Source organism: Astatotilapia calliptera, chromosome 9 (genome assembly GCF_964374335.1).
Source record: "Astatotilapia calliptera chromosome 9, fAstCal68.1, whole genome shotgun sequence".
Taxonomy (NCBI): domain Eukaryota; kingdom Metazoa; phylum Chordata; class Actinopteri; order Cichliformes; family Cichlidae; genus Astatotilapia; species Astatotilapia calliptera.
In genome coordinates, this window is record NC_137430.1 from 13028394 (window position 1) to 13100482 (window position 72089).

General features: G+C 38.9%; 3 protein-coding genes across 3 annotated transcripts; 1 reads left to right on the forward strand and 2 right to left on the reverse strand.

Annotated features, from left to right (window-relative positions):
- Positions 1-12024: 12024 nt before the first annotated feature.
- On the reverse strand, positions 12025-23785 carry LOC113029888 (vascular cell adhesion protein 1-like). Its single transcript, XM_080306483.1, has 15 exons — positions 23686-23785; positions 23461-23536; positions 22969-23352; positions 21584-21889; positions 21230-21490; positions 21078-21159; positions 20934-20967; positions 15828-15900; positions 15474-15533; positions 14597-14980; positions 14007-14312; positions 13627-13887; positions 13296-13371; positions 13108-13150; positions 12025-12285 (listed from the first exon to the last, which is right to left on the reverse strand). Exons 2-15 carry the CDS (start codon positions 23534-23536, stop codon positions 12052-12054), a joined length of 2580 nt encoding a protein of 859 aa, XP_080162609.1. The 5' UTR covers positions 23686-23785; the 3' UTR covers positions 12025-12051.
- A 4675-nt stretch (positions 23786-28460) lies between these two features.
- fen1 (flap structure-specific endonuclease 1) lies at positions 28461-36057 on the reverse strand. Its single transcript, XM_026179993.2, has 12 exons — positions 35861-36057; positions 35343-35437; positions 35088-35190; positions 34833-34935; positions 34611-34674; positions 34154-34263; positions 33685-33821; positions 31735-31801; positions 31355-31486; positions 31108-31259; positions 28948-29062; positions 28461-28731 (listed from the first exon to the last, which is right to left on the reverse strand). The coding sequence occupies exons 2-12, from the start codon at positions 35422-35424 to the stop codon at positions 28654-28656; spliced, it is 1143 nt and encodes a 380-aa protein (XP_026035778.1). The 5' UTR covers positions 35425-35437; positions 35861-36057; the 3' UTR covers positions 28461-28653.
- A 19-nt stretch (positions 36058-36076) lies between these two features.
- tm9sf1 (transmembrane 9 superfamily member 1) lies at positions 36077-44325 on the forward strand. Its single transcript, XM_026179991.2, has 9 exons — positions 36077-36599; positions 37712-37920; positions 38578-38709; positions 39810-39932; positions 40038-40396; positions 41268-41422; positions 41643-41828; positions 42527-42800; positions 43271-44325. Exons 2-9 carry the CDS (start codon positions 37717-37719, stop codon positions 43662-43664), a joined length of 1827 nt encoding a protein of 608 aa, XP_026035776.1. The 5' UTR covers positions 36077-36599; positions 37712-37716; the 3' UTR covers positions 43665-44325.
- The last annotated feature ends 27764 nt before the right edge of the window (positions 44326-72089 follow it).

Here is a 72089-nt window from a genome sequence, read left to right on the forward strand (position 1 = left end):
TACAGAAAAATTCCCCCCCCCCCCCGCGCGCACACACACGCACGCACTAACACATCCTCCAACCACACACACCCATATTTTGCTCAATTGTGGTTTATTTCACACCTCAAACATTTAGTAAACAATTAAGCAAATACAAGTAATCTGCAGGTAGTAATAAAATAAACTACTAACTCTTTTACGCTACTTCCGCGCAGCTACACCGGTATGTTTGAAAACGCAGCTGTTTCGTCCACACGTAAACGGTGTTTCGAATCACCGAAAACTGAGATTTTTTAAAATGTTGCGTCTACGTGTGGACGAGGAATACAGAGTTCGTCATGCAAAGTTAAAGGTATGTGCCTTTTTTCACGTCAGCTGGGCGCCACGTTATTGCTTACATGAGAGGAATTGCAGAATGGCAGAGAGTCAGATTAACAGTATTTTGTCTCTATCTTCAGGTTTTACAAGCTTACATGCACACGCAGTTACTGTCCCTCTATTTAGAAAGGCAGAGGCGTCAAGGTGTAATTATTTTACGTTCAGTTGTTTTTTTCCTGTGCAATAATATTCAACATTGCTGTCAATACATTTTTCAAAAAATGTCTCTCTGTGGAAAATGGGTTTAAAAACATAAACAGCTGTGGGATAATGTTTGTCTGTGATTTGAACCGGGGAACAAATCGTGGCAGGATCAGCCTGATGTTATTTGTATCCCGCTGTAACTTTACTGTGGACAAAGTTGAACACTGTTGCTGCTGGGGAGGCCTTCTGTGTGTCAGGACGCTGACACGTTGATGCCTGCCGTACCAGGAGGGCGGTAGGGAAAAAACAAAAGGAAGCCCACCTGAGAGATACCTTTTTTTTTTTTTTTTTCTTTTTTTCTTAAATGACATCAGAAACAGCAGTATGCGACATTACGTGATGGCAGAGCTTCAGTTCATCCTTTGTCATTTTTTTTTTTTTTTTTTTTTTTTTTAAATAAATAGGACAGGGGGAATGAATGAGAGAAAGAGGGGGAGAGAAAGAAAGAAAACCAAAGGGGAGAAGAGATGGTGAGAAGGGGGGGGGAAGGGAGAGAGAAAAAAAAAGAACTCCTGGGTCACCTGTATGGAGAAAAAAAAAACAAACAAAAAAAACAAACAGAGGAGACAGCAAACAACAAAGAGCAACATAATAATAGAGAAAACAAAGCACCATCACAATAAACTAGCTAGTCATAGATATCAATATTTACTAAATAATAAACGATATTGTGCAGCACGCAAGATAGACAGCGCACAGTGTGCTTTGAGGCAGCAGCCAAGAAAGCTTTAGTCCGCGTCTGTGAATACCCATGTGTGCATACCTGTGTGGATCAGCATGCTTGCATTCCAAAGGTTTCTCCATGTAATGATCTGCTAGGGAGTGTGGGGGGGCCACAGCCCCGTCCTCCAGGGTGTGAAGCGGGTATGGAGGAGATCAAAACTCCAGACATCCAGAGGCCCCCAGAACACAAGAGACCATGGAAGACCAACAGAGGGGCAGCCGCGCCACTGTTCCAGTAAGAGCTGAGGAGAGTCCCAGATGAGGGCTCGCCCAGCAGCCGCGGAGCAGAAGTCAGGGGGAGTTGCAGTGACGCGCCCGTGAGCTCCGCCGGCCCCCAGCTGCGCCTGAGTGACCGAGCCCCAGGCCGAGAGGCCGGGGGCACCCCACCTCCAAAGGGGCCCGAGCGAGCCCCAGGCCCCAGGCCCCGACAAGCGGCCGCCAAGGAGTGAGCCGGTGTGTACCCGGACGCCCACCCCCAGACACAAAGAACCACCAACACACCGACACCTGAGGGAGTCCGCCACCGGCAGGGGAAGTGGTGGTGGGTGGAGATAGGCCTCCAAACCTTGGAGGGCCTGAGGTGTCCCCAGAGAGGTGGCGTCTGATACCCAACCTGACATATAGACACAGACATACAGGCACACACAGACACAAACATCCATTCCCACCCTCATGCTCTCATATGCACTCACTCCACACTCAACCAACGTGGAGACAGACATAAAGAGACGCTGTACACACAATCACACTCCCCAAGCGTACTCTACAAACCGGGTCTAGGTACCCTTGCCCCTGGAGGGGGGAATTGCACCCAGACCCAGGTGGTGTTACCCTTTTCCCTGAGAGATACCTTATCATTTTCTTTTGCTACTTTTTCCCCGCCTGAGATTCAGGTCCTTTTCAGTTCTCAACCCAAGACAGTGGGTAACTGAATAAACTGACACCATAAGGAACTGGACACTCACATGTTATTTTCTTTTCTTTTTCCTTTTCTTTGGGGTGTTGAAATATTGTGTGTTCTTTCTTGTCTTACATCTATTTTGATTGTTTCAATTATTTTTGTGATGCATTTGAGATCGTTACTGCATTTGAAGGTATCCCTACATTGAGGATGAGCAAAGGGAACTGATTCAAAGAAAATATATATAAAGCAAACTTTGTTTCACAAACCTGTGGTTGTGCGTGTTATGTGGGTTGGAAGTCTTATTGCTCTTACAAAGTTGCTACTGCCAATCACCTTCCCAAACCTAGATTCGGATATTGTAGACATTGCACTTGGGCGAGCAGTATAGATCATCTCTTTATAGATAGAGGGACACACGTCCAGGTTACAAAAGCATCAAATGTTTGTTTTTTTTACCAAACAAGTCCCAGTTTAGTCTCACAGTTTTAGAGTGAAATGAAGCAGAATTACAATAAACCCTGTAAACTAGTGATCATCATATCAGAAAGAAGCAAGCACTGAGAAACTCACTGACTAAAACACGAGATGCACTATGTTTGGCCTTCCTGCTTACAACCCGCTGAAAGAGGAAGTGAGATATTGCTGGCTGTAATGCCAAGTGTCATATTTGGCTTTGTAAGTTCTGATACTTCTTCATCATCAGTGCGACTTTTTTCCTCTAAAAAACCTCAGATACTGATCAATACTGAATCATCAATACTAAATTGGTGATTACTCATTTGCAACAATATCAAAACCAAATCTTTTCCTCTTGCAGATGACACACAGCTTTATACAGGCAGAAAACCAGTTGTTCACCCTAACAGCAGCTGAACACATGGACAGAGACCACATTTAACACCACTGGGGCCTCAAGCCACTGGGACATACACATAAGGGGTCTCTTTTCAACTCCTTCATTTCTTGAGCCATACTGCTCAATCATCACCTGATTGTTTTAAGTAAATAATTAGCAGTAATCTGTAGTAATTAGGGTAAGAAATTAGGGTAATTAGGGTAACCAGTAAGAAATGTTCAATCGCCACATTTAATAAAAATGTTTGTTATGTGCATCAGTCTGCACAGTTTGAAATCCACTCATATTTCAAATCTCATGTCTCCACATGCTGTGGTTATTCTGTGTTCTCTGTGCTTTCTCTCCCCCTTGTCGCTCTGCCCGGGCGGGGCTCACTGCAGGCTCCTGCCTTTGGCCCACGCACCTGGCTCTAATTCCTCAGTTGATTACTCCATGGCTATTTATGGCTGGGGCTCGGATCTTCTCATCGCTGGATGATTGTTTGAGACGCGTTAGTGTTAGTTTCTGTATTTCATGAGTGAGTTTGCCTTTTGAGATTCATCTCTCTTTGTGAATAGTAGTGATGTGACGTTCTGTATCGAGGCTTCAAAGCTTGTGTCGAGTAATTGAGGGGGCGTGTTATATTGCTTATAATGTTTGCACTCCGTGCTTACTGTCCCTTGTGGTCCACCGTAGTGGCAACGGGGAGTGTTTGTTTTCACGACAGTGGGGGTGTTTTATGTGGAACTGGACGAGCGGCAATAAAGATAATGGTGGCTCACGAAGCAGATTACGAACACGTTATTCATAAGTTTGAGACAGAACATTACATGGTGTCAGAGTAAATCGAACTAAACGCCCACTGACAGAGCGAAATGGATTCGTCGGGAGTTCCTGCACCATGGATGGACTGGGATTCAGCCAATCTTCCCGATGCCTGGCGGAGGTTCGTACAACATGTGAAGCTAATGTTTAGCGGCCCGCTAAGCGGCAAGCCCGAGGAGACCCAGTGCAGCTATCTTCTTCTGTGGGTAGGAGAAAGAGGCAGGGACATTTATAACACATGGCAGCTATCTGATGAAGAAGCTAAAAAGCTGACCACATATCTCGACAGGTTTGAACAGTACCTCATGCCGAAAACAAACACCATTTTCGGCAGATACAAGTTTAATAAAAGACTCCAAGGTGAAGGGGAGTCATTTGAGCACTTTGTGACCGAGTTAAAGTTACTCGTCAAGCAGTGTGGCTATGTTAACAGTGATGAAATGGTCCGAGACAGGATTGTCTTCGCAACCAGTTTCCCACAAGTCAGAGAAAAGCTGCTGAGCCAAGGGTCAGATTTGACTCTAGAAAAAGCCATAGACATTGCACGCTCCTATGAGATCGCACGAGAGCAATTGAAAGCCATGGTTGACCCACACACTAGCCTGCAGGGAGCAGCGCCCGCGCATGCAGTATCCGCTAAGCGCCAGAGTACACAGCAAAAAGATAGGAGGGCACCTCATTATAATAAGATGGGAAAAATGTGTGGAAGATGTGCACGAGCACACAGCCAGAAGGAGGAGTGTCCTGCAAAAGGGAAGAGGTGCAAAAAGTGCAATAAAATGAACCACTTTGCCAAAGCATGCCGTTCACAAGCACCACACCAACCCAACCCAGTGTACTCTATCAACCCTGACACTCCAAGCGATGAAGCGGAGCTATTCATAGATTCCATAACAAAGTGCAACGAAGGGGAGGCCGATGAACAGGCTTACGCTGACGTAGAAGTAGGCTCACTGCATCACACCGTGAGTTTTAAGCTTGACACAGGAGCCACTGCTAACGTCATTCCTGCCCGATTGTTTAAGAAGTGTTTTAAGCAGGTTAGCTTGGCACCGCCCACACACACACTATCTGGCTATGGAGGAGAAAAACTCAACATCAAAGGCACATGCCAGTTGAAGTGCAGGTGGAAAAACATTCACAAGATGCTGACTTTTGACATAGTAGACACTGCAGCACCCCCCATCTTAGGGTTGAGAGCATGCCTGGATCTAAACCTAGTCAAGCTGGTCATGTCAGTACAGATCACAAACGTCATGGAGGAGTTTGCCGATGTGTTCGAGGGCATAGGGAAATTCCCAGGAGAATGCGACTTACACATTGACCCAGACGCCATGCCCGTTGTGTGCCCCCCCCCCGGAGGATCCCTTTCACACTGCGGGAACGACTGAAACGGGAGTTGGATGACATGGAGAAAAACGGCATAATCGTCAAAGTAAAAGAACCCACAGAATGGGTAAACGGACTGGTGGTCGCAGAGAAGCGTACTGGGAAGCTCAGAGTATGCCTTGATCCTCGCGAATTAAACAAAGCCATCAAAAGACCTCATTACCCGCTTCCAACATTGGATGACACCACACCAAAGCTGGCAGGAGCACAGTACTTCAGTGTCATGGATGCTCGCTCAGGCTATTGGGCCATACAACTAACCACCAAGTCATCGCTCCTCACTACCTTCAACACGACCTTTGGCAGGTACCATTTTCTGCGCCTTCCTTTTGGGATAATATCAGCACAGGACATTTTCCAAAGGAAAATCGATGAGACGTATGAAGGGCTCAATGGAGTGGCAGCCATCGTGGATGACATCCTCGTGTTTGGCAGGACAAAGGAGGAACACGACGAGAACCTCCGTGCCATGCTTGAGCGCACACGGGAGCGAGGAGTACGTCTCAATCCAGAGAAATGTGTCATAGGCGCCACAGAAGTGAGTTACTTTGGACACAAACTCACCCGGGAGGGCATCCAGCCAGACCCAAAGAAACTGCAGGCCATAAAGGACATGCCACCTCCTGAGAATAAGAATGAGCTTGAGACAATCCTTGGAATGGCGAACTACCTGTCCAGATTCGCACCACGACTATCAGAGGTGAACGCACCGCTGCGTCAGCTGCTCAAACAAGACTCAGAGTTCATCTGGGATCAGACCCACGACAGAGTCTTCCAGCAAATGAAAGATCTCATAACCAGAGAACCAGGCCCCATACTGGCATACTACGACACGACCAAGGAGCTACGGCTACAGGTAGATGCATCGAAGTATGGTTTTGGAGCTGTGTTGATGCAGGACGGACACCCAATAGCATATGCTTCAAAGACACTGACCCCAACAGAAGTCAACTATGCACAGATCGAAAAAGAACTCTTTGCAGTGCTGTTTGGATGCAAGCGTTTCCACACCTACATATACGGCAGGAGAGTTATCGTCGAGTCGGACCACAAGCCGTTGGAGCACATACTGAAGAAACCAATCTCTGTAGCCCCTGCTCGTCTGCAGCGCATGCTGTTACAGCTGCAGAGATACGACATAGAGATTGTGCACCGGCCCGGAAAAGACATACCTGTGGCTGACACACTGTCCAGGAAACCATTGCCCGACCAAGACAGCACGCTGAGTGAAGGCATGGAGGACCAGATCCACTCAGTGATAAACAGCCTCCCAGTAAGTGACAAAAAACTCTCAGAGATACAGGCTGCAACAGGATGCGACCCGCAGCTCACCCTGCTGAAGCAAACTGTGCAGGATGGCTGGCCTGAGGACAGAAAAAAATGCCCCAAAACCCTTTTGGACTTCTGGAATTTCAGAGATGAAATTTCACACTTCCATGGCATCATCTTCAAAGGTGACAAAATTATAGTGCCAATAGCCCTAAGAAACAACATGCTGGAGAGAATCCACACTGGGCACATGGGGATTGAGAGGAGTAAGCAGAGAGCAAGGGACGCCCTCTTCTGGCCAGGCATGGGCAAGGACATAGCTGCCACGGTGGAAAACTGTTCCATATGTCAGGAGAGGCGCACGGCGAATTCCAAAGAACCTCTCATCCCACACCAGATCCCTGAGAGACCATGGCAGGCAGTGGCCTCAGATCTCTTCACATGGCGTGGACGGGACTACTTGGTAGTTGTGGACTATTACAGCCGCTACTTTGAGGTCGAAAGACTATTCTCTACCACTGCAGGGTCCGTCATCAAAAAGCTCAAGGCCATATTCGCCAGACATGGTATACCAGAGAAGCTTATCTCAGATAACGGCCCACAGTACAGCTCTCGAGAGTTCAAGGATTTTGCAGTCACATGGGACTTTGTCCACACGACCTCAAGTCCTTTGTACCCGCAAAGCAACGGCCTCGCCGAAAGAACAGTCAAAATGGCCAAATCAGTTCTGGATAAAGCTCATGCTCAGGGAGTAGATCCCTACCTGTCCCTATTGGAGCAAAGGAACACGCCAGTCGATGGCTTCAGGTCACCCGCGCAGCTCCTCATGAGTCGACGTCTACGCTCAGTGCTTCCCATTACCGGATGCCACCTGGTACCTCGCATCATAAGCCCGACGGTTGTGCAAAAAACACGGATGGAAAGACAAGAGCATCAGAGGCGTTACTACAATCGCAGCGCCACACCACTACCGAGGCTGCAGCAGGGGGACCACATTCGCTTTCAGCACGAGTCCGGAGCCTGGAAACCGGCTGTCATCATCCGACCTGCAGAGACTGCCCGCTCTTTTGTGATCCGCACTGGCGAGGGACAGACTATACGGCGTAACCGACGGCACCTGAGAGGCGCCAAGGCGTCACCGGCACCTTCAGCACCAGCATCCGATCTGGTCACCCAGCCAGATAGTGCAGCTCAGCAACAAGCAGAGCCCCTGTCGCCATCTAGAGACACTAAAACGCCAACCATGGACACTAGCCCTGCACTGACCACCAGATCAGGACGAGTGGTCAAACCGAGGGTTATTCTTGACCTGTGATTGTAAAGGGTGTAGGCGGATCGCTGCCCTAAAAAAAAAAAAAAAAAAAAAAATGGAAACATGTCAAATGTCCATGTACTAATGAGTGCATATCCCGCATTGCATTGTTGGTGTTAGTTTTATGCCCCAGTAATTTTACACATGGCAGTGTTGAAAAACTGTTCCTTATCCTCATGTTCAGGATGTTCTATTTTGAAATGTATACCAGCTGTGTCACTGGCGGACATTTAAAAAAAAAAAAAAAGGGAGATGTTATATTGCTTATAATGTTTGCACTCCGTGCTTACTGTCCCTTGTGGTCCACCGTAGTGGCAACGGGGAGTGTTTGTTTTCACGAAAGTGGGGGTGTTTTATGTGGAACTGGACGAGCGGCAATAAAGATAATGGTGGCTCACGAAGCAGATTACGAACACGTTATTCATAAGTTTGAGACAGAACATTACAGGGCGTTTCCGCGATGCGCGTATCGAGGCTTGCTTAATTTATGGGAGGAGCTGAAAATGATGATGTCCGAAGCCTCGCTGCCCGGCTGTACCACGTGACTGGTTCATGAAGTGGTTCGAACTTTGCTGCGAGCTATGACAGCGATATAAACCCCTCAGACAAAATGTAGGTGTTTGATGGAGAGTTGCGGTTAGTGAGAGTTTGGAGAGAGTTTGGAGGTTGAGGAGAGTGAGAAGAGAATGGAGCCAGCTAAGAAGAGGAGGATGTCCTCCCCTGTGTGGGAACATTTTGATCTTATATCTCTCAACAAGGTATGTAAATTTCTACAGAAGATGTATTTTCATAATACTGATGGTGCAATACAATTTATGTTAAGCTGTCTTTACTTTTGTACAAGGTGAAGTGTTTGCTATGTGCCAGGGAGCTGGGATATAACAACAACACCTCATCCATGCTTAGGCACTACAGAGCTTTGCATGAGAATAAGAGGAACACCGACTGTGGAGCAAGACCAGGTGAGCCATCAAATGCAATGATAATATAGCATGCAGTAATGTTACTAAATGATATAACAATATTATACAACTGTTATAAGTTACGTGTGTGATATTTATATTTGTGCTTTGTCTTTATTGTCTTTCCTCAGGAGAACAATCTCAAATAGATGAAGACCTGGTTAGCATGGTGATTGAGGACTCCCAGCCATTTAGCATTGTGGAGGACAAAGGATTTAAAAGATTTGTTAAATCATTAAATCCTAGCTATGTTCTCCCCACTAAAGGTCATAAAAGCAGTGAAAATTTAGTTTTTACAGAATAAAATGTGAACAGGCAGGACTGAGGCTCAAAGCCTCAGTGTGTAGCTGTCCATACCTCAACGTTACAAAAGCACAACCACTGTCCACACCCCAACCACACCTCACCTCACAGTAAATGATCACTTCCATTTTAAGCATTTCCAAATAATCATTTTCCATACTGCCAGTATAAATATACACAGTATACTGCCATCACTACAATATACATGTTTTACACACTCCTTTTGTTGTTGACATTTACAGGCTGTGTGCAAAATGCCACACTCTTCAAATTCATGCAAACTAATATTTTTACGTCCAGTAGGTGTCCTACTAGAGCAAATGAAGCTTCAAGACGCTTTTTGCTGGGGTGAACCAATTGGATGAAAAGCTTCAGTGCTTCATGAAGCTTCATCTGCCCATCACTAGTGAATAGTCTCCCAGAACCTGCTGCCCACTTTCCTGCTTTGGATTGTTGGTGTGTGGATTTATGTGGTGGAGCACAAGTATGTGAGAGGACCTTTCCCTTCCCTCCCTGGACCCCTGGATCTTTCCCCCCACATGTATATATTGTGCGCTTGGTGTTGTGTAAATTAACTGTCGTATTGAACTTTGAATTCCAGTCTGCGCCTGAGTCCTCTCCCTACCGGTGACAGACAGGTGACTTACATTATGAACTTTTCCAAACAAAAGTTATCTTGAATTTATTGAACCTTCTCATAAGTAATAATCCTCTTTCTGTAAAACATCAGAAAACATTGAAAATATCAATATTAGTATTGTGTAATTTATACAGTTCATAATTTCATGAAGGAATTGTCATTTATCTGGGTCATTTGACCCAGTGTTTTGAGTTTTGTGTGTTTTGGTGTCATTTTTGTATTATGGTTTATGTCTTAGGCTCATTAGTAGTCTTTAGTTTTGTCTGTTTTGAGGTTCTTCTGTTCTCTGTTTGGTTCCTTGTCCATTAGGTTCCCCTTGTGTCTCTGTCCTCTGTGTCCCCCTCTGTGCGTTTGTTTTACTTTGATAGTCTCCTGTCTGGTGTGTGTCATGTTCAGTTTACTGGTTTAGTTTCTTGTATTTGACGGTCCAGAAAATATAATATAGTCACTCTACGTCTGACCAGGTATCAGTTATTCAACTTAAACTAAATTTCAGTACTGGCAGGCAAAGTGTTTCCAAGGCAACAAGGTAAAGGAATAATATGATGTAGTCACACCACGTGACAGATAGCGGCACTGTGATTCACAAAGTCTCTTAAACATTTATGCAGGACAGCAGTCTTCTACTACTTTATACTTAAACACTTGCACCTTTAAGGATATATGTGCCTTGCTGCTCTTGTTGTCGTCATCTAACACATTTCTAACAGTCTGTCCTCTCATCATCTTTCACTTTTTCTCATTTCCTCTCTTCACTTTTATCATTATCTGTCACATCTTCTTGATTACTATGTGACAAATCGTCTACAAGCACACAGACCTGTTAACCTGCTTACCAACTGTTTTCCGCCTGTGTGGTGTTAAGGCACACCAGAGGTCAAAGCAGAGTATAAAAGACCAGGTCAATAGAGAAAGGCACAAAACGCACCTCTGTTTATGAAACTGTAACATTACAATTACAGTACCTTAGTTGAGTATGCCTAATGGCAGCATGTTAGCATCCAGTACCTGAAATTAGATTTAGGGTATGGATGTCAAATACAGAAATATCATGATATTGCAGGTGTACTGGCTAGTTAAGCCATACATCAAAACATTTGCATCGGCTCACTGACCGTGTTTCATTTTCACTAACAAACAAACCCTTCTATTGCCGTTTACATTCACTTGTTAACATAAATATCTAATCATCCAGTTGTGTAGCAGCATTCATGCATGTAGACATCAGAAATAGATAGAAAGGTGATTTAAGTGACTTTGAATGTCTGCTCCAAGTATTTCAAAACTTCTGATCTACTGGGATTTCCCCACACAGCCATCTGTAAGGTTCTCACTGGAAAACATCCAGTGAGTGATGGGGGAAAAAACATGTTGACGATGCCAGACATTAGCGGAGAATTGGTCAAGCTACTTCAAGCTTACAGAAAGCTGAAAGTTATGCAAACAAACCACTCACAGAAGAGCATCTCTGATAGCACGACATGAAGATCATGGAAGAATGGAGTGATCCTTGCTAATAACAGGCCAGGTTGTTGGTGGTGTAATGGATATTCAGCAGACTAAGCCACCATGTCACAATATTCAGATTATATCAGATTGTGTTTTTTTAATAATAGAATGAGTTTTACTCAAATGCCTTCCACAGCAGCTGTGATACAAAATGTTGCAAAATTAAGAAAAATGTTTCCAACACCGTGTTAAATCTCTGCCACAAAGAATTAAGACTGGCAAAAGGGAGGCCAACCCAATACTAGCAATGTGTACCTAATAAAGTAAACATTGCACATCCCCATTTTTTAAATAAACAGTGTATTAGGAATTGTGAGGGTGTTAGTGTGATATTTACTGTGGGTTATAAGTAAAACTTCAGAGTAAAACATGATAAATTAATTTGGGAAGGTTAATAAATGTAAGAAGCTAATTTCATGCAACATTTTGCAGTTTTGCTTCTCCTCCAAGAACACAATATTTTGGCTCAATAAATACAAAAGTATATTTCACTTGAATGCCAAGCCATTAAAGAGAAAATTTGATAACTGTGCATCATCTTCATTTTAGGAACATTAAAAATAAAATATATATGATAAACTTATGATAAATACACAAAAATACACGAAATGATAAAATATAATAATAAATATTTTACTGGAGATAAACAGCTAATCAAACTTCACTTCAAAGTACCTTTTTAAAAGAAATATTGTATGGAAGCGCTATTCTACAAATATATATATATATATATATATATATATATATGAACATCCTGAACGGGTTCTTTGTAATGAATTAGAAGAGAGCATTTTTCACCAACAGACACTTTCACACTCATTTCTTCTGCACTTGAGCATAGATACACTCTGGGCCATCAGCTGTCTGTGATGGCCTGTCTCTGCTTTGAGTCTTGCACACTTTGACCTGTGAATACACCAAATCCTGCTGCTGTGTGCTCTCCTGCAATCGGTCTAAAGAAGGTCCGGGTCTCTGCTTGGAGAAGTCAATCTGTCCATAATGGATGTCTTCATTTTCTGCTGTTCTGGCTGCTTCTTGGAGAGACAGACTCTGAAATCAAACACACCAAACTTGAGATGTAATGAAGAACTGGGAGAAAACTCTGTTTGACTCAATCAGTGATAATTTGATACCTTCAGAGTAGCAACTTGATGCTTTGAAAGCAAGTAAAACACAACAAAACAGGACGTTTAATCGCATTTCATGTGAGTGAGGAATCCGTCTCACCGCATTAGAGCACTTTGTCCTCAGACTGCTGGTTTACTTACTGGGAGGCAGAGTATTCAGCTTTCAGGCCACTCTTCTGTGGAACCAGCTTCCAGTTTGGATGCAGGAGACACACACCCTCTCTACTTTTCTAAGATTTTTAAGATAAGATTTTCTTTTTAATAAAGCCTATAGTTAGGACTGGATCAGTGACCCTGAATCCTCCCTTATTACACTGCAGTTGGTATAGTCTGCTGGATGATTCCCATTATGTTGCTTTTTCACTCACTGTGCGTTTATATGCCACTCTCCATTTAATTATGTTTAATCTCTGTCTCTCTTCCACAGGGTGTCTTTGTCGTGTCTTCCTCCCCTCAACCCAACCAGGTGCAGCAGATGGTGGCCCCTCCCTGAGCCTGGTTCTGCTGGAAGTTTCTTCTGGTTTAAAGGGAGTTTTTCCTTCCTGCTGTCACCAAGTGCTTGCTCATAGGGCCTCATATGATTGTTGGGGTTTTTTGTCTGTTATTGTAGGGTCTTTACCTTACACTATAAAGCTCTTCATGAAGCTGGCTTGGCGTTGTATAAAAAAAATTAAACTGAATTGAAAAGACTGCAGTCACTATTGTGCAGTCATGTTAAAACCACAATAAAGTTCAGTTTTCCCACCTGTGTCTGATCGGAAGCTCCATGTTTGACTGACTTCAGCCGCCTAAAAGGAACAAGACAACTTTTAGCTTAACTGTAGAAGTAAAAGGGAAAAAAAGAAATAATTATATATATATAAACAAAGTGATGAACAAGCTACTCACAATGCTAAAAAAATTATTAAAATAGGTTAAGAAACAGACACTTACCAAATGATGAAAACCAAACAAATAAGTGTGATGATCCCAAGGATCCCTCCAACAGCAGCCCACCACGTATCAGTTCCTAAAGAAACACATGTTGAGTCTTTCTGCTCGGTATACTCAGTGTTCATTCATATATGTCCAGCCTCCTTATTTTACTTTCCCCTGATGTTTGCACTTGTACTTTGTGAAGATGTTCAACCGTGATGAACAGCTGACTACCTACATTTTTCTGAAAAGATTTATCCCATTCCTGATTATTTTGATCAATCTGTTATGACTAAAGTTAAACAAAATGTTTAGAATTGAGCCTTTTCATCTATCATTCTACATTTACCTGAAATATTAAGATGAGTCTCTGCTGATGTCTGATTACCCAGATCATTAGTGGCCACACAGTAATAAACTCCTCCATCTGTTACATTGAAGCTGTAAATCTCTCCTTCAGATACTTTCACAGCTCCATCTCTGCTCTTCTTGAACCAGGTGAAGTTGCTGACTGGAGGTTTGGCTCTGCTGGAGCAGGTCAGGTTCACCCAGTCGCCTGCTGACACCAAACCTGATGGACTGATGGATGCTGAGGTGTCTTTAGGAGCATCTGGAGAAAAAGATTAACACATATCCCCATTATTCATTATAAACAGAATAATAAATAATGGGGATCCCATCAATCATGATATGTTGACAGGATCCAACAACAAACTCTGATTGTCTTACATGAAACACTGAGAGTCTCTTCTGTCTCTGCTGTCTTGGTGTCTTTTCCTTGGTTCACAGGATATCTGGCAGAGCAGCTGATCTTCTTTCCATCATGTGTGTCTGACAGAGTGATGTTCTGCTGGATTTTAGTTGTAAAGCTTCCATCTGTGTTTTCCTCTATTTTGTTGTGAGAGTCTTGTTGGAGATTCCAGGTGAGTTGAGGAGGGGAGTGTGGACAGGGAGTGAGAGCTGAGCAGGTTATAGTGACAGACTCCTTCTCCTTCAGATCACCTGGGATTGTAATATTGGGCCTCCAAGGAGAATCTGTGGTTTCACATCAAACACATATTAAAAATGAAGAGGACAAAATCTTTCAAACTAATCACGTGATGCTATCTTCCTGAAGTCCCATAGAAGTTCAGAAATGTAATCAAGTCCTGAACAAAGCAGCACAGAAATTAAAAGAAAGAAATACATACATCCTTTTAGTGTCAGGATGTTAGTTATGATGATCATTATGTCTTTCATCTAACATTTCCTCAGCAGTTAATTTAATTAAAATTAATTAAAAATAACATGTTACAAAGTATAAACTCACATTTCTTTACCTCTGACTGTTATTTGAAGAGGATCACAAGAAGCTGTCGCCTTGAATCTTTCTCTCTCTACTCTGAAGAAGTATGTGTCTGTGTATGTGGTGTTTAAATTAGTAAACAGAGTGGTGCAGTCTCTCTGACTCAGGTTCCCAGTAATACTTATTGGATAGGTGCTAACTGCTCCACTACTGTTGAAGATCACATTGTTTGGATTTTCGCCAAATCTAGAATCATTTTTAATCCACACTCCAAAGGTTTTTCTTGTGCTGATAAATGTCTGTTCGTCTTTGCGTCTGAAGCTACATGGGATTTGCAAACAAGATCCACTCAGTGCTTCCAGCTTCTTTGGTGCAGTTATGGAGAGGTCTGCTTGTTTTGTACAGTCTGCCAAAGCACCTGTAAGTACATTTTATGGATTAAGTTATTCACACATTAATACTGTACTGTAGTCCCACCAAGACTTAAAACACAATCTTTGATTAAATGATTCAATTACATTGATTTTTGTATCTGTGTGTTTATTACACAATCACAGGTTTTAACAGAGCTCATCTAGAGCTGAATTAGACATAAAGGGTTACTGATTATTTATTTTTCTTTTGTCATGATTCAGTTTTTAAATTAGACATTAAAAGTGTAGTTGATTTAATATACTTTCTTTATTTTTTCTTAAGCTGTAGGTGTTACAAGCTGTAGCTTCAGCCACTTCTTCTTCTGTAATCATTTAAATTCTTGTTTTGTAAACAAACCAAAGAGAAATTACCAATTAAAGAATTTCAATTTCAAGTTAGGACAATAACAGTTGGAAAAAGTAGCTGTAGGGTCACTTTTTCTTCCAAATAAAATTCAAATTTTAAATGATTTCAATATAAGTGAACAAACGGCTCACCTGAAACAAAGAGGAGAACCGATAACATGCCGACTGTCACCATGTTCACAAACTCCTTCCCTGCATTTTAACAGACAAACACAAAGACATCTGTTTATCTAATCATTCCACACATGAAGTTTTAAAACAGCCCTGACAAAGTTGTTTCACAGAGAACTTCCCCTATTTAACGACATTTTTTTTTCTTAGCAGTGATCTCTCTGAATCTATAATCACACAGTTCATTTATAACAACAACAAAACTAAGTAAAATTTAATACATATTACATTTAAAATTACTTAATGCGCCTTTCATTTAAGTAAAAGAATAAATAATTATTAGTTTTAGAGAGTAACAGTGAAATGTTTCCTTACCAAGTGAACGAGTGATTTCACAACGAAATGAGGGGGTTTTAGCACAGTTACAGTGAACCATGTAGCCTGACTGCTGTTAAAAAGAAGGAAGTTCAGAAGGAGAACACACTCTTTAAGAAAGTGTCCTAAGGCCAGCCTGCTTGGTTGCAAAGCTGCTACGGGCATGGCATCACATGATGCTCTGACCGAAGCAGAAAAATAGTCACTTATCTGTCCTTCCTGTTAATATCCTCTGATAAAGAAAGTCAAAGATTACAACATCGTTAAAGTCTCAAAGTACTTACAAACCATCAAAGAGCTTCTTTACTAACTTGAGTTATTCTAAGGTTTTGCTTTTATATTATATATTTAATAACATGAATGAAATTATATCTGTCATGTTTCACTAAGAGTGGATTCAAAGGGGCAAACCAACTCAGTCGTACAAACACGTGAAAAAGTTGATTTATGGTGAATTAAAGAAGAAAAATGGAAACACTTGGTGAGCAAGTGGAACGGGAAGGACCTGAGGAGAAAGGAAGAGGACAAAGACCGGTGATAAGCGCACACACAGTAACGTTAGATTAATGGGAGCAGGCAGCTGGACGTTTGGGAAAGGTGCAGGAAGGTGATGAGGAGAAATCCAGGTAAGCAGGTGAAGCACCAGCGTGAAGGTCCGAAGTGAGGAATCCGTGCCTAACGCTGTTCTCCAGGGGGCGAACGGAGTAAACAGACGAGCGATCTTAGTAGGAGTAGCTCTGCAGAGGGATGAGGAGAAGACGAAGATTATAGCTGGAGATTCCCAGAATGAGCCCATTACCACAGAGCTGAAGCACAGCTGGCACACCGCTGTTCATCACCAGCTTGACGATGCCAAACACCACAAGCTGAACACCCCGAGAACTGCGGCCACACCCACTCACCCACCTAAAGAAAACAGGAAAAGCAAACCCCACCCATCTCGGATCCTTGCAATATCAACAGTAATTATACACACAAGTATTCTGAAGATGTATGGGCACAAATGATTAAAACTGGTTATAACTGAAAGCTTTAATCTCAACCTCCAGTTTAGGGATGGGTACCGGTATCCGGTGCCATTATGGCACCAGTTCTGACATAAACGGTAGTAACCAGACAGTAACCAGACCGAAAAGCAGCGCACATTTCGGTACTTTATTTTTTTTCCTGAGCATAAGAGTTATAAGTTATAAGATACAATCCAAGTCGTAACATTGCTGTATGGAGCTGCAGATTTGGTTGCAGGTTAACATAGCTGGACTGGCCATCAGGCATACCGGTAGTGATGTGCGGATCGATATTGAAATATCGACTCCTCCAATACCAGTTATTTATGTTCTAGAATCGATTCTCACATTAAAATATCGACAGTTGAGTAATTTAGGGTAAATTTGTAGTTTATCATTAACAGGAACACAGTGGAAAGAAACTATATCATTCAGATTGTCTACAGTGGAAGGAACTACTTCCTCTTCCGCCTTCCATAGTCATGTGCAAAATACAGCTGTATAAATGTGTCGCAGCACTATGGCGTGCGCACTCACAACAATGGCTGAGCGTAAATGGAGTCATGTGCGGAAGTATTTTACCTCCACAAACAGCCGAGATGTGGTTTGCGATACATGTGGTTAAAAAGTGAGGTGTTGTGGCAACAACACTAACCTCGTCAAACACTTCAGAGTAAATCATATCACAGAATATAACGAGCGTATGTTAAGGGGGAACTGAAGAGGAGGAGTGGACAGGGACAGGTGCTGCTAGGGGGAGATAGACGTCTCTCATGGAGTCCTTTAGTGCTGCAGGCAGGCAACATTTTATTTCTATATGATGAATTCTGCATTATTAAGTGATAAGAATAAGTAATCTCATGTCCTGTAGTCATGATGAAGCTACAATAAAAGATACAATAAATAAAATACGTTATTGTACAAAGTATCGGTATCGGATCAGTATCGTCGATAACACCCTGAATTTTACTTGGTATCAGATCGGAAAGGAAATCAGTGGCATCGCACATCACTACATCCCAAGCATTTGCCCAGTGAGCTGATGACTTTTTTTTTTTTTTTTTTTGTAACGGCATGAACAATGAGAGGTGGTGGATTGGCCAGATGCTGGCAGATGTGTAAAAATAACTCAGTTGTTTGGTGGTGGCTATGGCGGAGCTTCCACAAAGGCCAGCAGGTGGATGAGAGAAAGGGGAGGCAGGAGGAGGAGAGACCCGAGGTGGCCGCCTGTCCGAGTGTCAGGTGAACTGAACTACAGGTAAGAACTTATGTCCTGCAGTCTATCTGGGTCAGATATAAACCAGGTTTAGGTGGAGTTTATTTTCGTTGTGCTGACTTTTTACCGTCAGTTACAATAACACGTACTGTGTACTAGCTAGCATGATGGAGTTTATTTATAGCTGGGTGGGTGCTATGATGTTACTGATAGTGAACTTTATTTTATTCATAAGGTTAGTTAGTAGAGTTGCCAACGGCTCCTTAAAAAATGTAATGGTCCCTCATTCAGAGAAAATATTACGTGTTTCGTGTTGAGCTGAGAAGGGACGCAGTTTGTCCCGTACTTTAGCTAGAATGGAAAAAGACACAAAGCTGGATTTACTCTGTCGTTACGCTGCACAGCTGCCTCTTCTTCTCTCATTCTCTCCCCCCTCCCTCTCCTGTTGCTACTTCAATCATGAAACTGATCAATGATCAGCTGATCGGCTTTTCTCTCTTGTTTGTTTATCGCCCACTTTGCGCCAGAAAGAGGAAACCAGCGGATGTCGCGCTAAACAACAGCAGCAGGTTTAAGCTTGATCAGCTGTTGTTAGAATTTATTTGATATTAATTTCTAGTATCATCTGATGTTTGCTGGAGCCACAGCTGTAAAGCTGCTGGTCATGATGTCAGTTTGGATATGTGGTGAGAGGGAAACATGAAGATGAAACCAGGAGATGTCCTTACTGAATCATCAGAGCTGAACAGGTGATGGAGAAACAGGTTTACCTTTTAGGTGACATGAATGAGTTGAAGGGAAGTTATGAACTGTTTCTGAGAGACAAATAACACCAGGATCCTTTTTTAGGTAGCTGACAGCTGGTAACTGTGCAGGGGCGGATCTAGCAAAGTTTCGCCAGGGGGCCAGGGGGGCATTAACAGGGAAAGGGGGGCACAAAGAAATACTTTTCTTTCTTATTCTCATTTAAAATATTTAGCTTTTATTAAATAATTATCTGAATCTTGCGAACAAAGTTTTTATCTGACTTAAAATGCATAGAAATCACACATATACCAACAAGACAGTGTGCATCACTGTCACAACAGCGTTTGTTTTCATTCAAAGGCTTTATGGCTTTAATACCTGGTGGGCCGGTCTCTAGTCAAAATGCCCGGGCCGATTTTTTTTGTCCCAGTCCAGCCCTGCAGGTTAATACTGGCAGTGTCACCATGCCAGCTGACTGTATTTCATCATCAGCGAGTGTTGTTCTTTATACATCAATATTACCAAAGTTTATCATAAAGCAGCATAGAAAGTATTTACTTGCTTTCAGGTTTCATTCAAATGTTAGTCTTTTCATTTGTTTCCCCACTTTTTTCCTGTTTCAAAATCAAACACCAGTTTGTGAGAGGATTATCTTCTTTTTTTAACAGACAGATAAAGTTTTGCATTGGCATTGGCTAATTTGCCAATTGTATGTTAGAAATGTTCATATTTTAATATTCAAAAATGTTTTTGCCCAAAACATATATGCATTATATGTCAGTAAAAATACTAACAGTTGGTAGAAATTTTTTTTAACATCATCTGCCAATTATATCTGCCACCCTTTTCCAAATCTGTGCCCCTACCTGGCCCCCCCCAACAAAAATTTTCTAGACACGCCACTGCGCAAACCGAGTGCTGGTGGGTTGCCTGTTATCTTACCTGGAGCAACATCCCCCAAAAACCCGAAGAGGAGAGTCCTGGCCCCTAGCCCTGCCAGTGTAGCAGAAATGATGAGGATGATGATGGCAGCAGCAGCCGTTCTTCTCTGAGTGAGTGGCTTAATGTTGTTCGTGCGTAATTTACGTTGAGTAGGCTAACCACGTTATTAAATTAATGCACGTAAGATGAACTAGCAACTAGCAACTAGGTTTTAGGACAAAGTTTGTGTTTTCTATTCTTTAAGCACCAGTTTGAGCACCGTTTAAGCACCTGCACCGTTTCAAAAGTACCGGTTTGGCACCGGTATCCGATAAAACCTAAACAATACCCATCCCTACTCCAGTTTCCTCTCTTTAAAACTACATGTTGTGAAACACATGCATCCAGTTCACTCACAAAGTGGACCTTTAAAGAGGAAAAAAAGGTTTCAGCAATCAGTCGAAAATTATGAAATCAATAAAGATTGTTTTTATTTTTGAAAGATGACATGGACAAACACAAAGCAGAACAAACACATGACAACCAAAATCATCCAGGTCACAGTCTTTATCCATAAGTTTGCTAATGTCCGGAATTTACTTAATTCATCATTGGTACTATGAAGGTGATAATGTTTCTCTGTTGCTATTGTTAAAGCTATAGTAATGAATCTTTTTCTAAATATATATAATTGGCTAGATCAGTTGTTTTCATCAGTGCTTTTGTTTATTATATGAATTTGTCTTTAAGAGTTTCAAGTGTTACATGAAACTCTTAAAGTGTATTCTGTGGTTTTGTGGATGAATCAAACTGATCATGATGGTAGAAAAAACAAGTGCATTTACACATCAGTGATATGCTTTTTTTTTGGGAATTAGGATTCTGCCACCCAGTATTGGGTAATATATATTTCTTTAGCTTTTAAATGCTGCACTGTGGCACTTTTCAAAACCAGCAACAACTGCCTTTCTATCATGTGGCTGCTCGGTATGCTGTGTGCTCTACATTTGGTGAGGACACTAGTATTTACACCTTTCTTCTGTACTACCATTAAAACAACAGAGAATTTTAGAAACTTGTACAAGCTTTTGTTTCTTGCTAACCGTGGCAGTAAATGCAGGGATGTTTTAAGTTTTTACTTCCTTAGGTTATACTTCCTCATGAGACTTGCAGACACTTTAGTTGTTAGACTATAAGCTCTGCTTATCTTTCTGCCTCTGGTTTGTTGGGACGTCTCGATCTAAACCAGCTGAAAGAAAAAGGTGGAAACAAGTTAGAAAGGAGGAAAGCTTCTCATTTGATTTTGGTTACATTATAATTAATGCTGTAACTCATGTAAATACATTTGAAATGCCTCACCACTCAAAGATGACCAGTGTGCTGACAAGTATTATGATTCCCACAGTCTTCATTACAGTCATTTTCCCCCAGTGTTCATCACCTGCAATGCGACAGCACAGTCAACTCCTTGATGGAAAATGACTCCTCACAAATGCAATTCCTGTGTTTACCTTCAAACAGCAGCTGACTGCCTGCTGATATCTGGATGTCCAGATGATTCCCGCAGCTGCAGTAAAACAATTTGTCTCGATCGAGTTTGGTCACCTCAAAGCTGTAAACCTTTGTGTCAGCTTTGATCATCTCCAGTTTATCACCACTGGTCATGAACCAGACATAGCTGTCAACAGGAGGGTTTGCCTGGCAGGAACAGGTTAGAGTCACCATGCTGCCCACTGATACAGGACCAGTGGGACTGATCAGCCTGGGAGGGTCTGGAAGAGATTTTGGAGTGAATAAAGGTGCACAAAGAGAGAAGAGGCTCTTTATTAAGGTTTTCTCTAAAAGATAAGGCCTTCAAGTCCTACATGAAACATTGAGAGTTTCTTCTGTCTCTGCTGTCTTGGTGTCTTTTCCTTGGTTCACAGGATATCTGGCAGAGCAGCTGATCTTCTTTCCATCATGTGTGTCTGACAGAGTGATGTTCTGCTGGATTTTAGTTGTAAAGCTTCCATCTGTGTTTTCCTCTATTTTGTTGGGAGAGTCTTGTTGGAGATTCCAGGTGAGTTGAGGAGGGGAGTGTGGACAGGGAGTGAGAGCTGAGCAGGTTATAGTGACAGACTCCTTCTCCTTCAGATCACCTGAGATTGTAATATTGGGCCTCCAAGGAGAATCTGTGGTTTCACAAGAGACACATCAAATTAATACAGGTATTATTTGGATTTTAGTACACAAGGCTGATAACCATTCAAATACAGTTGTGTACTTACAAGTGTGTAGTTTTTAAGCTTTGCGCTTTGAGGACTCATTGGCATAGAGGTGTAATCTCATTACATTATTTAATAATAATACATACTTGGGAACAATAATGTCTCAAAAAATAGCATTGTGCTCAGTGGAAAAATAAACCAATTCTGATAAATTTGAGGAAAAATACTTTAAAGCTACTCAGTGATGGTGGTTCAGTTCACGCCACTCTTTCAACTCACCCTGTAAATCTTTGTGATTGGATCTTCAGCAGTGATGATGTTATTGTGCTGACAAAAACTACGTTTTACTCAAGTACTCAAACCACCTTCATTTTCCTGTGGATTTTTTGAAAATACAAACCTATCAATGAGGAACGCCATCTGCATTGATACATCTTATACGCCTAGAATTGAAGCAAATAAGTACTTGTGCTCAGTCCCTGTGAAAACAATTTAGGCACACTAAAGTAATCCGATTGGTCCCAGATGACAGAGTTTTGCATTTCATATTAAATCTACTCTTAAATATATAATCGAGCTTCATTATTGCACCTCACATGCTCTGGAGAAAGTTCTGTGCTGAAACACACGAGTACATTTCTGCTATCAGTTGTTGACGCTGGAATACAGTCACACCACCACAGTTATTACTTTTAAACTGCAACCTCTTTTATACAACTGAGATTTGATGATTATAACATTTCTGGGCTCATTTTAGGGCTGTAAAATGTGGATCATATTTCTTTCCAGCCAATCACGCACATTGGGACAGGGTACAACAAACACAAACACTCTTTGTGAAGTCGAGGTGGTGTCATCTAAATAAATAGACATATGTTCTGGATTTCCACATTTATACCTAGTTCTTTTCTTGGTTATGACTCCAGCACAGCATTTTCCCTCTCTCTACTCTAACTTTCAGCCCTGTGATTTATGATGATAATTTAAAGTTTTCTATAACAATATAAATAATATAATTTGTTATTTATTATAAACTCTCTTACCTCTAACTGTAATTTGAAGATGATCACAGTAAGCTGTCGCCTTGAATGGTTCACTCTCTACTCTGAAGAAGTATGTGTCTGTGTACTTGGTGGATAAATCAGAAAACAGAGTGGTGCAGTCTCTCTGACTCAGGTTCCCAGTAATTCTCATTGGATAGATGCTAACTGCTCCACTACTGTTGTAGATCACATTGTTTGGATCTATTAAAAGTCTACTGTCACTTTTAATCCACACTCCAGCAACTGCTCTTCTCCCATTAAAAGCCTTTTCTGGTTTAGCTCTAAAGTTACATGGGATTTGGAGACAAGATCCACTCAGTGCTTCCATCTGCTCTGGTGTAGTGACGAGTAAAGCTGAATCCTCAGGACAAGCAGCCAGAGCGCCTGTGAATTTAGGAATTTAGTGTCTAGATTAAAATAATGTGGAAAATATTAGCATGCATGCAGATGTTCAAATGTTGGAGTAATGTCTCTGAAATAAAAACAACTCACCTGAAAGAATGAAGATACTCAGTAACATGTTGGTTCTCAACATGTTCACACACAGTGCTGCCATGACACTCATCATCTGACGTTGCAAACACAACTCAGTCAACAGGTCGACAAATTCCTAGATTTACATATTTTATACATAGTGATATATTCAGGCATTTATATTTATCCACAGGATGAATATCATTGTCACATATAATATGATAATGTGTAAAATCTACTTACCCTGAAAGTCAAACCAACAAGGATCTCTTTTTTGGCTTAAAATGATAAGAAGTAAAAGTATCATACACGCACTTATACACACTCCACCTATCAAAAAGAGAAACAATAAGGTCTTGTAATATTTCTGCAAATGTGTAGCAACTTTGGGATTTCAGCTGCCAAAGGGAAATAATGAAAGAACGAATTTCCCTTTGTAAAATAAAAACCCATTTTGGGACTCAGTATGATGACCTGAAAGAATGTAATTCTGCATTAAAGCAATCAAAAAATCACAAAGCAGTCTTATAAGCTGTGCCTTCTTTATGTAGGGCACAATACATACATTTAAAAAAACAACAACTTTGTTTAAGCTGCACACCAACATAAGCAACCAGTGCATTATTAGCTAACCAGACAATTTCATCTTCCTGTCCTCGTGGTTTTCATTGTTTGTCATACAGTCACTGTGTCACCACAGTCAGTTTCTGCGTTGTTCTGATAAGAGCACAGCTACAAGTGCTAGAAATATCTTGCAATATGTCAACTCGTGTTTTTAGTCATTTATTTATGTTTCTTCTTTAAAATCAGTTCCAAAGATGCACAGTTTTTGCAGCTACATGTTAGCCTGATTGGTCAGTCTACATCACGCATGCCCTGAGATGAAGATCCATTTCATCTCATTAAAGAATGTTTTTTAGTGTCTCATTATGAAAGTCTGTGTAAAAATAAATGGTGAGGCCTTGTTTGGAGCAACAACACCAAATTATTTTTTAAAACTGTAGGAATCTAGGATACTAATACACACATGCCCTTTCTCTGTGGGCTGGAGAATAAAGGTGGGTTTCTGTGCCTAGACTTCAAAATCAACTTGCAGCTGATCCCACAAATGTGGAGCAGTGACTGCATAAGCTCTGATATCTTTTAGTTTGAGGCGTGACCCCAGGACATGTAAAGAATGCAAATGAATGAGACTGGTGCTATGCAGATGGGTCCTGACCATCAAGAGCCTTAGAAACACTAAATACAATCTTAAACTGACTTCTAAAATGGAGAGCAGTGAGGCCAGGGCTGGAATGGTATTTATATTTTTTTGGAGTCAATTGACAGTGTTGCTGCTGAATTTCAAACTATCTCCAACGATGTCAAAAGAGATTGGAGGAGACTTGGGAGTTACAGTTATCCAGATGCAATAAAGTTTTGGACTTTTCCCTATCTTTAGCTATCTTCAACAACAGAACAGATTTGTCTGTCAAAGGAAAGTTTAGAGTCAAGAATAACACATGTGTGTCTTGAACAGCAGCTGTGGGTGCAAATTGTGTTGTTGCTGTAGTTATGCTGCTCAGGCAGTGTGCAGGCTGCAGCCTTGGACTTAACTTTGAGTTCACAATCAGTTCCTGTGTAAGACGGTAGTTATAAATTTAAGGAAGCTGATGTCAAAGACTGTTGGGAACTTGTGCAACACTTATTACTGCTAAGGAAATGAGAGCTTCTGACATCATGGGTACACTTTTCTTCACAGCATTGCAGCTTTTTATAGATTTATTGAATAAATGTTTTTGAAATCATATTTTCTTTTAAGCATTTTTCTATGTGTACCACCTTATTAATTAGTATTGTTTTGAAGATGATCAAATGTTTACTTGTCTGTGTGTCAAAAAACTCAGTCGTGTTTGCAGAGTTTTCTTTTTTCATCGCAATAGCAAGCCATGAAATTTTGTCCATAATATTTAAGATGATAAAACTTCATTAACTGTAAAATTGAATCTGCTGCATGAAACGACATATTGGCAGTGTAGTATACAAGCTTCATCTCACTGTGGCTCAGATGGCCACAAAATGAAATCTCACTTTTTCATATCTGCAATTTCATCAAGCTCAAACAAACCATTAAACCCTGCAGGGTTAAGCACAAAGGAAGTGGTACTGTTTGACACACATTTTAGTTGTCATGCCATGACTGTGGGATTCTCAGGACGAACTTGCAGCACACGCATTGTGTGTTTCTTGCTGTAATGTTGTTCTCCTTTTAACATTCTGTTTGTTTTATGTGAATTTACGCATTCTTTAACCTAATATATAAATATATAAGATTTCCTGTCAACACATGTGTGTGCAAGTGCAATCAACCCTTTTCTATTTAGAGCAGGAACCCAAATGCCCTGCAGAGAAATTGCACTCAGCATGGTGTGGATGCCCTGATATATAGTTTTTACACATGATAAGTATTTCAGCTGTAGGCATGAAGCAAGGCTTTATGCATATATGCATAGAAATAGAGTATATAAGGCAAAAACAGACTTTGTACAATTCTAAGGAGCTTGAAAGTCAATATTTGTTATGATCACTGTTAATCCTGAACTTAGGACTGTGTAATACTGCAAATTTCAATATTGATCTGATACCAAGCAGAGGTCCAGTATTGCCAATACCATTACTTTTAACTTATAAAGACATCTTATGTGTGTCATGATTTCTGAAATAAATCGTCATCAATTTTCAAAATTCTGGACACATTTTAATCACCACTAAATCACTGAGAACTCCATAATATTTCACAATAAAACTAACCTTTCTTGCTTTTTTAAGAGTCCTGGAATGTAAATATGCACTTTGGGCCAGCTGCAGTGGTTTTAAAGTGTTATATAACATAAATTGACCAGCCAAGCAACACAAAAAGCAGGGATGGCGCAGTAGGGTAGAGTGGTCGCCCCATAATCGGAAGGTCGGGGATTAGAAGCCACTGAACGGCTACCCTTGTTAGGGTGTCTGGGCCGTTGACCCAGTGTTTTGTCTTTTATTGGTTTTTTGATTTTGTTCATTTCATTATTCTAGCTTTGCCTTATGGGTTATAGGTTTAATCTTAGTTTAGGTTTTGTTAGTGTTCTGGTGTTCTGTTCTGTTCTATAGTCGCTGTATCCCTGTGTCAAGTCTGCGCCTCTGTGTTGTGTTTCCTGTTTTACTTTGAAGGTCCATGTTAATGTATCTGGTTTTGCTGATTTGCCCCAGCTGTGTTTCCCTCCTGTTACCCATTCCCTGATTGCTCCCTCTGTGTATTTAAGCCCTGTGTTTCTCTGTGTCTGTGCTGTGTGTTCTGTCTGTCTGCCTGAGTTTATTTTTGGATTCTCAGTTTTGTAACTTTTAGTTTAGCATTAAAGCTGTTTCGAGTTCACGTTTTGCCTCCGAGTGTCTGCACTTTGGGTCCACCATTCCTGCCTGCACACAGCCCTCACATGACAACCCTGAGGTATCCCTGAGCAAGGTACCGTCCCTACACATTGCTCCCTGGTGCGCCTGCTTAGTGGCTGCCCACTGCTTCACTGAGTGAATGGGTCAAATGCAGAGGACTAATGTCCCCATGGGGATCAGTATTATTATTAAGAAGTTCAGAAATTGTTCATGTTTGAGGAATGTTTTTTCATTTCCAATAAAACAAAGCTTTACAGCTCTTCTCAGTGCCTCCGAGTCACATAACTGCAGCACAACTAAACATAGCAGTGCAATATTGATATTTGGATCAATCGGCCCATCAGTACAGCAGCTTTCCTGACATTTCTTTAAGTAGTCTTTAGGAATAGTTCTCCAGGCTTCTTCAAGCACATTTGAAGCTCTTCTTTGGATGTTGGCTGCCTTTTGATTTTGTTCTCTGGCCAATTGATCCCACAGTTATGTTGAACTTCAGAGAGGCCAATTGAAGCAATTTGAGTTAAAAAAAGAAATCATGGAATATATTTCTCCATGACAACAACATCTTCCACTCCATGCAGGAGACTCTGAAGGCACTGAGCAGCTCCTTCAGGGGCAGGCTGCAGCACCCACGATGTGGGACAGAGCGATGCCACAGGACTTTCCTTCTAACTGCTGTCAGACTCCACAACAAAGACTTTGCAGATGACCACACACACGGACAAACACAATTCCAATACACTATGCCTTTGCTTAGTCTCTCTTATGTGCAATATTACTGAGTGCAATTTTCCTGATGCCATGCAATTTTTGGGTGAAGCTATTACTGCTTGGTCAGAATGTGCAAGTGTGTGTGTGTGTGTGTGTGTGTGTGTGTGTGTGTGTGTGTGTGTGTGTGTCTCTACAATGTTCTCGTTTTATTTACACATCCACTCTGTGTATATATACACACACATACGCTCGCTGTGTACATGTATACAACTTGGCCAAGTCTACATTTAGTCTTACTTTAAGTTTCCATACATACATTTATATTCTTAAAATACAGATGTCCATATTTATATTCCATTTTACATGGTACATTCTTTAGACTGTACATTTGAACATTTTATTTTCCACTGCCTGTGACAAAGTTTTTTTTTTTTTAATTTCATTTAAATTGATTTGATTTTTTGTTTTTTAATTTTTGCTGCTCTTAACTTTATACTGTCCACTTTCTGCCATGACCAAGTAAATTTCCTACTTTTGGAACTAATAAAGGTTTATCTTATGTTATCTATAAACCAAAATGTATTCTAAATATTAGACTCATCAAAGTAGATTTTCACCTAATAGCTTTTTGTATCATGGCCATAGAATAACAGTTTTTTGAAAATCACCTTGTTGAAAAGTTTGAAATTAGTTGTTTGTCATGTTGCCTGATGGTTGGATGCAAGTAGACTGAAAGTGAGAGGACCCAAAAAAAAAAAAAAAAAAAAACTTTGCAAGACATTAGGGAAGTCTGGAGAACTATTGGCTAGCTCATTGGTAGCAAAATATAAAGATAAGAGGGGAAGTTTCAGACTTTTGCACAGTACTGTTAAAGGGCAACAAATGAGGATCTTTACAAAAAAAACTTTTATTTTTTTTTTATTTCCAACACTTGAAATAAAAATGTCCAACACTCATTAAAATACAGCTAGCTCAGGTTTCGTTAGGTGATCCAACAGAAAGTTACAAAAAAGTAACAGTAGCAGTTTCCTTTTGTCTTAACTCCAAACATCACTCATCACAATAACATCTCATTAATTTATGGATACATTCAGTCTATTTGGCTTTCTTAAATTTGCCTGGTGTGGCTCCAGTTTTCTGCTTTTTCTTTGCTGATCCTTTAATCTCAGGTTCCTGACAAAGAAAAAGAAAGCAGTATAGAAAGTGTCAGGACTAAGAAAAGAAATGAGTCTACACCAGCAGTTTCCTGTTTTTATAACGAGATCTAAATTAAATATGTCAGTCAAACACTTCTGCCTGCTTTTTATAGTTACAAGAGGAATAGAAAGACAAACAAACAAAACAAAAAAAAGGAACACACACTCAGTACCATAGTTTTCTGACATGTACCTTTCGCTTGGACGACAGAGACCCAGTGACAGTGAAGAAAGAGTCCAAACGTCCCTGCGTGCTGCCCTGTCTGCTCTTCACAATCTTCTTACAGCCGTTACGGATCCTGTCCTCACTGCACACACATACACAAAATAAATAAAAGCTACTTATCCTATGAGCATGTTCGTTCACATATTTAACAGGCAAAAAAAAAAAAAAAAAAGTATAAACCTGCAAGATGAACACACTGTACATCAAATATCTTTTTCTAAAGAAGTGGAGGCGTCAGGCAGGAGGAAAAGAGAAGCACAGAGGAGGTTCATAGATGTACAAACCGGATTCCAAAAAGGTTGGGACACTAAACAAATTGTGAATAAGAACTGAATGCAATGATGTGGAGACGGCAAATGTCAATATTTTATTCAGAATAGGACATAAATAGGACATAAATAGGACATAAAGAACAAAAGTTTAAACTGAGAAAATTTATCATTTTAAAGGAAAAAAATGTTGATTCAAAATTCCACGGTGTCAACAAATCCCAAAAAAAGTTGGGACAAGTAGCAATAAGAGGCTGGAAAAAGTAAATTTGAGCATAATGAAGAGCTGGAAGACCAATTAACACTAATTAGGTTAATTGGCAACATGATTGGTTATAAAAAGAGCTTCTCAGAGTGGCAGTGTCTCTCAGAAGCCAAGATGGGTAGAGGATCACCAATTCGCACAATGCTGCGCTGAAAGATAGTGGAGCAATATCAGAAAGGTGTTACCCAGCGAAAAATTGCAAAGACTTTGCAGTTATCGTCATCAACTGCATAACATCATCCGAAGATTCAGAGAATCTAGAACAATCTCTGTGCGTAAGGGTCAAGGGCGTAAACCCATACTGGATGCCCGTGATCTCCGGGCCCTTAAACGACACTGCACCACAAACAGCAATGCTACTGTAAAGGAAATCACAGAATGGGCTCAGGAATAGTTCCAGAAACCATTGTCAATGAACACAATCCACCGTGCCATCTGCCGTTGCCAGCTGAAACTCTACAGTGCAAAGAAGAAGCCATTTCTAAGCAAGATCCACAAGCTCAGGCGTTTTCACTGGGCCAGGGATCATTTAAAATGGAGTGTGGCAAAATGGAAGACTGTTCTGTGGTCAGACGAGTCACAATTTGAAGTTCTTTTTGGAAATGTGGGACGCCATGTCATCCGGACCAAAGAGGACAAGGACAACCCAAGTTGTTATCAACGCTCAGTTCAGAAGCCTGCATCTCTGATGGTATGGGGTTGCATGGGTGCGTGTGGCATGGGCAGCTTGCATGTCTGGAAAGGCACCATCAATGCAGAAAAATATATTCAGGTTCTGGAACAACATGCTCCCATCCAGACGTCATCTCTTCCAGGGAAGACCCTGCATTTTTCAACAAGATAATGAGAGGCCACATTCTGCATCAGTCACAACATCATGGCTGCGTAGGAGAAGGATCCGGGTACTGAAATGGCCAGTCTGCAGTCCAGATCTTTCACCTATAGAGAACATTTGGCGCATCATAAAGAGGAAGGTGCGACAAAGAAGGCCCAAGACGATTGAACAGTTAGAGGCCTGTATTAGACAAGAATGGGAGAGCATTCCTATTTCTAAACTTGAGAAACTGGTGTCCTCGGTCCCCAGACGTCTGTTGAGTGTTGTAAGAAGAAGGGGAGATGCCACACAGTGGTGAGAATGGCCTTGTCCCAACTTTTTTGGGATTTGTTGACACCCTGACATTTTGAATCAGCATATTTTTCCCTTAAAATGATAAATTTTCTCAGTTTAAACTTTTGTTCCGTGGTTTATGTTCTATTCTGAATAAAATATTGACAGTTGCCATCTCCACATCATTGCATTCAGTTTTTATTCACAATTTGTTTGGTGTCCCAACTTTTTTGGAATCCGGTTTGTAGTAAAGGAGGACATACAGAAGGTTTGTGTGACAGGAGGACGATAGGATTGGATGGAGGCAGATGATCAACCATTGAACGCAAAAGATGCCAGAAACACTTCATGTACAGAGACAGTGCCACCTAGTGGTCAAACATTAAACAAAAAGTGTGTGTAGTCAAAGTCACAGCAACAACAGATCATCTCAGTCAAACTAAGTAAATAGGTAAAGCAGAAGAATGAGTCAATATTTAGTTCACCTGAACTGTTTCTCTTCGCACATGAATTGGATCAGTCCTTCTTCATCCGGCTCGTTCCACTTCAGCTCCACTGTAGAACAATCCACCACTTCTGGCTTCAAAAACAAACCCCTGGCTTCTTTGTACAGCCAGTCTTCTGGAGCAGGGTGCTTCTGCATAAAGACAAGCATTGCGCACAAACACAGAATCAGAACCAGCACCTCGCTCAGCTGACCCGCACTACAGACTACAGCAACCTTTAACTTACATTGGAATCAATGTTCTCTAGAATCTCTTCGATGCTGCCGTGCTGTTTGATGAGGTCGATTGCTCTCTTTGGGCCGATCCCCTTGATAGTTCCGCAGTAGTCACAGCCCAACAGAATACACAGGTCAATGAACTGGGATGGAGCACGGAAAGGAGGAAATGTCAAGAAAGACTGAGATTAATGTTGTGTTTAAAGCTCCACAGCACAAACATCTGATAGCCAGGAGAGTACCACCACATATCTTTGAACAAACAGCACAGGATGCTGACACGCACCAGGTGATAGTTGTGTCATCATGAGAGAAGCACGGGAAGTGCTTCAGATTTAAAGAGAAACTTATTTATATAAACCTTTGTAAAAGTCAGGAAAAAAAAATGTACCTGTTCATTGGTCAGGCCGATGTCCTGCAGGATGCGATTGAAGTGGAACTCTTGAATAGGAAGTTTCCTGAAACAATAATGAACAGCTTATAGTTAATGACTACTATTTATGCTGCTATAGTGGGTATCAAACTACCAAATCCTAAAACCTCGAAACTTGGTTCAAATTTATGAATTTTAAGCGTGAACTTATTCATTTAAACCATCTCATATACACATATACAGGGCTCTAGAGTGCGACCAATTTGGTTGCAAATGCGACCAAATTTTTCAGTGGTGCGACTAAAAATAAATATTTGGTCGCACAGGTGCGACCAACTGTTCCGGTAACAAAAAAAAAATCTCTGTAACTCTCCGTGTGGTCAACAACAGACACACATTATGCCCCTATCGTGGACTAAACCAATCAGAGATAGTCAGGGGCGGGACCTCTCTGATTGGCCGTGGTCCAGTTGAAAGTGCAGGTGGAAGAGAGAGGTGAGTAGCTTGAATAAAGCGATATCAATTCATTAACGGATTCCACACAAAGACCTAAACACGGAGCGGACCCAACACATCAGAATCAGCTTCGTCTTTCTCGGCTTTCTCACCCGACGGCCTGAACACGGACACGCTGTCGGAGCTTAGCGATTCTTCGGGTCCGCGCTGTGTTTACGTCTTTTTGCGCTGATTCTGAGCTGCAGGTTTTGCCTCTCTCCAACCAAAATTCACCGAGCCTGCAGCAAAAGAAGCAGCAAACTGCGCTTCACATTTGATCAATGTCGTCATGAATTCCCTCTGACTTTTGCTGTTTTGCTTCCACCACGATAAAAAAAAAAAAAATCACACTTCCTGCACAGCTCTCTCTCTCTCTCTCTCTCTCTCTCTGTACTTCAGGAACAGTTTCCCGTCTCAAATCTGTTTTCTGCATTATTCATTCGCTTATTACCCACCAGTCTACCGTTGTTTACAGCGCTTTTTCTTTTTTCACTTAAATGACCTCGGACAAGAAAGCCTAATTTCTGCTGTTCAATACTGAAGAAATTTAAATTTCTTAAAATTATGCAAAATTGCAGAATATTTTTAAGGTTATCTGCTATAAAAAGCCAGACCAGGAAAATCTCCTTCATGTTTTCCTGTGTTTTATTCTCAGTTACTTTCACACAAAGGCATCTGCTGTGATTTTCACAATTCTGATGAAGTCTCATGTGTATCAGTACTGATAAATGATTAGAATTATAATATTTTTGACTGTCTGAGGCTAAATTGAATCAAATCAGGACTTTGAGAACCGGAATTGAATGGATTATAGAAATCAGTGATGATACTCAGCCCTAGTGAGCAGCGTAGGCCCGACAGAAGTGGATGTAGCTGTGGGTAATAAGAAAAGATGAAAAGAACTATTGATAACTTTTTTGTTAAGTTAAGGCCTGATCTGTCTGAAATTCAAAGCCAGTGCTCTGACACGGTGCCATCAATATTTGAATGCTGAAAAAGCACAGTGTATCCAGAAAACACATTATATGCTGCAGTAAATGCACTGCCCAAGTGTCCCCTCTCCCCACGGCCTTTCAGCAGCAGACAGCAGCAAACAGGTCGTCAGAGGAGGCCAAGATGATGATTAAGTTTTTAACATTTTCTACAATATTGACAAAGCACTTTAAGCACAAGTTTGTTAGTTAATAATTTAGAAATTAATATTGTCTGTATGGACTTCCCCCCCCAAAGAAAGTGCACATGTAAAACTGCGGTGTTAAGCGATGCGGTTGAAAAATTTGAGTGCGCCTAACTTTTGTGCCGGTACGCCTAAATTTTTAAAGTTAGGCGTACCGGTGCGCCCATGTCAAAAAGTTAGTCTAGAGCCCTGATATATTCATATGGTAAACATAAATCTGATGTAGAATTAAGGCAACAGCTTTAAGTCATTTCCACTCTGCTAATATCTCTGTCAAAGGCGATGCCGGTTCATACTTTGCTTCGCTGGCTGTGAGATGTCTGAGAAGGATGTTTGTCCCAAAGGTCAGCCCGTCCATATCCTCTGTTGCCGTGGCAAACACCTTCCCTCCTTTAACCAGAGCAGCACAGCTGGCCTCAGCTTCACATGGAGCCTTTAAGGAAATGAAAAATAAATAAAATTACATCTAACAGAATGATACACACAATCTGTCTTAATGCAACTACCTCAAACTGCACTGCAGAATCCCAATTCATGTATATTTTTAAGCTTTAGGCATAATTTCATTACATTTCTGTCTTTCTCTGTGATTGACCCCAGCTGGACTGTGTAACTGTAACTTAGTAAGGGTAAGAGGATAAGAAGCCTATTATATTGTAAAAACACTGAAACACAAATCATTCATGGGAGTGATGTCTCCAAACTGTGTAAGAAGTGTGGAAATATTCTCGATGCCACAAAAATGTGTAGAAATAGAAATCTCACCTCAATGTAAGGCACTCCCATCAGGGTCAGGAGCTTCTTACACTCATCATTATGCTGCTTGGTGACTTTAACCAGACGCTTAGTGAACTTGTCAATGTTCTCTTGCTCCCCTGGTTTGAGAGAGAATAAAATCCAATTACCGTATTTTCCGGACTACAAAGCGCACCTGAATATTAGCCGCACGAGCTAAAATCGGGGGAAAATCCTGTTTTGTACATACATTAGTAGCACCTGACTAAAAGCCGCAGGGTTCAAAGCTCGTGCAAAAAGTAGCGGCTTATAGTCCGACAATTACGGTAGACTTTCATGCCTAAAGGAAAACATGTTCACAGACTTTCCCACAATACTTGTGATATAGTCTGAGTTCAAGTTTGGTTTAAAAACTAGCAACTTCCAACAAACCATGCTGACTTTAAACTCTTTGACCAACAACCGCCCCCCCCCCAAAAGTCTTTACCAATTTCTTGGGCCTGGGCAAGCATCTTCTCAGCTTCGGCTCTCCTCTCCCCTCTTTTCTCAAGCTAGAAGATGAAGACACGATCAGAATGAGAGAGAGCTGTCAGTATGAAACAGAGCATGTAAGGAGTTGCTGACATAAATGAGTGACAGAAATCCACTGCACTGAAAACAAATGTTTCCATTTGCAGATGGGTGAGGACCAGAGGAAATCCTTACTCACCTCTGCTGACTTGAGCTGTGGGGGCTTGCCGTCAAACACATACACAGGTTTGATTCCATGTTCCAACATGCGGATGGTGCGGTAGAACATTCCCATTAGGTGGCTTGAAGAAAGGAGTAAAGGCAAAAATCATTCTTGTGTACTCAGACCTGAGCTACAAATCACTAAGTTTCAACAGAGGAACTACTGCATCTGCAAATGATCTACAATTAGGTCTTCTTATTCAATTTTAAATGTTTATTGTTGCAGCAGTACCTTGTTGTCTCTCCATCTTCATTCTGTAGAACGTTACCATCCTGTCGCACAGCAATCAGAAACTGGTAGATGCACATAGAGGCATCAATAGCAATTTTCCTGCCTACAGAAGGTGAAAAGAGGTGCTTGTTCAACAATGACATAAAGAGTTAGCATTCCATCATGCATCATACAGACTGTATGTTGCAACAAACTGAGGGTAGACCGACACTCATGCATCACTTATGTATAAGGAGTGTATTCTGGAACAGTTACCAAAGAAGTTCTTTATGTCTTGCTCTTTAATGGCACCAGGGGCCTGGTCAGCAATTAGCTTGGCAAGTCCGTGTATTCCCATTGTGTCAGAATATCTGAGAACAAGAGAGAGAGTGAAGCTCTTGGATTAACATGCTGTGTCATTTCCATCCCAACTGCATTTCACAAAGGCCCCATCACTGGTGCAGGTCTGCAGAAGCTTGAGAAAACAATGAGGTCACAGTACAAGTTATTTACAAATACGAACCTTTTTTTTTTTAACGGAGGCTTCGTATCAATTAAAAGACGAGCTCCACGTCATTTGTTATCTCTCAGCAATGTGTGTGCCAGGTTTGTGAATTTACAATGATCTTTAAATCGACGGGTTCATGTAAGCAAACTGGAGAGCAGAAATGTGTCCTGGCTTTGATCTACTAGTGTGTACCAGCTGACCTCAATGAAAATGCCACAGGATGTAGCCATCTATTATCAAAGCTAGCTTTCAGGTTATATAATGTTAACATTTACAACGGACTCACCAATTTAGTAAAACGCCTCAGCTCGTGCAGCTACTCCACGTCCTAGAGCGCGAGGAATTGTGACTGTTTCGCGGGAAATCAAATAGCAGGCATTTTCTATCGATCTATCGAGCGCCGCACTTCCAGGTACTCCTAAAACCCGTGCATCGATAGTGCAGGGTTTATTAATCAGGCCTGAGTTCCGACACGGAAGACCCGCGAAGGCACTGATTGGTTATTTACCGTTGAAGGAAATCCGGTTTATTGGAAAAAGGGGGAAAATAACACCGTCGAAAGCTGCGAACTCCTACCTTTTAGTTCATAATTTCCCGAGGCGTTAAAGACCGTAAATACTCCACGTTTATTTTACATTGCTTGTGAGTGAAATTTGTCACCGGCTGGGATTAACCGGTAACATTTCAGGTGTATTCTTGTTTCCCCGCCCAATCCGGAAAACTCAGCCGAGTCGTCGTTATTTTTATTTTGTAAGGTGACGTGGAGTCGGAGCTCTTCTTCTTCTTCCACACTGGCCCATGTGCGAATAAAAGTACTCAGTGTACCCGGATATGAAGGTAGTGATATTACGTTTACACAAAGTATCAAGAATTTCCAAGATGCTCGGCTGTAAGGCTGAATCTTCACACTGAGCTCCAGTGTAGCGGAGAAGAGAGCAGCCTACTGGGGCCTGAAGTCCAAGGAAGCCGGCGGACAGACAGATTTTGTTGGATCTGGAGCATCGGGACTGACGACGGAGAGAACGGTAGATCGACTGTGTTGATTTCGTTGTTGTAGTCTTTTTTTTAGCGAGCATGTGCTTATTTGGAGTAAAACAGTGTTGATGTGGATGAATCGCTTGCTTTACTTAATTTAAGGAGGCCCCCTTTGATTATAAGCATACTGCTGTCCACAGAAACAGGACAGAGCTTGTAGTGTTGCGACCTTGCTCTTACTGCTTATTACAGTTCTTGTATATACTATTACTTATCTCGCTGTGTGAGGCATTTCTGCCTGTTTACTGCTATTATTCATTCAACTGATTTAACTCTTTTGGCTTGAGTCTTTCTAAATACTTTATGGGCTTCTTATGTAGTCCTGTAATTAGTAAAAAGTTCAGATGTGCATAGAGCTGTGACGCTACTCTTTAGTTCGTCACAGGGGACGATCAAAGTTGCAATGCCTTATGTCAAAGGCATTGCAACTTTACCACTCAGACCAAATTTGCATTGCTGTGAAATTCAACACTAATGCCACATCAGCAATAACTTTAGGTCGCCCTTCTGAAGTTCTCCTTCTATCATTTGCAAAAAAAATGTGAGGATTGTGGTTTTTCAGGAAATGTGGTTGATAGGGAACACATTTGTGTGCTTTGTAGAGTATGCAAATGAAAGGGGAGGTGTGGCATTGTATATAATGCGTCACCATTCCAACACAAACTTAATACATGTTCATATGAAAGTTAAGCATAACATGAACACTAATGTTTGTCTAATATACTTTGAAATTGAAAGCAACTCTGAAACTCTGCACCTGGATGAAAACTTAAGCTCTGAGCAATGTTACTTATTTTTTGCTCTTGTAAACTCCAACATACAGAAATTGACGGTGCTTATTTGATTCCAAACCCTCTTTTGGGCTGATGAAACTGATGAAATGCATTGCAATTCACCGTGGTTACACAGCATCTGTATTTGAGCCAGTTTCATCATTTTCTGCTGTGTTTGTTGAAGCATCGCAGGAATGACGTTGCATAAAATTGTGCAGTTCTACCTCTCTGCGTTAAGATAATTACGTGCCACATTTGAAGTGCACAAAAGTGAGAGACAGGCTAGCTTAAAATGAACCTGAACTGATAAGCTGTCGTGTTTTCAACAGGGGCCATGTGTCGTGGAACAGGACGCACGTCAGGTGGCTGTCAGAGGATGATGCTGCACTCTGTCTTGATCCTGTTCTTGTTCTTAGGCTGGGCCCTTGGTTACAAGATTGGAGACAATGTGACTCTTTATGTCAACAAAGTGGGCCCTTATCATAACCCCCAGGAGACATATCACTATTACACATTGCCTGTTTGCAGGCCGGAGAAGGTCAGTGTTAGTTCTGTGTCACTGCGTGGTGTTGGTCTGTTGTAACAAAACAGAGGAACTGGAGACATGTCGATGAGTAATGATAATATCTAAATCTCAGGGCTTACATCTCCAGTTCCTGTGAACATATTTTTATCTCAGAGTCCAAAGAAAATACTTTACTATGTTATATTTTATCCCTTATCTGTTTGTTTCTACGTCAGGATGTGATATTGAGGTGAAGTGTTACTCCCAACCAAAAAATCTGAAAACACGTATTAATTCATGTTGAGTAAAGAAGTGTCTTTTTATAGAAAGATCATGGCATTTTCTTGTAAAAATGTGATAAAAAATGACATCTTGAAACATAAGAGTAATAATAATAATAATTTTGTGTAACTGATTTGCTGTTAGGAATTCACACATTCCACCAAAACACAAGCTTTTCCTTTAAGTTGATAGTTTATTTAATGGCTCACAGGTTTAAGGGAAAAGTCATTATTGGAAGTTTGATTGTGTTGGTAGCAGTTTAGCCTGCATTTTCAAAGGCCGGAGTAACATTGTATTGATTTTTATTTAGCTGGCAGTTTTAAAATAACTGCTCTCAGAATTATGATCAACTAATCTGGCACTTTTTTAAACATCCTGTATATTAAATGCTAATACTTCTTTCATCAGGTACATCATAAATCTCTGAGCCTGGGAGAAGTGCTGGATGGTGACAGAATGGCTGAGTCTTTATATAACATCCGCTTCAAAAAGAATGTGGAGAAAACAATTCTTTGCCAGCTCACTCTTTCAGAAAAACAGGTATTTACACGAGTAAATTTGTAATAGTTAACATGCTTAACATCAGAAAACTGGTTGGTTATAAACTGCAAACACTGAAAGCTTTGACCAGCACCGCTTACAAATGAAACAAAAATGCTATTCTACTCCTCAACTGGAGTTTCCCATACAGAAAACTGAAAAAGGTGACCTCTAGCGGCAACATGGGGTATTAACCCAAAAATGGCTCCTACAACCAAGGTATGCAAAAGAGCATCTCTGGACATATAAAATGACAGTAGAGTGGATGGGCTACAGCACCTGTCAGGACAGCAGAGGCTACAGTTCACACAGGCTCACCAAAGACTGGAGAAATGTTTCCTGGTCTGATGAGTCAAAACTGGCTGACCACCTCCGTATACCATCTTCTGCTTCAAGGAGGTTAACAAACCATGTCACAAAGCTTAAATAAACATCGCATTGACTGTGCTCAAAATCTCTGAGGAATGTTTCCTGGACCTTGTTTAATGGAAATCAAGGCCATTCTCAAAGTGGCCAGAAATTATGTGCAAACGGATTTCCTTTTTAGATCTGCTGTTCTGTAGCAGTTATTTTTTCTTTTCCTGGATAAGATAATAAAACTAAAACTTTTGGGGTTTTTTGCATTTTATGGAAGTCTTTCATCCTGTGTTACCTTGGATACATGTATCCGTATCAGGATCGAATCCCTCTTGATATTTGCTGTTACACCTGTACTTTGTTGTATGCTGAACCTTGGAGTCTGTAAAATAGCAGTTTCACATAATAAACATCTGTACAACTTTAGCACAGCTGTTTCATTATGTGAGGCCACAACCTTGTTCTAATAAAAAAAAAAAGAGGGACAATACATATTAATGAATATTTTAACAAATGTAAATGTGCCAGATTATAGCCCTTGGCTAATTTTCATCTGTAGACTCTCTGCCAGGTTGATGTTACATACAAGTTAATAGCAACATACAGAGACACTATTTCTAGACCATGTATATCGACAAGGACAAAAAACAGTGATCCCATCATATTAGAACAAATAATGACAACAACTACTGCTTAAAATATGTCATCTGTTAACTGTTGGTGCTTGTTTTTTTCCTTGGTAGGTGGACGAGCTTCGTGAGGCCATTGAGGAGCTGTACTACTTTGAATTTGTCCTGGACGATATTCCAATTTGGGGTTTTGTAGGATACATAGAGGAGAGTGGTTTCCTGCCTCACAGCCACAAGGTAGAAACTATAGAAATGTTTTATTGAAATGCTAAGCTTTTGGTAAACCAAACTAAGCTTCATTCCTCTTACTTCTAAACTCCTGCCTCTTTTCTGTTCTATTAGGTGGGTTTGTGGACTCACCTGGATTTCAACATTGAGTACAACGGCGACTATGTGATCTTTGCCAATGTCTCAGTAAAAGACGTTAAGCCTGTTCCATTAGAGGAGGGGGCAGGTGCAGCAGTGGGGGGTGTCGGAGTAGGAGGAGGCAGCCTGACGGTGACCCATACCTACAGCGTGCACTGGTTTGAATCATCTCTGCCCTATTCCCGGAGAGCCGAGCGTCTCAGAGACTACTCGTTCTTTCCCAAAACACTGGAGATCCACTGGCTGTCCATCATTAACTCACTGGTGCTGGTGGTGCTGCTTCTTGGCTTCGTCATCATCATTCTCATGAGAGTCCTTAAGAATGACTTTGCTAGGTGAGTAAGTGACGCAAAGACAGTGAATAATGCATTGCTTGAATATAAAAGACAAAACAAAATGTCAGGTCTCTTTGTGCCTTTAATGTGGTTTAATAATGGGTTGGCTGAGCACAGAAGGTTGGAGGTGCAATTCCCAGCTGCTTCAGTCTGCCTGCCAAAGAACCCTTGGGCACAATACTGTAGGAGGCCAAAGTGGACCAAGAAAGTCTCTCCCACAGCATCACACCACCACTACCAGCCTGATTTGTTGATATAAGGCATGCTTTCACGTTGTTAACACCAAAATCAAAAGGCCAGACAGTTTTTCTACTCATATCTGACTTTGGTAAGCTGATTGAGATTGTAGCCCCAGTTTCCTGTTCTTGGCTGACAGGAGTAGCACAAGTGAGTTCTGCTGCTTTACGCCCATCTGCTTCAAGGTTGGACATGTTTTTTATTCAGATGCTCTTCTACGTTGGTTGTGACGAGTGGTTATTTGAGATACTGTTGCCTTCCTGCCAGCTCAAAGCAAAGCAATGAGCAGCTTACTGGATATTCTCTTTTTCAGACCATTTTCTGTAAAACCAGGAGATGTGTGTGCAGGAAAATCTGAGATTTTCCTTTCCTTTATTTTATATCCTTTTATCTGTTGAACACTTTAAGGGCTTTTGTTGTTTTTTCTGTCTCCAAGCTCTCATTTTACTATGTTTAAATAAAAGCTTTAATTTGAAGTTTAGTCCTTAATGTAGTTTCTTTTTGGCCTAAATGTGCAAAATTGTATGCAATTCCTGGACCTGTATTACCTGCAAGACCTGTAAATATAGCAGAGACTTTTCTTGCTCTCATTTTGGTTCTCCCAGTCATAAAAATACTTTGCTTTCACCTTCAGGTACAATGTGGAAGAGGAGGGTGGCTGCGATGATCTGGACCAAGGAGACAATGGTTGGAAAATCATCCATACTGATGTATTTAGGTTTCCTCCTTTCAAAAGCTTGCTGTGTGCTGTGCTGGGAGTTGGGGCTCAGTTCCTTACCCTTGCCACAGGTGAGTATTGACTCTCAAATTCACAAACACAATGAAACACTGGCCTGTTAAATCCCAGTGAGGTGTCTTGTTTTTTTATTCCCTTTGAAATGGAGCATTCTGGTTTTCTGAGCACCTCTATCCCATAACAACAGTCTTTGTCCCAAGCATTAGAGCAAAAGGGAAAACCTGAAACTTGTATATACATAAAGGGCCTAAATATGTCCTTTGTTTGCTTTAGCGATAATCCTCATGGCATTGCTGGGAATGTTCAATGTGCACCGCCATGGCGCCATCAATTCAGCATCCATCGTCCTGTATGCTCTGACCAGCTGTGTGTCAGGCTACGTCTCGTGCAGTTTCTACACACAGATCAACGGCCAGCGCTGGGTGTGGAACATCATCCTCACATCATCTCTCTTCTCCGGTAAGTGAAAATGGAAGCGACCCGGCATTTAAAAGCACATGTTCACGTGTCAGTTTCTCATCAAAGGCTGTGCGGTTGGTGTGCGTGTTTTTCGGCCTCCTAGCAACACTTTTGAAATGCGAAACAGTTATCTGCCGCACTCAAACCTCGTGTTGACCATTTACAAAGGAGCTGGCAGGTTAAAGATTAAAGACTTAATGTCTGATTTAGTTAGATAATGAGATATTTCCATTCTCATATCTGCACTTGGATGTGGTCAGTTTTCATGTGCTTTTTTTTAAACTTTTTCAAAATTGTTTTGAACAATCAATATAATTGATTTTGATAGTATTTTGCGGGATGACTTGATGGTGAAGGTATACACCATGTGGGCACAGATGGTCTCTCCAGCTGATCTCTGGTTTGTTTCCCAGTTGGGCTTTGTGCTGAATGCCATTAACCTACTCTTTGTCACAGTTTTTCATAACTATGTTATTAAATATAAGCTTAAAAACCCTCAAAGTAAATGAAAGGAACTTAGTTGTAATATTTGAATGTACAATCCACCTAGTAAATTATTTACTCATGAATCTGTGTTCACTTTGCAGTATTTTGTTCACGTTCCTTATGACATAATGCTATCTAGCAACCCTCAAAGGAAACATTACATGGATTATTAGATGCTTCTCTTTTATTAACTTGATTATTCATCCCTCCAGCTCCACTGTTCTTCACGTGGAGTGTAGTGAACTCTGTCCACTGGTGGAGCGGCTCTACTCAGGCTCTGCCGGCCACCACCGTGCTCCTGCTGCTGGGCGCTTGGTTGCTGGTGGGCTTCCCGCTAACAATCATTGGTGGCATTGTGGGAAAGAACCGAGCTGGCAGCTTCCAGGCACCGTGCCGCACCCGTAATATCCCCAGACAGATCCCGACTCAGCCCTGGTACAAACATACGATTGTGCACATGGCCATCGGTGGCTTCCTTCCCTTCAGGTGAGCTGACCTCAGGTGTTTAGTCAAGGGGAGATTTGTAGAAGTGTACTCATAGATCAGAGATTAGAAAAGGTGACAATAAAACACTTTATGGTTTTAATCACAAGTAATTAACATTAGACTTGTGAACTATTAAAGGGAAACCCATCATCCAGAGCCCTAGGAAGATAATAGGCAGTTATTGCAAAAGTGATTTTTTTTTTTTTTTTGTCATCTCATTTGCATTCACATGTTTTATAGATCACTGCTCACTATTCACTAATGTTTCCTGTAATTAAAACTAAACAGGAAAATATCCAGGAACTGCTGCACTTCATTTCTTTTTCTTTCTTTTTTTTTAATGCACCATTTACATAAGTATACATCGAAGCTGAATTTAGATTGATTGACTTCCGTAAAATAAACTATTAGAATTACTCCCTCTCATTTTTGGATTTTTAACTCTGTTTTCCATCCAATCTTTCCCTAAGTGCCATCTCAGTGGAGCTGTACTACATCTTTGCCACTGTTTGGGGAAGAGAGCACTACACGCTGTACGGTATCCTGCTGTGTGTCTTCGCCATTCTCCTGTCTGTGGGCGCCTGCATCTCTGTGGCACTGACCTACTTCCTGCTGTCTGGCGAAGACTACCAATGGTGGTGGAGGAGTGTGCTGAGCACGGGATCCACCGGCATCTTCATCTTTGTCTACTCTGTTTTCTACTATAGGAACCGGTCCTCTATGAGCGGCCTGGTGCAAAGCACTGAGTTCTTTGGGTACTCCCTGCTCACAGCGATGGTCTTCTCCCTGATGCTGGGCAGCGTGTCCTTCTGGTCCTCATTGGCATTTATTCGCTACATCTATCGTAGCCTCAAGATGGACTAGAAATTCAATTTGAAACACGCAACTTAAAACAGACATTTCCACTTAGCACACAAAGACAATCTTCATTCTCCTCTTTTGCTTTTTCACTCATACACACCTGTTGCATTAAAGTGAGGAGAAACAGGGGCCTTTTCCTTGATTTAAAAGGGGTTAATAGTTAAACTTGGACAGCGTGCTGGATTGGTGAAAGCTCAGATGAGTATGGGGCTGGAATCGCATAGATTTATGATAAAAGGGGATATTTCAACACAAAGGGATGATTGCTTCCCATCAGGGATAAATGGGTAAATTGTTGGATTTGCTACGTGAGTGAATGGATTTTTTCAGACTGTGCAGCATCTGATTCCCGCTTCATGGTCCATCACAGTTATGCTGGAGCTATATGTCCTAAATTTCCCCACAATATACTTTACCTACTGAGACCAGCAGAATGGTACTGTAGTTTTGGCTTATTGTGCAAGAGCTATTAATAAACGCATTGTTTTGCACTGGCCTGTTTGAGCTCCACATGGCCTTGCAGCGGATAAAAAGAATGATGCCTTTTAGATTGAAGTTGGTGGGGAATGGGGCAATATTGTAACTGTATTCTGTGGTCTCCATTGACTGTGATTTTGGTTCTGATGTAAATATAGTCTTTACAGTAAAACTCTTTTTAATACAATACTGCCAGTGTTCTGGATTTTTCCCTCTTCAGTCTTGTTTTGTCACAACTGTTGAGTAGAACTTTCTTCATACTCACACCAGATCCTAAAGAAATGCTATATAACCTCAAAATCTATAGTGCTATGCAAAAGTCTCATGCAATCTAATTTCTTTTTAGAAAAATGTGAAATGGTTGCAGCAATGTTTTGAAAAGTGCAAACGTACATGGAACTGAGCCATCTTCTAATTTCTTTAAGAAGTCTTCAGGAATAGTTCTCCAGGCTTCTCGAACGACATTCAAAGCTCTTTCTTGGATTTTGGTTGCCTTGTGTTCAGTTTTCTGTCAAGATGATGCTACACTCCTTCATGTTGGGGTCTGTACTCTGGAGAGGCCAATCCATAACTCATAATTCCATTTTATCACAACTGTTTCCTCAAGACGTTTTGTACTGTAAGAGGCCTACATTAAAAGAGAAAAACCCAAATAATCAGACAAGCACCTATGAGCAAGTACTTGGTGACTGCGAGAAGAGCAAAACTATTCTTTAAGAGGTCGAAATGTTTGGCAGAACTAGATTCAGAGAGGGGTAACCATCTGCCGTAAGTGGTTTAGCTTAGAGGAGGATGACGGGACAGAAGACACATGGTGAGTGAAGAAGAAACACTCATCACAAGAAGCTAGGTTAATTGCAGGATCAATCCTACCTTAGGATTGAGGCCTGATTATCATTATCACCTGATTTAGCCCTAACTATATGCTTTATCAAAAAGGAACATGTTTAGCCCCATATTAAGAGTGGAGAGAGTGTCTGTCTCTCAAACACAACTGGGAGCTGGTTACAGAGAAGAGGGGTATGCAAGTCTGAAGACTGCCTCCCATTCTACTTTTAAATTTCCTAGTAAGTACACAAGTAAGCCAGGAGTCTGAGAGCGAAGTGCTCTAATAGGGTGAGATGGTACTAGTTTAAGATAAGACTGGGCCTGAATAATCAAGGTTTCTGTTTCTAAGCTTTCTAGGGCCAAGTACAAAAACCTAAGATTTATCTGAATTTAGAAGCAGGAAATTACAGGTAATCCAGGTCTTTAAGACTCAAAGGTTAACTAAGGGGAGTGTATCAGCTAGCTTTTTGCTTTGTCTAACTCAAAGCAAAAAGCTAGCTGAAAATAACACTGAAAATAAAGCATTTCTCTGCAGATGATAGCCGTTATACAACCGGGGCGGCTTTACTGTGACTGTGTCGTTTACTAAAATAAGCTAGCATTAATTATAGCCTTACTACAGTTAATGTATTTATATATAATATAAGTTTTAAAACTGAATATATTGCATACTCTTTACCCGCCAAAGACAAACACACAGAACATTGAAACCTCTTTTTTTATAGAGTTAGAAGTATATTTTAATGGAGAACATTTGTACTTTTAGTTCAGTAAACATTTATTTTTACAGAAAGTACACACACTGTAGTGTTAATTCTTTTAAGATTAATTTTTTATTCATTGTCAGCACAAAGCAAAAACAAACAGAATGACAAACATTTAAAAATAATTACACACATTTGCAATCACAGATATGGGAAGGACAGAGAGAGAAAAAAGACAAATATTTACCATCTATTAAACCACAGATTTAAAAAAGAAGAGACAGAAGTGAACTCATTTGTGCTCAGGCATCATAAAGACAACCGGCCCCTCTCAGTTGGGACAAATCATCTGGCAAATAAATAAGCAAGGGAGATCAAACATTGAGGAACAAATTCTCATTTCCTGCTAAGATAGCAGCAACTCTGTCATGAGGAATAACTCTAAACAATTCACTGTACCACAAAGTAACAGTAGGTGGTTTATCCTTAACAGAGTTAATAAGAATACATTTACAGCAACAATAGTTTATCACATAGTTTACGTTGTGGATAAGTTGATGTTGTTTCTTTTGAGGCTAAACCAAAAAGAAAATATCCAGGGTCCCATTGGATCTGATTCTTAAAAATATTGCTCAATTCTTGAGATATGGAACTCCAAAACCTTTTAATTAGTTTACATTCCCAGAAGTAATGAAAAAAGATAACATTTTCTTTTTGACATTTGATACATAAAGGGGAAACAAGAGGTGCAATCTTATGCAAAACATTAGGAGCTTTATATAGGCGGTGCAAAAGTTTGTATTGGGTTTCTCGCAAGCGGTAGAAGTAGACCTAACTATGCTAATGGCTCCTTTCCAATCATCCTTGATGTATTGATTATTAAGATCTCCCTCCTATTTTTGAATGGGATACAAATTAAAACAAGAACCCTGAGATAAGTACCTGCTAAAACGCCTTAAAACCCAAGCAGGATGGTGCAATGAATCCCAAGCCCGACTTATAGCACAAGTCTATATGATCCGCCTGGGTCAGCATGGTCACTAATATGTGTTTGCATGAGAGATTTTAGAACAGAAAATTAAACCAAAAATAGTAGCCTGACAAGCCTTAAACAGAACAGTTTCCTGCTCCTACAAACTGTTTGCATTTTAGGTTGACTGCATTCTTAATATTTGCTACCAGATGTCACCACCTTAAAATTGAATTTTACCAAAGTGGCAGGATATCTGGACCACCTTTTAAAACCCAAAGGAACCTGAAGTGGAGAGAGAAAATAACAGCTAACATCATGGCCTTACAACACAGGACTTTCGAGTTGTCTTAGAGGTTAGCTAACTCTATTAATATTAGCTCATAAGCAACAATGCAAGTACATACTTAGAGTGATTTGCATCCCCAAGCTCCCATCTTTGAAATCAGTTTCTCTGCTGAAACAGCTTAAAACAAAGCAGGATGGTGCTATATGTCCTAAGACTGACCTAGAGCAATGCTCCCAAGTGGGTTTTTTAAGGCAGGAATGTGGAGGGCTAAGCTTCTTTTGCGACCCAATTCATAAAGCAGTCAGCCTCTTCCATAATTTGGCATTATTGTGTGGATGCCTTAATAGGCATCCACACTATTGAGTTCCTGTTTCTCTTTATTGTGTGGATGCCTTAATAGGCATCCACACTATTGAGATCCTGTTTCTCTTTCTTCTTTATTGTGTGGATGCTTTAAGCATCCACACTATTGAGTTCCTGTTTCTCTTTATTGTGTGGATGCCTTAATAGGCATCCACACTATTGAGTTCCTGTTTCTCTTTATTCTTTATTATTCCGGGTGTTTCCGTACACTTTTTGCCGTGGATCTACTTCCACAATTTTTGTGCTATTTTCACCGTTCAAACTCTAAACTGTTCTGCTCTTTCTGCTAATGCCGGCTATGACTTTTGGTGTTTATTACTATTATACTTTTTAAAATATTACACTTTTTTCCTTTAATTTGTCCCATTGAAATGAATGGGAAACTTCCACAATTCTGCTAAAACTTTCTTGTCTTTGAAACTTAACTACTGCCTCATACTTTCACCTAGAAACTTCATTCAAACTTTAAAATGTTCTCAAATGATTTGGCTATTCCTGTATGATTCAGCTTTTTCAGATCTTCTACCGTTTTAATCTTATCCCTCTTTGAGTTTTCAGTTGCAAAATTGTGATTTTTCAGAAAATACATGCGTTGCTATGGTTGCTATGCAATTAACTCAGAGGGGACAGTGAAACTGTTTGAATTTTCTCTTCATGTCCAAACAACTTCTTGCTACTTGCTCAATTTCCACTCAAGCCCCACACATTATACATCAAAACGTAGGTATTTTTGCTGGCTTTCAGAAAATGTAACTATCATTGTTGTGGGACTTATAGATTTTTTGCAAATCTCCTCAGAGTAACACAAAGTCAGAAAACTCTCCATATAAACTCAATGGAGAGTTTGTTCAAAATCACCGCTGGATTTCTCTAATGAGAGGCATTTTCAAATTGTCATATCTCCTTAACGAAGCGAAGTTAAGACATGAGGCTTGTCCCCGTATATGTTCAGACACTCCTGACGCTCACAATTCAAGAATTTCTTTCTCACCTATTACCGTTCTGAAATGAGTTGGACTTGTTTGAGGGTAGGAAATTTGTCCCTCGCTCAGATTTCATCAGATTTCAATCTCTGGAAATGAACCACTTTTTTCTCTCGTCATATCTTTTTGATGGATTTCCACAGAGCCCTGAAAATTTCCATGACTGTTCACCAAAGCCTGCTGTTTCTTACGGTGAAAGAATGATTTTGATGCTCCATATAGATTTTGAGTTACCAAAGGTTGTTTGAGCGCAAGTCAAGGCAGTTTTTGCTTCGCCTCTACTCAGTTACAGTGTATTACAAGTCATATATCTTTAATAATTTATGTTTTATCTCTGAATTATGAAGACCTGAAGATTCCCCCATCTCTTCTGAATAAAACGATGCCTGAATGACCGTTCTAGCCTCTACGGTTAGGAAATTATGGCCATTTGTTCGAGGGGAATCCTGAATGTCAGAAATACACTGAAGAAAACTCACACCTCTCTCTGTGTCTGTGTGTGTAAGGGCTGACTACAGCAGGTGCAGCTAATTTAACTGACCTTCATATACCAAGCCCAGACTCTCCACAGCTCCTGTTCCCTTTACTCTCTGTGTATGTGTGTCTGTGTATCAATATTTCTCCTATGTTTAGGTATTACTCCTCAATCATAGTATTTCTGCTAAAGCAAAGTACTTCTACTACATCTTAGTACTTCTGCTAAATCATAGTATTTCTGCTAATTCATAGTATTTTTGCAAAATCATGGTATTTGTGCAAAATCATGGTTTTGGGGCCAAATATTTCTGTTATTTTATAATATATGTGCTGAATATATTATATGTGCCAAATCATAGTATTTATCCCAAATTATAGTATTTATGCCAAATTACAGTATTTCTGCTAAAACGCAGAAATAGTACCTTTTAGCAGGAATTTCTACCAAAAGATAGTACTTCTGCTAAATCAGAGTATTTCTGCTAAACCAGAGTATTCCTGCCAAATCATAGTATTTGTACTGAAACATGGTACTTCTGCCCAATCATAGTATTTGTACTAAATCATAGTACTTGTGCCAAATCATAGTATTTATACCCAATCATAGTATTTCTGCTAAATCATAGCATTTGTGCCAAATCATGGTATTTGTGCAAAAACATAGTATGTCTGCAAAACCATAGTATATCTCTTATGTTATAGTATTACTACTAAGGCATAGTATTTCTGCCAAATCATAGTATGTGTGCCAAATCGCAGTATTTATACCAAATCACAGTATTTGTGGTAAAACATAGTATTTCTGCCATATTGTGGTATTTGTGCAAGAACATTGAACTGTTATGTTATAGTATTACTACTAAGTCATAGTATTTCTGCATTGTTATAGTATTTGTACTTAAACGTAGTATCTCTGCCAAGTCATAGAATTACTGCAATTTCATAGTTTTTTTTAGGAAATCTGTTATGTTATAGTATTACTACTAAGTCATAGTATTTCTGCCAAATCATAGTATTTGTGCCAAAGCATCGTATTTGTATGGAGTCATAGTATTTCTTCTAAGTCATAGTATTTTAATCAAATCTCAGTAGTTGTTGTTAAAACGCAGTATTATTGCCAAATCATAGTATCTGTACCCAATCTTAGTATTTCTGCTAAATCATAGCATTTGTTCCAAATCATGGTATTTGTGAAAAAACATAGTATGTCTGCAAAACCATAGTATATCTCTTATGTTATAGAATTACTACTAAGGCATAGTATTTCTGCCAAATCATAGTATTTGTACTAAATCATAGTACTTGTGCCAAATCATAGTATTTGTTGCACATCATAGTATTGGAACCAAAACATAGTATTTGTCCCAAAGCATCGTATTTGTATGGAGTAATAGTATTTCTTCAAAATCATAGTATTTCAATCAAATCTCAGTAGTTGTGTTAAAATGCAGTATTATTGCCAAATCATAGTATTTGTACCCAATCATAGTATTTTTGCCAAATTGTGGTATTTGTGCCCAATTAATAATTCTGTTATGTTATAGTATTACTACTAAGTCGTAGAATATCTGTTATGTTATAGTGTATCTGCGGAATATAGTATGTGTGCCAAATCGTAGTATTTATACCAAATCACAGTATTTATGCTAAAACATAGTATTTCTGCCATATTGTGGTATTTGTGCAAGAACATTGAACTGTTATGTTATAGTATTACTACTAAGTCATAGTATTTCTGCCAAATCATAGTATTTGTGTGAATTTGTATACTGTAATATCACTGTAGTATGTAGTGGCTAAGTAGGGGGTGTTTACAGTGTAAATAGGTCATCTCTTGTGTTGGAGTGCCCTCTTGTGGCGCCTTTTGGGTAGTGCCTTAGTAAACGTGAACCCTGTAAGAAGTGGTATCAGACTGATTTGTAGTGGAGGAATTTGTTGCCAGTTTTCTTAATCATAGAAACCACACCATATCACCTCTCCACATCCTCCTACTGTATGCCATGCCTCCCTGTACCATCCATCTGACCGCCAATAAACTCCACCTGTGGTAATCTAATCCCTGGATGTCAGCCTCTCCTTCTGACCGAGGATAGTTACTATTGCAGCACCACCCAGCATTAAACTGACGTACACCATTCTGTACAATAGTATTTGTGCTAAAAAGTAGTATTTCTGCCAAATCATAGTATTACTGCTATTTCATACTATTTAAGCGAAATTACAGTGTTTCTGCAAAAACATGTTTGAGGGGTGGAAATCTGTCCTCCTCTCATTTTTCAAACTCCGAAAATTAAGCCATTTCTTCTCTCGTCATATCTCCGCGACAGAGATACAAAGAGCTATGTAAATCGCAGTCAAAGTACACCAAAGTCCGCTGATTCACCCAGTGCAAGAATTATGCTTCTATCCCACCTAGTTTTTGAGTACAAATTTATACACTATCACAGACCGGTAATTCATATTGATAATTTATTACAATTCTGCAAAGTTTTATGATTTTACCAGCTTTTCTAATATGGACCTCAGATTCTTGTTAACAGTCTATGGCAGAAATACATACAAGTACACAGCCTGATGAAGCAGACAGAAGCAGTACCTCTGATTGGTTCAGCATTTTCACCTCTTATCAGCACAAATCTCAGCCTCTTCTGCTGTTTTCATTAGAATTGTAAGCTTTTCCACCTTTTTTCAGTTACGTGAGAACCAGTTTGGCTCAATGAGTAGCTGAAAAATATCAGCCTCTTCTGCTGTTTTAGCAGGATTTCAGAGTTCAGCTTTTTCACTTGTTTTAAGCAAAAATTTCAGTTTCTTTACCTCATTTCACAACAAAGTTCTTCCTCTTCACCTCTTTTCTGCTAATTTGAGCTTCTGCTCCACAGTGCACATTGTCCCTCTCATCATATCTTTGCTTGTGACCAGAACTCATTTGGCTCAGAGGGTAGGGCATCTGCCGTGAGACCCGGTGGCAGAGGTTTGAATCCTACCTGTGACAGTTGCTACACATGTTCCCTGCTTGCATGCGCTCTGCTTTCTTGTGTGTCACTGCTCTCCAGTGTGTCATTACACATACAGCCATCTTCAGCAAGCACTTCTGCTTCTACACCTCTTTTCAGCTCATCTTTTTGCTTCTTTGCCTCTTTTCAGCAGAAATTCTTCTGATTCACCTCTTTTCTGCCAAATGTTTAGCTTTTTCACCTCTTATCAGCACAATTCTAAGCAGCTTCTGCTAATTTCACCACAATTGTCACTCTCTCCACCTCTTCTTTGTGTGAATGAGTTTGGTGCAGTGAGGTGAATCGCCACCTTTAGACCAGAAGGGCCAGGTTCAAATCCTGCTCAGGGCAATGATTTTTGTTTTGTTTTTTCAACTTTTTCAGCTTTTTTCAGCAGACATCTTCAGCGTTAAGGCATCCACACAGCATTTTCGCAGGAAATGCAAATTTTTCTAGTTCTTTATTATTCTTAGGACTTCCGTACACTTTTCGCCGTGGAACTACTTCCACAATTTTTGTGCTATTTTCACCGTTCAAACTTTAAACTATTCAGCTATTTTTGCTAATGCCGGCTATGACTTTTGCTATTTTTAACTATTATACTTTTTAAAATATTCCACTTTTTTCCTTTAATTTGTCCCATTGAAATGAATGGGAAACTTCTGCAATTCTGCTAAAATTTGCTTGTTTTTGAAACTTAACTACTTCCTCATATTTTCACCTAGAACAACCATTCAAACTTTAAAATGTTCACAAATTATTGGGCTATTCAGGTATGATTCAGCTTTTTCAAATCTTTTACTGTTTTACTTTTATGCCTCTTAAAGTTTTGAGTTGCAAAATTGTGATTTTTCACAAAATACATGCGTTGTTATGGTTGCTATGCTCTTGGCTTCCAGTGTGACACTGAAGCTTTTGCAGTCTTCTCTTCATGTCCGAACAACTGTTTGCTACTTGCTCAATTTTCACTCAACTTCCACAAATTATACATCAAAACGTAGGTATTTTTGCTGGCTTTCAGAAAATGTCACTATCATTGTTGTGGTATTCATAGAACTTTCGCAAATCTCCTCAGACCAACACAATGTCAGAAAACTCTCCATAGAAAGTCAATGGAGAGTTTGTTCAAAATCACCGCTTGATTTCTGTAATGAGAGGCATATTCGAATCGTCATATCTCCTTAACGAAGCAAAGTTAAGACATGAGGCTTGTCCCCGAATATCTTCAGACACCCCTGACGCTCACAATTCAAGAATTTCTTTCTCACCTATTACCGTTCTGAAATGAGTTGGACTTGTTTGAGGGTAGGAAATTCGTCCTTCGCTCAGATTTCTTCAGATTTCAAACTGTGGAAATGAACCACTTTTTTCTCTCGTCATAACTTTTTGTTGGATTTCCACAGAGACCTGAAAATTTCCATGATTGTTCACCAAAGCCTGCTGTCTCTTACGGTGAAAGAATGATATCGATACTCCAAATAGATTTCGAGTTAGAAAGCGTTGTTTGAGGGCAAGTCAAGGCAGTTTTTGCTTCGCTCTACTCAGTTATGGTGCATTACAAGTCAAATATCTTTAATAATTCATATTTTAATGATAAATTGTAAACACTGGAAGATTCCCCCATGTCTTCTGAACAAAACGGTGTAAGAATGACCGCTCTAGCCCCTACGGTTTGGAAATTATGGTCATTTGTTTGAGGGGAGTCCTCACTATGAGAAATAGGCTGCAATAATCCTGTGCCTCTCTGTGCTGCGTGTGTAAAAAGAGGCACATGTTTTGGCGGGAAAAAGTACACAGGCTCTCTGATTGGTGGATTCAAATTCAGCAGCTCCCAGGCTGACCTAGAAACTTACTTCTCTCTCCCTGTGCATTTTTTTGCTGATTTTATCATTTAACAAGTATATTTGAGGGACCCTCAGCATGTTCAGCATTTTTTCAGCTGTCCATTTTGCTTTTCCAATTTTTCTGTTTAACTTATTACTATTGTGCTAAATAATACTATTTCTGCTATTTTATAAGATTTGTGCCTAATATAGTATTTCTGCTAAATTACAATATTTCTGCTTTTTATACTATTTGTGCTAAAACATAGTATTTCTACTAAATGTAGTATTTATGCTTAATCATACTATTTCTGCTTTTTATGGGATTTGTGCCTAATATAGTATTTCTGCTTTTTAGAGGATTTTTGCTCAAACATAGTATTTCTACTAAATGTAGTGTTTATGCTTAATCATCCTATTTCTGCTTTTTATAGGATTTGTGCTTAATATAGTATTTCTGCTAAATTATAGTATTTCTGCTTTTTATAGTATTTGTGCTAAAACATAGTATTTCTACTAAATGTAGTATTTATGCTTAATCATAGTATTTCTATATATTTCTGCCAGGTCCCCAGGCAGCCAATCCTCTGTGAGGACTGAGAAATTCAAATTTTCAAATCAGGGCCTGCACAGCTTCCCAGCCAATCATATATGTGTCCTGAGGCATTCAAATTTGCATATTGGGGCCTTCATGGCTTCTAAGCCAGCCAATCATATCTGAGGGCTGAGGAATTCAAATCCACAAATCAGGGCCTGCACAGCTTCCCAGCCAGCCAATCATGTATGTGGGCTCCAGGTATTCAAATTTGCATATTGGGGAATTCGTGGCTTCTAAGTCAACAAGTCATCCATGTCATATATCTCTAAAAATTCATATTTTAATGATAAATTGTCAACACTTGAAGATTCCCCCATCTCTTCTGAACAAAACGGTGTAAGAATGACCGTTCTAGCCCCTACGGTTAGGAAATTACGGTCATTTGTTTGAGGGGAGTCGTCACTATGAGAAATAGACTGCAAAAATCCTGTGTCTCTCTGTGCTGCTGCGTGTGTAAACAGATGCACCTGTTTTGGTGGGGAAAAGTGCACAGCCTCTCTGATTGGTGGATTCAAATTCACCAGCTCCCAGGCTGACCTAGAAACTTACTTCTCTCTCCCTGTGTGTGTGTGTGTGTGTGTGTGTGTGTGTGTGTGTGTGTGTGTGTGTGTGTGTGTGTGTGTGTGACAGCGAGAGAGAGAGAGAAAGGCTTTTAATGGGATGATCTCATTCTAAGATTTAAATTCAATATATTTAGACTGGTTGACTGAATTGGATCTTGTGTGTGGGTCTCTCTGTGCATGTGTGTTTCCTCATGTGTACATATTTGTGATTGTGTGGCTGTAATAAATTTTTTTGCAGATTTTTGTCATTTAACAAGTATATTTGAGGGACCCTCAGCATGTTCAGCATTTTTTCAGCTGTCCATTTTGCTTTTCCAATTTTTCTGTTTAACTTATTACTATTGTGCTAAATCATACTATTTCTGCTATTTTATAAGATTTGTGCTTAATATACTATTTCTGCTTTTATAGGATTTGTGCTTAATATAGTATTTCTGCTAAATGTAGTATTTATGCTTAATCATACTATTTCTGCTTTTCATAGTATTTGTGCTTAATATAGTATTTCTGCTAAATTTAGTATTTCTGATTAATTATAGTTTTTCTACTAAATCATAGTACAGTATTTCTGCTTTTTATGGGATTTGTGCTAAAACAAAGTATTTCTACTAAATGTAGTATTTATGCTTAATCATACCATTTCTGCTTTTTATAGGATTTGTGCTTAATATAGTATTTCTGCTAAATTATAGTATTTCTGCCAAATTATAATATTTGTGCTAAAACATAGTCTCAATTTAAAATTACAATATTCATAGTTCATCACAGTGTCTCTGGTAAATCACAATATTTCTGCTCTGTTGTACTATTTTTCTAAATCATAGTGTTTCTGTAATGTTTAAGTATTTTTGGCTAAATATATTCTTTCTGTTATCTTATACTATTTCTCCTAAATTCTTGTATTTTTGAGAAGTTATCATGTTTCTGGTAAGTTACAATATTTCTGCTAAATTCTGCTATGCTATTGTATTTCTGCCAAGTATTATGTTTCCTCTAAGATATTGCAGTTCTGCTAAGTTATTCCATTTTAGCAAACTTCTTTTGCTTCTGCAAAGTTTTTACAATTTCTGCAACTTTTCAGCTTTTTCAGCTACTTTTTGCATACAGCTTCAGCTTTAAGCATCCACACTGCATTTTCGCAGGAAATGCAAATTTTTCTAGTTATTATTCCGGGTGTTTCCGTACACTTTTTGCCGTGGATCTACTTCCACAATTTTTGTGCTATTTTCACCGTTCAAACTCTAAACTGTTCTGCTCTTTCTGCTAATGCCGGCTATGACTTTTGGTGTTTATTACTATTATACTTTTTAAAATATTACACTTTTTTCCTTTAATTTGTCCCATTGAAATGAATGGGAAACTTCCACAATTCTGCTAAAACTTTCTTGTCTTTGAAACTTAACTACTGCCTCATACTTTCACCTAGAAACTCCATTCAAACTTTAAAATGTTCTCAAATGATTTGGCTATTCCTGTGTGATTCAGCTTTTTCAGATCTTCTACCGTTTTAATCTTATCCCTCTTTGAGTTTTCAGTTGCAAAATTGTGATTTTTCAGAAAATACATGCGTTGCTATGGTTGCTATGCAATTAACTCAGAGGGGACAGTGAAACTGTTTGAATTTTCTCTTCATGTCCAAACAACTTCTTGCTACTCGCTCGATTTCCACTCAAGCCCCACAAATTATACATCAAAACGTAGGTATTTTTGCTGGCTTTCAGAAAATGTCACTATCATTGTTGTGGGACTCATAGATATTTTGCAAATCTCCTCAGAGTAACACAAAGTCAGAAAACTCTCCATATAAAGTCAATGGAGAGTTTGTTCAAAATCACCGCTGGATTTCTCTAATGAGAGGCATTTTCAAATTGTCATATCTCCTTAACGAAGCGAAGTTAAGACATGAGGCTTGTCCCCGTATATGTTCAGACACTCCTGACGCTCACAATTCAAGAATTTCTTTCTCACCTATTACTGTTCTGAGATGAGTTGGACTTGTTTGAGGGTAGGAAATTTGTCCCTCGCTCAGATCGTCATATCTTTTTGTTGGATTTCCACAGAGCCCTGAAAATTTCCATGACTGTTCACCAAAGCCTGCTGTCTCTTACGGTGAAAGAATGATATCAATGCTTCAAATAGATTTAGAGTTACAAAGCGTTGTTTGAGGGGAAGTCAAGACAGTTTTTGATTCGCTCTACTCAGTTATGGTGCATTAGAAGTCAAATATCTTTAATAATTCATATTTTAATGATAAATTGTTAACACTGGAAGATTCCCCCATCTCTTCTGAACAAAACGATGCCTGAATGACCGTTCTAGCCTCTACGGTTAGGAAATTATGGCCATTTGTTCGAGGGGAATCCTGAATGTCAGAAATACACTGAAGAAAACTCACACCTCTCTCTGTGTCTGTGTGTGTAAGGGCTGACTACAGCAGGTGCAGCTAATTTAACTGACCTACATATACCAAGCCCAGACTCTCAACAGCTCCTGTTCCCTTTACTCTCTGTGTATGTGTGTCTGTGTATCAATATTTCTCCTATGTTTAAGTATTACTCCTCAATCATAGTATTTCTGCTAAAGCAAAGTACTTCTACTACATCTAAGTACTTTTGCCAAATCATAGTATTTCTGCTAAATCATAGTATTTTTGCAAAATCATGGTATTTGCGCAAAATCATGGTTTTGGGGCCAAATATTTCTGTTATTTTATAATATATGTGCTGAATATATTATATGTGCCAAATCATAGTATTTATCCCAAATTATAGTATGTATGCCAAATTACAGTATTTCTGCTAAAACGCAGAAATAGTACCTTTTAGCAGGAATTTCTACCAAAAGATAGTACTTCTGCTAAATCAGAGTATTTCTGCTAAACCAGAGTATTCCTGCCAAATCATAGTATTTGTACTGAAACATGGTACTTCTGCCCAATCATAGTATTTGTACTAAATGATAGTACTTCTGCCAAATCATAGTATTTGTGCCAAAGCATTGTATTTGTATGGAGTCATAGTATTTCTTCTAAGTCATAGTATTTCAATCAAATCTCAGTAGTTGTTGTTAAAACGCAGTATTATTGCCAAATCATAGTATTTGTACCCAGTCATAGTATTTCTGCTAAATCATAGCATTTGTGCCAAATCATGGTATTTGTGCAAAAACATAGTATGTCTGCAAAACCATAGTATATCTCTTATGTTATAGTATTACTACTAAGGCATAGTATTTCTGCTAAATCATAGTATTTGTACTAAATCATAGTACTTGTGCCAAATCATAGTATTTGTTGAACATCATAGTATTGGAACCAAAACATAGTATTTGTCCCAAAGCATCGTATTTGTACCCAATCATAGTACTTTTGCCAAATCGTGGTATTTGTGCCCAATTAATAATTCTGTTATGTTATAGTATTACTACTAAGTCGTAGAATATCTGTTATGTTATAGTGTATCTGCGGAATATAGTATGTGTGCCAAATCGTAGTATTTATACCAAATCACAGTATTTGTGCTAAAACATAGTATTTCTGCCATATTGTGGTATTTGTGCAAGAACATTGAACTGTTATGTTATAGTATTACTACTAAGTCATAGTATTTCTGCGTTGTTATAGTATTTGTGCTAAAACGTAGTATCTCTGCCAAGTCATAGAATTAATGCAATTTCATAGTTTTTTTTAGGAAATCTGTTATGTTATAGTATTACTACTAAGTCATAGTATTTCTGCCAAATCATAGTATTTGTGCCAAAGCATCGTATTTGTATGGAGTCATAGTATTTCGTCTAAATCATAGTATTTCAATCAAATCTCAGTAGTTGTTGTTAAAACGCAGTATTATTGCCAAATCATAGTATTTGAACCCAATCATAGTATTTCTGCTAAATCACAGCATTTGTGCCAAATCATGGTATTTGTGCAAAAACATAGTATGTCTGCAAAACCATAGTATATCACTTATGTTATAGTATTACTACTAAGGCATAGTATTTATGCCAAATCATAGTATTTATGCCAAATTACAGTATTTCTGCTAAAACGCAGAAATACTACCTTTTAGCAGGAATTTCTACCAAAAGATAGTACTTCTGCTAAATCAGAGTATTTCTGCCAAATCAGAGTATTTCTGCCAAATCATAGTATTTGTACTAAATCATAGTACTTGTGCCAAATCATAGTATTTGTTGCACATCATAGTATAGGAACCAAAACATAGTATTTGTGCCAAAGCATCGTATTTGTATGGAGTAATAGTATTTCTTCTAAATCATAGTATTTCAATCAAATCTCAGTAGTTGTGTTAAAACACAGTATTATTGCCAAATCACAGTATTTCTGCCAAATCATAGTATTCCTTCAAAATCATAGTACTACTGCAATTTCATAGTATTTGAGCAAAATCATAGTATATGTGCAAAAACATTGCATTTCTGCAAAATCACAGTATATCTGTTATTTTATAGTATTACTACTAAGGCATAGTATTTCTGCCAAATCATAGTATTTGTACTAAATCATAGTACTTGTGCCAAATCATAGTATTTGTTGCACATCATAGTATTGGAACCAAAACATAGTATTTGTCCCAAAGCATCGTATTTGTATGGAGTCATAGTATTTCTTCTAAATCATAGTATTTCAATCAAATCTCAGTAGTTGTGTTAAAACACAGTATTATTGCCAAATCACAGTATTTCTGCCAAATCATAGTATTCCTTCAAAATCATAGTACTACTGCAATTTCATAGTATTTGAGCAAAATCATAGTATATGTGCAAAAACATTGCATTTCTGCAAAATCACAGTATATCTGTTATTTTATAGTATTACTACTAAGGCATAGTATTTCTGCCAAATCATAGTATTTGTACTAAATCATAGTACTTGTGCCAAATCATAGTATTTGTTGCACATCATAGTATTGGAACCAAAACATAGTATTTGTCCCAAAGCATCGTATTTGTATGGAGTCATAGTATTTCTTCTAAATCATAGTATTTCAATCAAATCTCAGTAGTTGTGTTAAAATGCAGTATTATTGCCAAATCATAGTATTTGTACCCAATCATAGTATTTTTGCCAAATTGTGGTATTTGTGCCCAATTAATAATTCTGTTATGTTATAGTATTACTACTAAGTCGTAGAATATCTGTTATGTTATAGTGTATAGGCGGAATATAGTATGTGTGCCAAATCGTAGTATTTATACCAAATCACAGTATTCATGCTAAAACATAGTATTTCTGCCATATTGTGGTATTTGTGCAAGAACTTTGAACTGTTATGTTATAGTATTACTACTAAGTCATAGTATTTCTGCCAAATCATAGTATTTGTGTGAATTTGTATACTGTAATATCACTGTAGTATGTAGTGGCTAAGTAGGGGGTGTTTACAGTGTAAATAGGTCATCTCTTGTGTTGGAGTGCCCTCTTGTGGCGCCTTTTGGGTAGTGCCTTAGTAAACGTGAACCCTGTAAGAAGTGGTATCAGACTGATTTGTAGTGGAGGAATTTGTTGCCAGTTTTCTTAATCATAGAAACCACACCATATCACCTCTCCACATCCTCCTACTGTATGCCATGCCTCCCTGTACCATCCATCTGACCGCCAATAAACTCCACCTGTGGTAATCTAATCCCTGGATGTCAGCCTCTCCTTCTGACCGAGGATAGTTACTATTGCAGCACCACCCAGCATTAAACTGACGTACACCATTCTGTACAATAGTATTTGTGCTAAAAAGTAGTATTTCTGTCAAATCATAGTATTACTGCTATTTCATACTATTTAAGCGAAATTACAGTGTTTCTGCAAAAACATGTTTGAGGGGTGGAAATCTGTCCTCCTCTCATTTTTCAAACTCTGAAAATTAAGCCATTTCTTCTCTCGTCATGTCTCCGCGACGGAGATATAAAGAGCTATGTAAATCGCAGTCAAAGTACACCAAAGTCCGCTGATTCACCCAGTGCAAGAATTATGCTTCTATCCCACCTAGTTTTTGAGTACAAATTTATACACTATCACAGACCGGTAATTCATATTGATAATTTATTACAATTCTGCAAAGTTTTATGATTTTAGCAGCTTTTCTAATATGGACCTCACATTCTTGTTAACAGTCTATGGCAGAAATACATACAAGTACACAGCCTGATGAAGCAGACAGAAGCAATACCTCTGATTGGTTCAGCATTTTCACCTCTTATCAGCACAAATCTCAGCCTCTTCTGCTGTTTTCATTAGAATTGTAAGCTTTTCCACCTTATATCAGTTACGTGAGAACCAGTTTGGCTCAATGAGTAGCTGAAAAATATCAGCCTCTTCTGCTGTTTTAGCAGGATTTCAGAGTTCAGCTTTTTCACTTGTTTTAAGCACAAATTTCAGTTTCTTTACCTCATTTCACAACAAAGTTCTTCCTCTTCACCTCTTTTCTGCTAATTTGAGCTTCTGCTCCACAGTGCACATTGTCCCTCTCATCATATCTTTGCTTGTGACCAGAACTCATTTGGCTCAGAGGGTAGGGCATCTGCCGTGAGACCCGGTGGCAGAGGTTTGAATCCTACCTGTGACAGTTGCTACACATGTTCCCTGCTTGCATGCGCTCTGCTTTCTTGTGTGTCACTGCTCTCCAGTGTGTCATTACACATACAGCCATCTTCAGCAAGCACTTCTGCTTCTACACCTCTTTTCAGCTCATCTTTTTGCTTCTTTGCCTCTTTTCAGCAGAAATTCTTCTGATTCACCTCTTTTCTGCCAAATGTTTAGCTTTTTCACCTCTTATCAGCACAATTCTAAGTAGCTTCTGCTAATTTCACCACAATTGTCACTCTCTCCACCTCTTCTTTGTGTGAATGAGTTTGGTGCAGTGAGGTGAATCGCCGCCTTTAGATCAGAAGGGCCAGGTTCAAATCCTGCTCAGGGCAATGTTTTTTGTTTTTTTTTTTTCAACTTTTTCAGCTTTTTTCAGCAGACATCTTCAGCGTTAAGGCATCCACACAGCATTTTCGCAGGAAATGCAAATTTTTCTAGTTCTTTATTATTCCGGGTGTTTCCGTACACTTTTCGCCGTGGATCTACTTCCACAATTTTTGTGCTATTTTCACCGTTCAAACTCTAAACTGTTCTGCTCTTTCTGCTAATGCCGGCTATGACTTTTGGTGTTTATTACTATTATACTTTTTAAAATATTACACTTTTTTCCTTTAATTTGTCCCATTGAAATGAATGGGAAACTTCCACAATTCTGCTAAAACTTTCTTGTCTTTGAAACTTAACTACTTCCTCATACTTTCACCTAGAAACTCCATTCAAACTTTAAAACGTTCTCAAATGATTGGGCTATTCCTGTGTGATTCAGCTTTTTCAGATCTTCTACCGTTTTCATCTTATCTCTCTTTAAGTCTTCAGTTGCAAAATTGTGATTTTTCAGAAAATACATGCGTTGCTATGGTTGCTATGCAATTAACTCAGAGGGGACAGTGAAACTGTTTAAATTTTCTCTTCATGTCCAAACAACTTCTTGCTACTCGCTCAATTTCCACTCAAGCCCCACAAATTATACATCAAGACGTAGGTATTTTTGCTGGCTTTCAGAAAATGTCACTATCATTGTTGTGGGACTTATAGATACTTTGCAAATCTCCTCAGAGTAACACAAAGTCAGAAAACTCTCCATATAAACTCAATGGAGAGTTTGTTCAAAATCACCGCTGGATTTCTCTGATGAGAGGCATTTTCAAATTGTCATATCTCCTTAACGAAGCAAAGTTAAGACATCATGCTTGTCCCCGTATATCTTCAGACACTCCTGACGCTCACAATTCAAGAATTTCTTTCTCACCTATTACCGTTAGGAGATGAGTTAGACTTGTTTGAGGGTAGGAAATTTGTCCCTCGCTCAGATTTCATCAGATTTCAATCTCTGGAAATGAACCACTTTTTTCTCTCGTCATATCTTTTTGATGGATTTCCACAGAGCCCTGAAAATTTCCATGACTGTTCACCAAAGCCTGCTGTTTCTTACGGTGAAAGAATGATTTTGATGCTCCATATAGATTTAGAGTTACCAAAGGTTGTTTGAGAGCAAGTCAAGGCAGTTTTTGCTTCGCCTCTACTCAGTTACAGTGTATTACAAGTCATATATCTTTAATAATTTATATTTTATCTCTGAATTATGAAGACCTGAAGATTCCCCCATCTCTTCTGAACAAAACAATGTCTGAATGACCGTTCTAGCCTCTACGGTTAGGAAATTATGGCCATTTGTTCGAGGGGAATCCTGAATGTCAGAAATACACTGAAGAAAACTCACACCTCTCTCTGTGTCTGTGTGTGTAAGGGCTGACTACAGCAGGTGCAGCTAATTTAACTGACCTACATATACCAAGCGCAGACTCTCCACAGCTCCTGTTCCCTTTAGTCTCTGTGTATGTGTGTCTGTATATCAATATTTCTCCTATGTTTAGGTATTACTCCTCAATCATAGTATTTCTGCTAAAACAAAGTACTTCTGCTACATCTTAGTACTTCTGCTAAATCATAGTATTTTTGAAAAATCATAGTATTTTTGCAAAATCATGGTATTTGTGCAAAATCATGGTTTTGGGGCCAAATCATAATATTTTATAATATATGTGCTGAATATATTATATGTGCCAAATCACAGTATTTATACCAAATTATAGTATTTATGCCAAATTACAGTATTTCTGCTAAAAAGCAGAAATAGTCCTTTTTAGCAGGAATTTCTGCCAAAATATAGTATTTATGTTAAAACATAGTATTTCTGCTAAATCAGAGTATTCCTGCCAAATCATAGTATTTGTACTGAAACATAGTACTTCTGCCCAATCATATTATTTGTACTAAGTGATAGTACTTGTGCCAAATCATAGTATTTGTGCCAAAGCATCGTATTTGTATGGAGTCATAGTATTTCTTCTAAATCATAGTATTTCAATCAAATCTCAGTAGTTGTTGTTAAAACGCAGTATTATTGCAAAATCATAGTATTTGTACCCATTCATAGTATTTCTGCTAAATCATAGCATTTGTGCCAAATCATGGTATTTGTGCAATAACATAGTATGTCTGCAAAACCATAGTTTATCCCTTATGTTATAGTATTACTACTAAGGCATAGTATTTCTGCCAAATCATAGTATTTGTACTAAATCATAGTACTTGTGCCAAATCATAGTATTTGTTGCACATCATAGTATTGGAACCAAAACATAGTATTTGTCCCAAAGCATCGTATTTGTATGGAGTAATAGTATTTCTTCAAAATCATAGTATTTCAATCAAATCTCAGTAGTTGTGTTAAAATGCAGTATTATTGCCAAATCATAGTATTTGTACCCAATCATAGTATTTTTGCCATGTCATTGTATTTGTGCCGAATCATGGTATTTTTGCCAAATCGTGGTATTTGTGCCCAATTAATAATTCTGTTATGTTATAGTATTACTACTAAGTCGTAGAATATCTGTTATGTTATAGTGTATCTGCGGAATATAGTATGTGTGCCAAATCGTAGTATTTATACCAAATCACAGTATTTGTGCTAAAACATAGTATTTCTGCCATATTGTGGTATTTGTGCAAGAATATTGAACTGTTATGTTATAGTATTACTACTAAGTCATAGTATTTCTGCGTTGTTATAGTATTTGTGCTAAAACGTAGTATCTCTGCCAAGTCATAGAATTACTGCAATTTCATAGTTTTTTTAGGAAATCTGTTATGTTATAGTATTACTACTAAGTCATAGTATTTCTGCCAAATCATAGTATTTGTGCCAAAGCATCGTATTTGTATGGAGTCATAGTATTTCAATCAAATCTCAGTAGTTGTTGTTAAAACGCAGTATTATTGCCAAATCATAGTATTTGTACCCAATCTTAGTATTTCTGCTAAATCATAGCATTTGTTCCAAATCATGGTATTTGTGCAAAAACATAGTATGTCTGCAAAACCATAGTATATCTCTTATGTTATAGTATTACTACTAAGGCATAGTATTTCTGCCAAATCATAGTATTTGTACTAAATCATAGTACTTGTGCCAAATCATAGTATTTGTTGAACATCATAGTATTGGAACCAAAACATAGTATTTGTCCCAAAGCATCGTATTTGTATGGAGTAATAGTATTTCTTCTAAATCATAGTATTTCAATCAAATCTCAGTAGTTGTGTTAAAATGCAGTATTATTGCCAAATCACAGTATTTGTACCCAATCATAGTATTTTTGCCAAATCGTGGTATTTGTGCCCAATTAATAATTCTGTTATGTTATAGTATTACTACTAAGTCATAGAATATCTGTTATGTTATAGTGTATCTGCGGAATATAGTATGTGTGCCAAATCGTAGTATTTATACCAAATCACAGTATTTTTGCTAAAACATAGTATTTCTGCCATATTGTGGTATTTGTGCAAGAACATTGAACTGTTATGTTATAGTATTACTACTAAATCATAGTATTTCTGCGTTGTTATAGTATTTGTGCTAAAACGTAGTATCTCTGCCAAGTCATAGAATTACTGCAATTTCATAGTTTTTTTAGGAAATCTGTTATGTTATAGTATTACTACTAAGTCATAGTATTTCTGCCAAATCATAGTATTTGTGCCAAAGCATCGTATTTGTATGGAGTTATAGTATTTCAATCAAATCTCAGTAGTTGTTGTTAAAACGCAGTATTATTGCCAAATCATAGTATTTGTACCCAATCTTAGTATTTCTGCTAAATCATAGCATTTGTCCCAAAGCATCGTATTTGTATGGAGTAATAGTATTTCTTCAAAATCATAGTATTTCAATCAAATCTCAGTAGTTGTGTTAAAATGCAGTATTATTGCCAAATCATAGTATTTGTACCCAATCATAGTATTTTTGCCAAATTGTGGTATTTGTGCCCAATTAATAATTCTGTTATGTTATAGTATTACTACTAAGTCGTAGAATATCTGTTATGTTATAGTGTATCTGCGGAATATAGTATGTGTGCCAAATCGTAGTATTTATACCAAATCACAGTATTCATGCTAAAACATAGTATTTCTGCCATATTGTGGTATTTGTGCAAGAACTTTGAACTGTTATGTTATAGTATTACTACTAAGTCATAGTATTTCTGCCAAATCATAGTATTTGTGTGAATTTGTATACTGTAATATCACTGTAGTATGTAGTGGCTAAGTAGGGGGTGTTTACAGTGTAAATAGGTCATCTCTTGTGTTGGAGTGCCCTCTTGTGGCGCCTTTTGGGTAGTGCCTTAGTAAACGTGAACCCTGTAAGAAGTGGTATCAGACTGATTTGTAGTGGAGGAATTTGTTGCCAGTTTTCTTAATCATAGAAACCACACCATATCACCTCTCCACATCCTCCTACTGTATGCCATGCCTCCCTGTACCATCCATCTGACCGCCAATAAACTCCACCTGTGGTAATCTAATCCCTGGATGTCAGCCTCTCCTTCTGACCGAGGATAGTTACTATTGCAGCACCACCCAGCATTAAACTGACGTACACCATTCTGTACAATAGTATTTGTGCTAAAAAGTAGTATTTCTGTCAAATCATAGTATTACTGCTATTTCATACTATTTAAGCGAAATTACAGTGTTTCTGCAAAAACATGTTTGAGGGGTGGAAATCTGTCCTCCTCTCATTTTTCAAACTCTGAAAATTAAGCCATTTCTTCTCTCGTCATGTCTCCGCGACGGAGATATAAAGAGCTATGTAAATCGCAGTCAAAGTACACCAAAGTCCGCTGATTCACCCAGTGCAAGAATTATGCTTCTATCCCACCTAGTTTTTGAGTACAAATTTATACACTATCACAGACCGGTAATTCATATTGATAATTTATTACAATTCTGCAAAGTTTTATGATTTTAGCAGCTTTTCTAATATGGACCTCACATTCTTGTTAACAGTCTATGGCAGAAATACATACAAGTACACAGCCTGATGAAGCAGACAGAAGCAATACCTCTGATTGGTTCAGCATTTTCACCTCTTATCAGCACAAATCTCAGCCTCTTCTGCTGTTTTCATTAGAATTGTAAGCTTTTCCACCTTATATCAGTTACGTGAGAACCAGTTTGGCTCAATGAGTAGCTGAAAAATATCAGCCTCTTCTGCTGTTTTAGCAGGATTTCAGAGTTCAGCTTTTTCACTTGTTTTAAGCACAAATTTCAGTTTCTTTACCTCATTTCACAACAAAGTTCTTCCTCTTCACCTCTTTTCTGCTAATTTGAGCTTCTGCTCCACAGTGCACATTGTCCCTCTCATCATATCTTTGCTTGTGACCAGAACTCATTTGGCTCAGAGGGTAGGGCATCTGCCGTGAGACCCGGTGGCAGAGGTTTGAATCCTACCTGTGACAGTTGCTACACATGTTCCCTGCTTGCATGCGCTCTGCTTTCTTGTGTGTCACTGCTCTCCAGTGTGTCATTACACATACAGCCATCTTCAGCAAGCACTTCTGCTTCTACACCTCTTTTCAGCTCATCTTTTTGCTTCTTTGCCTCTTTTCAGCAGAAATTCTTCTGATTCACCTCTTTTCTGCCAAATGTTTAGCTTTTTCACCTCTTATCAGCACAATTCTAAGTAGCTTCTGCTAATTTCACCACAATTGTCACTCTCTCCACCTCTTCTTTGTGTGAATGAGTTTGGTGCAGTGAGGTGAATCGCCGTCTTTAGATCAGAAGGGCCAGGTTCAAATCCTGCTCAGGGCAATGTTTTTTGTTTTTTTTTTTCAACTTTTTCAGCTTTTTTCAGCAGACATCTTCAGCGTTAAGGCATCCACACAGCATTTTCGCAGGAAATGCAAATTTTTCTAGTTCTTTATTATTCCGGGTGTTTCCGTACACTTTTCGCCGTGGATCTACTTCCACAATTTTTGTGCTATTTTCACCGTTCAAACTCTAAACTGTTCTGCTCTTTCTGCTAATGCCGGCTATGACTTTTGGTGTTTATTACTATTATACTTTTTAAAATATTACACTTTTTTCCTTTAATTTGTCCCATTGAAATGAATGGGAAACTTCCACAATTCTGCTAAAACTTTCTTGTCTTTGAAACTTAACTACTTCCTCATACTTTCACCTAGAAACTCCATTCAAACTTTAAAACGTTCTCAAATGATTGGGCTATTCCTGTGTGATTCAGCTTTTTCAGATCTTCTACCGTTTTCATCTTATCTCTCTTTAAGTCTTCAGTTGCAAAATTGTGATTTTTCAGAAAATACATGCGTTGCTATGGTTGCTATGCAATTAACTCAGAGGGGACAGTGAAACTGTTTAAATTTTCTCTTCATGTCCAAACAACTTCTTGCTACTCGCTCAATTTCCACTCAAGCCCCACAAATTATACATCAAGACGTAGGTATTTTTGCTGGCTTTCAGAAAATGTCACTATCATTGTTGTGGGACTTATAGATACTTTGCAAATCTCCTCAGAGTAACACAAAGTCAGAAAACTCTCCATATAAACTCAATGGAGAGTTTGTTCAAAATCACCGCTGGATTTCTCTGATGAGAGGCATTTTCAAATTGTCATATCTCCTTAACGAAGCAAAGTTAAGACATCATGCTTGTCCCCGTATATCTTCAGACACTCCTGACGCTCACAATTCAAGAATTTCTTTCTCACCTATTACCGTTAGGAGATGAGTTAGACTTGTTTGAGGGTAGGAAATTTGTCCCTCGCTCAGATTTCATCAGATTTCAATCTCTGGAAATGAACCACTTTTTTCTCTCGTCATATCTTTTTGATGGATTTCCACAGAGCCCTGAAAATTTCCATGACTGTTCACCAAAGCCTGCTGTTTCTTACGGTGAAAGAATGATTTTGATGCTCCATATAGATTTAGAGTTACCAAAGGTTGTTTGAGAGCAAGTCAAGGCAGTTTTTGCTTCGCCTCTACTCAGTTACAGTGTATTACAAGTCATATATCTTTAATAATTTATATTTTATCTCTGAATTATGAAGACCTGAAGATTCCCCCATCTCTTCTGAACAAAACAATGTCTGAATGACCGTTCTAGCCTCTACGGTTAGGAAATTATGGCCATTTGTTCGAGGGGAATCCTGAATGTCAGAAATACACTGAAGAAAACTCACACCTCTCTCTGTGTCTGTGTGTGTAAGGGCTGACTACAGCAGGTGCAGCTAATTTAACTGACCTACATATACCAAGCGCAGACTCTCCACAGCTCCTGTTCCCTTTAGTCTCTGTGTATGTGTGTCTGTATATCAATATTTCTCCTATGTTTAGGTATTACTCCTCAATCATAGTATTTCTGCTAAAACAAAGTACTTCTGCTACATCTTAGTACTTCTGCTAAATCATAGTATTTTTGAAAAATCATAGTATTTTTGCAAAATCATGGTATTTGTGCAAAATCATGGTTTTGGGGCCAAATCATAATATTTTATAATATATGTGCTGAATATATTATATGTGCCAAATCACAGTATTTATACCAAATTATAGTATTTATGCCAAATTACAGTATTTCTGCTAAAAAGCAGAAATAGTCCTTTTTAGCAGGAATTTCTGCCAAAATATAGTATTTATGTTAAAACATAGTATTTCTGCTAAATCAGAGTATTCCTGCCAAATCATAGTATTTGTACTGAAACATAGTACTTCTGCCCAATCATATTATTTGTACTAAGTGATAGTACTTGTGCCAAATCATAGTATTTGTGCCAAAGCATCGTATTTGTATGGAGTCATAGTATTTCTTCTAAATCATAGTATTTCAATCAAATCTCAGTAGTTGTTGTTAAAACGCAGTATTATTGCAAAATCATAGTATTTGTACCCATTCATAGTATTTCTGCTAAATCATAGCATTTGTGCCAAATCATGGTATTTGTGCAATAACATAGTATGTCTGCAAAACCATAGTTTATCCCTTATGTTATAGTATTACTACTAAGGCATAGTATTTCTGCCAAATCATAGTATTTGTACTAAATCATAGTACTTGTGCCAAATCATAGTATTTGTTGCACATCATAGTATTGGAACCAAAACATAGTATTTGTCCCAAAGCATCGTATTTGTATGGAGTAATAGTATTTCTTCAAAATCATAGTATTTCAATCAAATCTCAGTAGTTGTGTTAAAATGCAGTATTATTGCCAAATCATAGTATTTGTACCCAATCATAGTATTTTTGCCATGTCATTGTATTTGTGCCGAATCATGGTATTTTTGCCAAATCGTGGTATTTGTGCCCAATTAATAATTCTGTTATGTTATAGTATTACTACTAAGTCGTAGAATATCTGTTATGTTATAGTGTATCTGCGGAATATAGTATGTGTGCCAAATCGTAGTATTTATACCAAATCACAGTATTTGTGCTAAAACATAGTATTTCTGCCATATTGTGGTATTTGTGCAAGAATATTGAACTGTTATGTTATAGTATTACTACTAAGTCATAGTATTTCTGCGTTGTTATAGTATTTGTGCTAAAACGTAGTATCTCTGCCAAGTCATAGAATTACTGCAATTTCATAGTTTTTTTAGGAAATCTGTTATGTTATAGTATTACTACTAAGTCATAGTATTTCTGCCAAATCATAGTATTTGTGCCAAAGCATCGTATTTGTATGGAGTCATAGTATTTCAATCAAATCTCAGTAGTTGTTGTTAAAACGCAGTATTATTGCCAAATCATAGTATTTGTACCCAATCTTAGTATTTCTGCTAAATCATAGCATTTGTTCCAAATCATGGTATTTGTGCAAAAACATAGTATGTCTGCAAAACCATAGTATATCTCTTATGTTATAGTATTACTACTAAGGCATAGTATTTCTGCCAAATCATAGTATTTGTACTAAATCATAGTACTTGTGCCAAATCATAGTATTTGTTGAACATCATAGTATTGGAACCAAAACATAGTATTTGTCCCAAAGCATCGTATTTGTATGGAGTAATAGTATTTCTTCTAAATCATAGTATTTCAATCAAATCTCAGTAGTTGTGTTAAAATGCAGTATTATTGCCAAATCACAGTATTTGTACCCAATCATAGTATTTTTGCCAAATCGTGGTATTTGTGCCCAATTAATAATTCTGTTATGTTATAGTATTACTACTAAGTCATAGAATATCTGTTATGTTATAGTGTATCTGCGGAATATAGTATGTGTGCCAAATCGTAGTATTTATACCAAATCACAGTATTTTTGCTAAAACATAGTATTTCTGCCATATTGTGGTATTTGTGCAAGAACATTGAACTGTTATGTTATAGTATTACTACTAAATCATAGTATTTCTGCGTTGTTATAGTATTTGTGCTAAAACGTAGTATCTCTGCCAAGTCATAGAATTACTGCAATTTCATAGTTTTTTTAGGAAATCTGTTATGTTATAGTATTACTACTAAGTCATAGTATTTCTGCCAAATCATAGTATTTGTGCCAAAGCATCGTATTTGTATGGAGTTATAGTATTTCAATCAAATCTCAGTAGTTGTTGTTAAAACGCAGTATTATTGCCAAATCATAGTATTTGTACCCAATCTTAGTATTTCTGCTAAATCATAGCATTTGTCCCAAAGCATCGTATTTGTATGGAGTAATAGTATTTCTTCAAAATCATAGTATTTCAATCAAATCTCAGTAGTTGTGTTAAAATGCAGTATTATTGCCAAATCATAGTATTTGTACCCAATCATAGTATTTTTGCCAAATTGTGGTATTTGTGCCCAATTAATAATTCTGTTATGTTATAGTATTACTACTAAGTCGTAGAATATCTGTTATGTTATAGTGTATCTGCGGAATATAGTATGTGTGCCAAATCGTAGTATTTATACCAAATCACAGTATTTTTGCTAAAACATAGTATTTCTGCCATATTGTGGTATTTGTGCAAGAACATTGAACTGTTATGTTATAGTATTACTACTAAATCATAGTATTTCTGCGTTGTTATAGTATTTGTGCTAAAACGTAGTATCTCTGCCAAGTCATAGAATTACTGCAATTTCATAGTTTTTTTAGGAAATCTGTTATGTTATAGTATTACTACTAAGTCATAGTATTTCTGCCAAATCATAGTATTTGTGCCAAAGCATCGTATTTGTATGGAGTTATAGTATTTCAATCAAATCTCAGTAGTTGTTGTTAAAACGCAGTATTATTGCCAAATCATAGTATTTGTACCCAATCTTAGTATTTCTGCTAAATCATAGCATTTGTCCCAAAGCATCGTATTTGTATGGAGTAATAGTATTTCTTCAAAATCATAGTATTTCAATCAAATCTCAGTAGTTGTGTTAAAATGCAGTATTATTGCCA

What these genes read in the sequence shown, in the direction of transcription:
- tm9sf1 (XM_026179991.2), top strand. Translation starts at nt 37,717, where the DNA reads ATGTGTCGTGGAACAGGACGCACGTCAGGTGGCTGTCAGAGGATGATG. An exon ending in GTTCCTTACCCTTGCCACAG is followed by an intron (nt 41,423 to 41,642) that starts GTGAGTATTGAC and finishes TGTTTGCTTTAG; the next exon opens with CGATAATCCTCATGGCATTG. An exon ending in CACATCATCTCTCTTCTCCG is followed by an intron (nt 41,829 to 42,526) that starts GTAAGTGAAAAT and finishes TCATCCCTCCAG; the next exon opens with CTCCACTGTTCTTCACGTGG.
- LOC113029888 (XM_080306483.1), bottom strand. Translation starts at nt 23,536, where the DNA reads ATGATGAGTGTCATGGCAGCACTGTGTGTGAACATGTTGAGAACCAAC. An exon ending in AGAAACTCTCAATGTTTCAT is followed by an intron (nt 21,491 to 21,583) that starts GTAGGACTTGAA and finishes AATCTCTTCCAG; the next exon opens with ACCCTCCCAGGCTGATCAGT. An exon ending in GACGTCCCAACAAACCAGAG is followed by an intron (nt 15,901 to 20,933) that starts GCAGAAAGATAA and finishes TCTTTTTAACAG; the next exon opens with CAGTCAGGCTACATGGTTCA.
- fen1 (XM_026179993.2), bottom strand. Translation starts at nt 35,424, where the DNA reads ATGGGAATACACGGACTTGCCAAGCTAATTGCTGACCAGGCCCCTGGT. An exon ending in AGACATAAAGAACTTCTTTG is followed by an intron (nt 35,191 to 35,342) that starts GTAACTGTTCCA and finishes CACCTTCTGTAG; the next exon opens with GCAGGAAAATTGCTATTGAT. An exon ending in TGCCCAGGCCCAAGAAATTG is followed by an intron (nt 34,264 to 34,610) that starts GTAAAGACTTTT and finishes CTCTCAAACCAG; the next exon opens with GGGAGCAAGAGAACATTGAC.